Source organism: Callospermophilus lateralis, chromosome 7, assembly GCF_048772815.1.
Source record: "Callospermophilus lateralis isolate mCalLat2 chromosome 7, mCalLat2.hap1, whole genome shotgun sequence".
Lineage (NCBI taxonomy): Eukaryota > Metazoa > Chordata > Mammalia > Rodentia > Sciuridae > Callospermophilus > Callospermophilus lateralis.
The window spans coordinates 55690437-55762525 of record NC_135311.1 but is presented as its reverse complement, the minus strand read 5'-3'; the positions used below and the strand labels follow the sequence as shown (position 1 = coordinate 55762525).

The 72089-nt window shown below is 39.7% G+C and overlaps 1 pseudogene; it reads left to right on the top strand.

Moving 5' to 3' along the window:
* Nucleotides 1–49079: 49079 nt before the first annotated feature.
* LOC143404291 (endoplasmic reticulum chaperone BiP pseudogene) lies at nt 49080–52250 on the top strand (annotated as a pseudogene).
* The last annotated feature ends 19839 nt before the right edge of the window (nt 52251–72089 follow it).

Sequence of the window (72089 nt, the reverse complement as noted above, 5' to 3'; positions counted from 1 at the left end):
GCATCTTGGCCTTTGGATGCAATGAGAATAAAATAGGGTCTCTGGGCCTTACAAAACCTTGCCTGACATCCTGCTATCAAGTCTTTCCTGAAATAATGTAGTCATGGACAATGAACCCATCCAAATTAGATTTCATCAAAATAGTAGAATTATACAGGTAGATAACACTTGCAAATGTTTCTAAACTAAACTTAATAAATTACCACCTTCTGGTGGGGGAGAAGGCTGCTCATAACTGACAGACCTTCCCTTAACACTTCCCATGTCTCCCTACCGAGGGACACAAGGTTTTCAATCAGCAGATGATCAGAGGATGAGTAAGGATGAGGTGGCTGTGGGAAAATGGGTGACCCTGCCTGTGCTGCCTGGTCCTAGACCAAGATCCCCTAAATGACAATTCCTGCTGAGGACTCAGGCTGGTGGGGTTATGCAGTAACCTTAGCTTTAGCTTCCCTTCCAAGGAGGAGAAGGAGGTCCACCCAATCTTCTTTTGAGTTATCCTAAAGTTGCCTGTGTATGTGTTGTAATTTGAGGCTGAAGGCTTCTTCATACACAGTAAACTAGAACCCAGTTGGATGTGTAAGCAAACTGTAGCTCACTCTTGAACAGGTAGCAGAGTTCAGGTCCTACACAGCCAGCCCATCTGTCACCCACACAGCGATCTGTGTGCCTTACCCCTGTTTATGACACTTCCTTTCCTCTGGCTCTACATCTAACTTATGTGTGTGGTGGGGGGCAAGTTCTGAACAGCATTCATTCTGCTCTGCTGCTGAATTCTAAGATCAAATAAAGGCAAGGGAGATCTGCAATATGAGATGTGTCATCACTGGTTGTTTTAAGGGTTTTCATGACAAAAAGGTACTTGAAGATATTCTGGTGTGTCCAGACTCATTGAATTGTATAAGGACTGTGAGCTGCGAGTGTCCTCACACAGCCCTGGGAATAAAGCACCAAGATTGCTCTTTGAATTTCTCATCTTTTGACTCTAGGTTCATTTGTGCTGTGAGACATTCCACAACTGTAGGATGTCATGATGAACAGGACTGGGTGTATAAGGGTGGCCGGGTCAGAAGGGGACTGGTTTTCACTCCCTGGAGTGCTATTGAAAGGTGCATATTCCTTTGTGCAGCTGAATCAAAAGAGTCTAGAACCCCTCTGGAACACTGGCCAATTTCACCTGTACAATCTAGGAACCCAGAACCTATGCTTTTCTACAGAAATGAGTGAACTTATAAAAATTAACTGAGGGCCTGGGGATACAACTCAGTGGCAGAGCACTTGCCTAGCATGTGGAAGGACCTGGGTTCCATTCCCAGAACCACAAAAGTACATAAAGAAATAAGTGAATAAATAAATCCAATATTGATGTGACTCCAGGGGTAAGTTTTAATTTGAAGAAAATTGTCTATCTGTGAGGAGAACCAGAGCCCATATGAACACCATGAAATGCATTCTTTAATTTGTATTTATACATTATACATTTAATTGGTATACACTGCCATGTAAAATTGATGTCTTTAAAGATTCTTTTCCAAATAAATAAATAAATAAATAAACGGAAAACCTGGGATGAGGGTGAAAGGAAAGCAAGGAAGGAAAGACAGATAAGCAAGAAATAAAAGATGGAGACCAGGCAGAGAAACACATGAGTTTATTTTTCAGACTTGACAAGTGAAGGCCATCTTTTTGTAGGAGAGAGAGGCAGAACAGGCTTGAGTTCTGGGACTTTTATGGGGGAAGCTCAGGAATCAGCTCAGTGGGCCCTAATGCAAGTGGTTAAGGGTTTGGTTGGTATGAGGGAGTGGTGAACCTTTCTCAGAAATGCCCTTGGGCAGAAAAGTGAAATGTTTTCCTTAAAATGGCAGCTGTCATTTAAGATGGCCATCCAGGTGTTAAGCAAGAACCTTATAAGTACTAAAAAAAAAGACAAAAATTGGAAGAGAGTTATTAGAGACACAGCAGAGACTCCTAAAACCTACCCATGAGAACAGGGAGAAAGAAGCATTCTTTGGTTCCCCTACAAGGTAAAAGGTGTTTTGGGGGGATTGGCTCAGCAAGCAGGCTTGAGAAGAATAAGCATGCAGAGGGAATGTCTGTCACTAGCCTGTCATGATTAAGTGTGTTTACAATGCTTAAAATTAATCTAGAATTGTTTGCTGTGAATTGATTATGTCTATTGCAGTGCCTAGCATTAAGGATTGTCATTTTCTTGATTAAGAACCTATGGAGGTTGGGATTGTGGCTCAGTGGTAGAGTGTTTGCCTAGCATGGGTGGGACACAGGTTCAATCCTCAGCACCACATAAAAATGAAGGCATGATGTTGTGTCCATCTACACCTAAAAACTAAATATTAAAAAAACCTATAGAGTGAAATTGTATGTAATAATCTGAGTGAATACAGCACTGAAATGGGCAGAAGCATGTGAACATTCTTTATTTCTCCCCCTGGACTGCATACATTGCAATTTTTTCTCCTTGTGACACATGCTTTGAGAAGGGGTTTCTAAATCCCAAAGCTGAGGTTCTGGAAGTGACCTTTAAGGTGTATAATGAGAGAGACAAAAAGGCCTGAAAACTGAGATATCAGATGATTGCTCAAGCTATCTGTCCCTCAGGACCACTCAGACTGTGTTCTAAATGTGATCTGATGGGTCACTGGCCTTGTATATGTCCCAAGCCTCATAATTTCTGGATTTTTGTCCTAAATGTCATCAAGAGGGACACTGGGCTGTTCACATTCCCTGAGCACATGGGGGCTCCCCGGACATCTGTCTCTTCAGTTCCCCTTTCAAACTTTTAGGACTGGCTGCAGAGGATTGAAAAGATCCAGGTCCCCTTCATCCAACCACTACCATCACTCCATGGAAACACAGGGTAACACTGCACATGTTTGGTCGGCCCATCTCCTACGTCCTAGACACCAGGCTACATATTCAGTCCTCAAAGTGTTCTGGGGGCCAACTACCAACCCTTACAATCACCTAGCCTTGTTTGTGCTTGTGGCTTTCTAATTTTTACTCATTTCTTTTTGGTCATTCCACAGTGTCCTGTTTCCCTTATGGGAAGGGACATCCTCACAATGTTGGGGGCTATCCATTCCTTCTCCCCTCATAGACACTTCCAGGCAGACTCACCTGCTGCTCCTCTTACCCTCACCCTTACCTTAGGACCATCTCCTATTCTCTTGTCCAGTGCCTTCCCATGACCTGCTTCTGAGGTGGACATTTCCAGTCCTTCTATTACCTCACACCACGAGCCCATTCACATCTGTCTCAAAACCTCCTCCATTTTCTGCCCAATCACAACACCTGCTCTCCCTCCTTGCTAATGCTGTCCCTCTCTTTGCAGAGCAGACTTGATCCCAGAAGATTTTTTCACCCCTCTGGGGATTTAAGCTGCTTTGGACCCTGACCTGAGGGCCAGGACAATGACCACACACCTTCTTCCATTCACCTAGGGCTCTTCTTCTTTATCCACACACAGGTTCCTTTGGGGAAGTGACTCTACCCTTATCCTCCCCTCCTCCTCACAAGTCTACCCCGTAGAGATGGCAGTGACAAGTCTCCTCTTGAGACACAGAAGTTAACTTAGATCTTGGCCCAGCACCAAGATTCGAGACCTTCCCATCCCTTCCCCTTGGCAAGTTCACTCTGAGTCTTGGTTCACAGATGGCTCCCCCTTCCTTCAGGAGGGAATTCACGGGGAAGGGTAGGCAATAGTCTCTCTAGCCTCAGTAGTGTAAGGGGCTCCACTCCTAATATCAGCAGACTGAACTTGTTGCCCTCATAAGAGCCTTCGCTTTGGTAAAGAGAGCCTCCCTCATTGCCTACTGTCCCTTTAATTACATTTACACTGAGGCTAAACTTCTCCCTTGGCTCTTTCTTTGTCACAGGCCCTCCCAAAAAAGCCACTCAAAATCTCCCCTTTGAACTTCTATATAGTCAACCCACCTCCCTGCTCCCTGCCTCTGATTCTCCACTACCCCTTGCTCCTCATTTTTTCTGGCCCCTTCTTGCATACACTAGGATCCCTCTTTGGCAACACAGGGATGTTATTCTGGCAAAGCCAATTCTGCCTCTTCTCTTTCTCCCACTCTGTCGTCTGGTGACCTGGTACTTTTACCATCCCCATTAAGCTCCTCTCTTCCTCTGAATTCTCTACAAAATGGACTGGACCCTGTTGGGTCATTCTTAACACTTGCGTGGTGGCCTACCTTGAGGGCATCCCATATCAAGTTTCTAACCCCCACTTAAAACAGTCCTCTCTGCCCTCTTGTACACTGAGATGCACAGGCCCTCTCAACTGCGTCTCTCCAAGGTTGAAACCCCAATCTTCCTTTGGTCTCTGAGGACCACGAGAACACTGCAGAACCATGAGTGCCATCTTCCCTTTTTTCATTTTTGCCCTCCTCCCTCCCTCTGCACTCACCTCCCAGAGGTGCTACCACCAGTGATTACCATTCCAGTATCCATGGGACTTACAGCAACTTACTCAACCATACTAGCCATACAATGGCAGCTTGATTCTTTAGCTGCTGTGGCTCTGCAGAATCCAAGGGGCCTTGACCATTTTATGGCCAAGAAAGGTGGATTTATCTGAACCTACAGGAGGAATGCTACTAACATGTCAATCAATCTGGTAAAGGACAAGATAAAAAAACTTCAACAAGACCTTGAACATAGGAAAACACAGCTCTCCTCTGCTGAATGATTACTAATCCCTCACCAAAACTGGGCCACCTGGGACAGCATTCCACTACCACTGAACCTCCCCCCATTGTCCCAATGATTCAAATACTGACCCTTCCCAGCAGGAAGCAGTTAGAGAAGATCGACCTACATTTCTGTTCCCTATGGGGCCCAACAAAAAACAAAAAAGAGGGAATATAAGGTCCTTGCTTAGTACCTGAATGGCCCTCTTAACTGACAGCTGCCATTTCAGGAAAAAGCTTCACTTTCCCACCCAAGGGTGTTTCTGAGAAAGGCTCACCACCCCCTCATAACAACCCAACCCTTAACCACCAGCATTGGGACCCACTCAGCTCTGATTCCTGAGCCTCCCCCATAAAAGATCCACAACTCAAGCCTGTTTTGCCCTCTCTCTATAGAGATGGCCTTTTCTTGTCAAGTCTGAAAAATAAACTCCCTTATGTATCTCTGCCTGGTCTCCATCTTTCACTTCTAACTTACACTTCAATCTCTTCCATTAGGTTGTATTTACTGAATTGAAAAAGACTAGAAATATGGTTCAGTGGTTAACTGTCCCTGGGTTCAAACCTGGTGTCAAAAAAAGAAAAAGAAAAAAGAAAAAAGTGACTTGTGGCTGGGGATGTGGCTCAAGTGGTAGCACGCTCACCTGGCATGCATGGGGCACTGGGTTTGATCCTCAGCACCACATAAAAATAAAATAAAGATGTTGTGTCCACCAAAAACTAAAAAATAAATATTAAAAAATTCTCTCTTCTCTCTCTCTCTCTCTCTCCTCTCTCTCTTAAAGTAGTGACTTGTGTTATCTTCTTTTACTGAATAAAATTTGGGGGTGGGTGTTTAAAAAAAAGTGGTTGTAGTTGACACTGTGGCACACACCTGTAATTCTACCAACTCAGGAACTGAGGCAGGAGGATTGCATGCTTAAGGACAATTTGGGCAAGTTAGTGAGACTTTGTCTCATAATAAAAACATAAAGGACTGCGTATGTGCTCAGTGATCAAACAACCCTGCATTCAATCCCCAGTTCCTCCACAAAAGAGGGGGTTGGGAATGTGTAACAGGGCTTCGCTTGATGCTCTTTTATTATTGTTATGCTCCAGTTCAGGGCCCCCAAAAGACCACCAGAGACTGAGATCGATGTCAGCAGCAAAGAGGCATTTATTGCGAGCTAGCTGGATCCTGTGCGCATGCAGGAATTGGTGACACTGAGAGGCTTTGAGCCCAGGGTTTAAGCAGTTTTATACACTCTTGGGGGAAGACAGAGACTTTACATACATCATAGCAGCTCTTAGCAAATTATCACATGCCATGGCAAAATCATAAAACAACTCTAAAAGAGGATTAGCACATTCACTGGCAGGAACAAGTTGGGTAGGGGTGATTGGTGAGTACAAGAGGGGGATTCTTCTGAACTGATTGCTTTAAGCCATGAGGGGAGTATGTGCTGAACTAGATTGTTTCCCAACATGTTATCAATCACCATAAACTACGGGGAGGGTCATCTGTCATCCCAGGTATTTTTCCTGTCTCATTCTGATCGGTGGTTGCTAGGGGTTGCTATGAGTCCTTACCTAGCCTGAGTCAGGGACACCTGGCACTGAAGATCTCTCCTGTTATTTGTAGATAAACAACTAAGAAGGATGGTTATGTGCCTAGGAGTGCTCTGTGGGTTTTTCCAAGGAAAATTGTCATGCCCCCTTTCTTGGACAGGCTTTGCTCTGAGGTTGAGGCTGGTTTCTCAAAAATGGAGTCACATCAGTTTCTCACTATATCCCTTGTGCATTGAAACTTACATTTCCCCCCCAAGCCTTCTCCCTAACCTTCTCCTCCCTGAACTTCCTTTCCCTGATCTTCTTCTTCCTGGTTTTTTTTTTTCTCTAATCTCATTTTCTCTTAAACACCTCTTTGCAAACAACCTGTTCCTGCTGATGGGCAGATCACAGCCTTTGGGACAGGTGTCCTCTGTGTTCCTCCTTTGCTAGAAAGTAATAAATATTCTTTTTCCTTTTTCTGAAAACTGTGTACTGGTTATTGGATTGACACTGGAAACACGGACCTTTTACTACCCTTGTATAGAGCCCCTGGGTTCAATCTTCAATACTATAAATAAATAAATAATCAGACAAGCAAGCAGGATCACCATACCTATCACTTGGCCATTGGCAATTATTCTTTTTATAGTCCCCAAGCTTGCCTTCCTGATTTTAAAGGGTTTTAGTCACTTTTCTACAACCACACACACTCCAAACTGTTGCCATCAGTTTAAAACAACTCAAGGAAACCAACATTTGTTATGTTCTTGCTGAAGATGTCGATCAGCCATGAACTCCTGTATACTTACAGGTGGAGCTAATGGTGAAAGTTTTCCATCAAAATGACACCACTCCATGTCAAACTCTGACAAAACAGGGCTGGGGGGAGGTGCTAGGAAGAGGGCATCTTGAACTACCCAAGTAGCTGGGATTATAGGGGAACATCACCAAACCAGCTGCTACACAATATTTTTAATAGGCTGAACTTTTCTGATCTATTTCTTTCCCTGGATTTCACTCCACAGTGGCACACTGTCATTGTACAGGATACACATGACAATCAAGCCTCATCTCAGAATTAGCATTTTCCATCTCTTATTTCCAAATGCTCTCAAATACTATATGGGGCTTTTAGCATGGCTTACATTTAAACTGAGCATGGTGGTACCTGCCTATAATCCAGCTATTCAAGAGGCTGGAACCAGAGGATCATGAGGTTGAGGCTAGTCTGGAAAACGTAGTGAGATCCTGTCTCAAAATAAAATATGGCTAGGTGTCAAATGTGGTGGCAAGTGTCTGTAATCCCAGTGGCATCAGAGGCTGTGGAAGAAGGATAGTGAGTTCAAAGCAGGCTCAGCAACTTACCATGGCCTAAGTAACTTAGTGAGAACCTGCCTCAATAAAAAATAAAAAGAGCTGGGGATGTGGCTCAGTGCTTAAGCACCCCTGAGTTCAATGCCCAGTATGAAGAAAGAAGGAGATGAAGAAGAGGGAGGAGAAAGAGTGGCAAAAAGGACAATAAGGAGGAGGAGGAAGAGAAGAAGGGACAGGAAAATAAACCAGTTAAGGGACCCGAGGCAGAGTCCACCCAAGGGCTGACCATTCCCTCTACTGGGCACAATAAAATCTGACTCTAGAACCCAGCAGTAGAAAATTGCTTGGGGGAGAGGGGATGCACTGGGACAAGCCTGCCCTCTAGTGGCTGATTTACAGGTGGCTCTGGCTTCAGATTTCATTTTTCTGTGTTTGGTGTTTACTCTGGAGAGTAGACTTGAAAATTAATTCAAAACTAGATCTACCCCATCACAGAAAGAGATTTTCTGTTTGTATCTTTTTGTTATTGGACACAGTGGGTGGGGGAAGAAGCACTGTTGGTGCTCCTGGGTAGTGTCCTGATGCTTGGAGAGTTTGAACTTGAATACAAACCCATGTTGTCCTTTGAGTCTTTTAGGGCTCACCTTGAGGTCTCTTTCAGCTAGATATGAAGGTGCTGGCCCCAAGGCCTTGGTTTCTGCACCTGAGATAAGGGCATCTCGGAGGTCGCTGGGTAGATGAAACTGGAAAACTGGATCCTAGTTGCTGGTGAATCTAGCTTTCCTGCTGGGTTTTGCTTTTCCTGGACTAGAGACCCTGTGACTCTTGCTGCAGGCAGAACCTGGCCTCATGTCATTTCTGGAAACCCAAGGCCTCAACTCCCCATCTGCCTTAATGGCCAGTCTTGCTACCCTTGTCACTACAGAAATATCCCTGACCCAAGAGAAGCTTTACTCCTCTGTGTAGTGCAAATCATCAGCCTCCAGTCAAGTTGCCCAGGGTGCCAAGTCACTCAAGTGCAAGCCAGTCTTTCCAACCTGGTGTCACTGAGTCCTCTGATAGTGTCCCTATTTCTTGTTAATTCACCCTGTGGAATGTGGTCCTCTCAACAGCCTTCTGGAAATGAAAACAACCTTGGGCCATGATGAAACATTGTGCAAGCCTGCCAACTGCCTCTTGGCAAGCTTTGCCCTGGGGGAACCGCTCCATCCAATCCTCCCTGCTCTCCCTAGTTCAAGGTGATGAGTTGTCATTACCCCAGCTAAAACCAGTTTTGTCAGAGGACCTTAGCAGGCAGAGTCCAGTCTCTATAAGCTCTTTGAGAAGTTGGGGAGAAGTGTACATGGGTCAAAGGCATGTGTCTCAGTCATGGTTTGGATATAAGGTGTCTCTAATGCTCAAATTTGGGACCCCGAAAGACCACCAGAGACCCAAGATTGATGTAAGCAGCAAAGAGGTGTTTATTGCGAGCTAGCTCGGTCGTCCGTGCGCACACACAGCAACTGGTGATGCTGAGAGACCCCAAGCACAGGGGTTACAGCAGTTTTATACATTATTTGGAGAGGGCAGGGACTTCACATTCATCATAGCATCCCTTAGCAAACCATCACACACCGCGGAAAAATCAAATAACAACTCTAAAACATAATTAGCACATTAACTGGCAGGAACAAGTTGCGTAGGGGTGATTGGTCAGTACAAAAGGGGTATTCATTTGAACTGATTGGTTTAAGCCAAGAGGGGTGTATGTGCTGAACTACATGGCTTCCCAATAGGTTATCAACTACCATAAACTACTGGGAGCGTCATCTGGCATCCCAGGTATTTCCCTGTCTCATGCTGATTGGTGGCTCCTGGGGGACTGCTATGGATCCCCACCTAGCCTGACTGAGTCAGGGACTCCTGGCGCAGCAGATCTCTCCTGTTATTTGTAGATAAACAACTTAGCAGGGTGGGAATGTGCTTAGGAGTGCTCTGTGGGTTTTCCCAAGGACAAAGGTGATGTCCCTTCCTTGGACAGGCTTTGCTCTGAGATAGAGGCTGGTTTTTCATGTCCTTTAAAATCTGCTGTATTAAGAAGGGTTACTCACCTTTTACGTGGGAAGGACGGTGTCACTGAGAAAGCCAAAGTCATTGAGAAAGCACAGAGGCTCCTTTAAGTCACCAACCCCCAGTGGCAACTTCAGTGTTTAGTAGCAGAGGATTTGCAGCCTCTCCCTGCATGGGTGGAGGATTCAGGAGCTTCTAGGTGCTTTCTATGGTCCACCCCCTGTGAGATGCCTTGGTCCCCTAAACTTTAGCATGCCTGAAAAGCCACCAAGGAAATGGTTCAACAAACATTCCTGGGTCCCACTCTCACAGACTCAGGGTCTGAGACCGAGAATTCGCGTGTCCAGCAGCTCAAAGGTGCTGGGTGCTGTCAGCATTGATGGCTCCCTTTATGGCACTGCCGGGTCTGCTCTTGGGGCCCCACTTCCTTCGAGGTGGGCAGCGCAGGACCCCCTCATCACAAGCTCCTTTTGTGCATTGTTACTTCTGGAACAAGACCTTAGAAGGGCCCTGGATCCCTCGGACTAGGGCAGCATGGAAAAAGTTGGAGAAGCTGGCGGGGCAGGGGAGGGGTTGGAGCAAACCAGGTGGAAAGTGGGGAAGTGCCCTTCTGTCCAGATGGGGAAGCTGTATGTCCTTGCAGGAGGCACAGACTTCTTCAGCTGCCCCGAAAGACAGCCTTTGACTTCAGAACGCCTAGGTCTCAAGAGAGAGCTGGTGGGAAACCCAAGGGCCACACCACAGATAGTGCACCTGGGAGGAAAGCTACCTGCAAGGACTGGCATCTGTTCCCACTGTGCTTTGGGTGTTCCCCTCAAGTCCTTGCTCACTTTGCTTTATTAGAAAAAATTTACATAAGATTTACTTACCATTTTAGGGGCCATTAGCAAAAAGCAAACGTCTTGGAGTCAGAAGTCTTGGTTGCCCTCCCCTTGCCTCCAGGAGGTTGGGAGTAACTGTGTAGGAAATGGTGGAAAGGCTGGGGGCCGTTTTGGAGTCTGTTTCTTCATGGTTGATGGGTCAGTACTGCACAGGTCTGTTCATGTGGATCGAGCGATATAATATGTGCGCAAGGTAGCCCCAGCACACCATGTTGCTGTTATGTAGCCTCCAGCCCGAAAGACAATGCTTCAAATAATTTAGGCTTTTTTTCCCCCACCGTGGAATTCTCTTCCTTCCTGCATTTTATTTTTATTTTTTTATTTTATGGAGCCAAACCTGGCCTTCCTTGACCGTCTTTCTGCACAATGTCCCTGGTACAATATTTCCACATCCTGGTGAATTCTTTAAATGAATGACCCCAGCCCAGAAAACCCAGGCCCTATTGTGAAACCTTCAGGGCGTGTTGCAAACCCATTCAGACACCGGATATGTCTATCTGTTAATCAGTTAAGGGTAGTCTATTGTAAAAGAACAGGATGGTTGAGAAAGGACAGAAAACCAGATCCCAAGGCATGCCTGAACAAACAGGAACTGATAATGATAAGCAGGAACAGAAAAGCCAGAGTGTTAATATGTAACTGTCATGTGGTTTATCCAGGAACATAAAGTAAAAAAAAACAACTTTGCCCTTAGGTAACCTATATGCTGGGTTCAAAATAACCAATAAGAAACCTGTTGCTTCCCGCGCGCGCAAAACCTGCCCCTATATCCTGTAAAAGACCTGTACCCCAAAGCCCGGTGTGCCAGTTCACCAAAGCTCGGGCTGAGGTTTTGCTGAGCACCCGCAGGCGCCTGTGTATCAATAAATTGCCTCTTGTTTTTGCAGCCAGTGTCTCCTGCACTCTTCCTTGGACAGGGAGTCGGAGGGTCTTTCATAAGTAAATGGATAGAAACTTGAGAATTCAAGGGATGAACTCTTTGGTTTCCTGTTGTAAACAATTTCCGAGGTGGCATACCCAGTAAAGCAGTCCCTCTTCTGTATCCTCAGGGGACACTTTAAGACCTCAGTGAATGCTTGAAACCACAGATAGTAGCAACCCTGAGTTCTTTCCTGCAAATACATACCCATGAGGAAGTGTGATTCATACATTAGTCACCATAAGAAAACGATACCCAAAAATAGAACAATTTATTATAGTATATATAGTATGTAAAAATACACTGTAATAAATGTTTTTTAAAACTTAAAAAACAGCTGCTGTATTAATGCAAGAGGAGAAATGATCAAATCAAGAGAGCTATAATCTAATCAGTGGATTAATCCATCCAATGGATTAATCAGTCATTTTCCAAGCACACTCAAGTATTTTCCAAGTATATTCTGATAATTAGCATTTCTTCCTCATATTTAACAATACAAATAAAATCAAAACAGAACCATGATATCGTCAAACACACATAAGAAAACTAACAACTAGACATTGGTTCAAAGGAAATTCTAGAGGCAAATAGAATTTCTCTTTATAAGATAAATTATAGTTTTCTGTATGGGATGGATACTGATGAACCCAGCCTGATTCCATCTTAAGATTGAGAACCATCTCATCACAAAGCCATGAAAAGTTCATTTCTGTTTTACTATAAATCACTGTAATTTCTAAACTTGTTTGCAATTTTTGCCTGTGCCTTGAATTCACCCATGCATGGCTTTCCCTGATCAGATAATTACCTTCTCTGAAACCACAGTGGTGCCTCATAAATTCTAATATTGGGATTTAAATTTACTCCCTACTTTGAAATATCATGCCCTGTATATTATTAACCTAATATCTGTCTTTGTATTATACTTGTCAAAATCCTGTTAGCTATAAGTTCTCAAGACATCCCCTTTGCACCTTTTTGTGATATAAAACCTTGTTCCTGTAGTGCTGAGAGGCTGGTCTTTAGCCTGTGTTTGGAGGGACAGCCACTGATCAGTCTCATCATGTAAAACTTGCTTTCATTCAATTTAAAATTGGACTTGGTGACCTTTTCTTTGCATCAGGGTTCAAAAATAGATGCCTAGGGTATATTTGTAGAGGAACTCAATCATTCTTAATTGGAGATGAAATATGGGGTTTACTTTATCAAATTCATAGAATTTTTTTTTGTTTGTATCTAACTTAAACTGTTATAGTTCAAGCTTTGTCCCAGGGTTTCATAAACTGACTTCAAGACCACTCACATATAATCAAATCAAGCCTTTATTGAAGCACACTGGTGGTGGCTGACCAGAACATAAAGCTGTTCCCCTGATCAGCCCCAAACAATTGCAAGAGCACTCCTTATAAGCCTGAAAACTGCAAAAGGGATGTTCAAGGGGCCTAGCCAATGCAAGCAAGCCAGGTTACAGAAGCAGGACAGTGCAGTCAAGTGGAGGGAAGCCTAACCAATCACAGTTATCCCAGTCACCTCAGTTACAGAAACAGAGCCCTGTTACCCTAGTTACAGAAACCATGCCCCATTAGGTAGTTCTGTGTTCTTAAAGGTTTCTTTAGCAAAAGGAAAAGAACATCTTGCCCCAGTCATGACTCTTCTACTTGGCATGGTTGTTTTACAGGATGAAGTCATAAAACAAAATGGAGTCACATTTGCTCCTACTATCACATTCCCCACTGGTTTTAGTAGGTTTGATGTCAATCTTGCACATCACTAGGCCTCAGTTTTTGTTCCATCCTTCTGTGTCTAAGGGACTATACTGGGCTCGAAAGACCATAAGTCTGACCTCATCTATTTTCTTGTGTATATGGTTTAGGAGGGTTTTTAATAGGCAAGATCCTACAGTAATACTAATCAGGAAAAGGACTAGGGGACCAACAATGGCTGAAATGATGGTAGTCAACCAAGGGGACCATGAGAATAGGTTTTTGGAACCATTTGTCTGAAGTTTAAATTTATATCTATTTGATATATATCCTGTGATAAGAACTGAAGTTTCTAAAGCAGTAGATCCAGCTATTCCCAAACCAGCCAGGAGGGGAACTAAAATGGGGGCAGCCAGTCTATGTTGATAAATCAGTGGGGCCTGGTCTTTTAATAAGTCCGGGTGTACTTTTCCCTTTACTCCATCAAAATAGTAGGTTACATAGTTCAGAGTTATTGACCGTTTGGAGATTTAGTCAAGGAGTTCAAAGTGGGACCCAGGAAGCACAATTTTTGGTGAACGGGGAGTTGTCCCACATATAAGTTGGGTTGTGGAAGCAAATGTCTCTTTATGGGAGATCACCCAGGGTGTTCTTGGGAGCAGTTTCCCAGGTACATCTTCCTGAGCTAGACATATTGGCGAGCATCTATGTTGACCGTAATTTTTCCTCTAATATTAGGGACCTCCAACTGCCATAAGGGAAAAGGGTGATGACCGTTCTTGCTACTTACAGCTAATAGGAGGGTTATGTGCAGTGGGCAAGCAGTTTGGAGTCCCTTTTTAGAAACTGAGTGGGTCAAGGAGTCCATGGTAAAAATCTGGCTCAGGAAGAACATTATGTAAATTCACCTGGGGTGGACACTTCTATGAGAAAAACAAGAAGGCATGAGTGCTGAAGTAAGATTAATACAAATAGCAGTTGTAGCATCTGGAACCTGTCCATGAATATCATGAAACTGACAGAAATTAATAATTGTTTACCAGGAGGCAGAAAACCTGAGAATATGTTCCCATAACAAGGCCTAAAAAAGCCTAATAAGGCACGTTTTTAGGGAACATAAATCTTTAACATTGTCAGAATTATCAGGAATGTAGACACAAAATTTAGTTAAATTTGTTAATGTCATCTGGTTTTTGTAAAAATACCTTTTTGGCATGACCTCTGTGTTCAGTAAAGATCCTTTTGTTACTTAGGGCTAGATAAGAATATTAATAAACATTGATTACATCTACCTGTGTTGGAAGTTAGGAAGATCTGTAGGCCTTAAACTGAGTAAAAACTTCTGGTAGTATTTTTTTTTTTATTGATAGTTATCATGCATTTTTGCCTAAGAATTTCTGTATTGTTGCCTTCAGTCTTACTTATTTTGAGGGGTGCTAACACTAGTGTACAATTTAAGTTATATTAAAATAACTTTTGTTTCTTTTTAAATGTTCAGAAATGGCTGTGCTTTGGTTTTAGCTGTTTTTGCTAGGTGTTTAAGACCAAGCAGGTCAAATTAACCTTGTTTTTATCTATTGGTAAGAGTCAGCTGAGTTTCCTTGGAGGACATTCTTCGGGAACTTGTGAGCAGTATTTTAGCTCTGTTAGTGTCATCTGCATTAGGATGAGTCAAGGTCTTGCTGACCATATGGCTTCCCTTGGAAGCATCAGACATGTCTCCTTTTTAAATAACCCTCCTCTTTTGCAGCATGTACACACATTGTCTTTCTGTTCACCAGGGGTCTCATTAATCTCCCTTATTGGAAGGTTATGTGGCCCAGAGTTGCAAAGCTTTTCCCCCTGTGCTGGGTTCAGGCTGACTCAGAGCGCTAGAACCAAATATTGTTTTTTTGTTGTTGTTTTGTTTTTATTTTGGGGGGGAGGGGCCTTTATTTTAAACTTAATATTTAAATTGGGCCTTAAACATTCAGCAACTCAGTTTTACGAGTTTTAAAGTAAGAATGCTGGGCTTTATCTTTAATGTTTATAACTTTACAGTTAATTTTTACATAACACAATATGCTTGTTTTATTTATTAATTTATGTAATGCTGAAGATATGCCTGAAGGCAGAAGTTGACACCTTAGCATCTACTCTATGATCAAATCACTGTACACCAACAAGGCAGCTTGCAGACCTAGAGACCCCATTAGATTTTGGCTATAAATACTCTCCTGCCAGGTCTTCAGCTTTTGCTCTCTCCTTTTTCTCTCACTTTCCCTGTCTCCCATTCTCCTTCTCACTTTTTCCCTCTCTTTTTTCCTTCTCTTTCTCTCTCTCTTTCTCTCACTTTTCTCTCTTGCACTTTCTTGTCTCTCTCTCTCTTTTGCATTTTCCTCTCTCTCTCTTTCTTCTCTCTCTCTCTCTTTGTGTTAATCAGAAATTGTCACAGTAAAGGTCTCTTGGTTGCTCTGAGTGTAGTGGTCACATTTTTTATTTATAATGAAAATACAAAGTGAAATTAAGAATAGTAAAAACATATTTATCTTGTATATAATTTTGAACTTTGCCTGAGTTATACACTTATTTTTTATGTGAGATCACATTAATCTTTCCAATAAAATTAATCTTTGAATATAACTTTAAATTAACTGAAATCTGGCCTATTTTGAAGTTATTCTGACATGTTGTAAGGTGGAAGGCAGAGCCTTATCTCAGGTAAGGCAGGGTTCTTCACAATCTTAGGTAAAATGTTTTAGTTCTAAAGTTGATCTTTGTCTCTCTTTTTAGATATCATTTTATAAAGTTTACATATATTGTTTTCTGACTGTGTATGAATGTTAGTAGTACAATATGACATACATCTGAAACATTAATTAACGCAAGGCTGAGAGTCCTTAACATTTTTTTAATGTGGAAAAGTGGCAGAATGTTTTATAATATATAACCTTTAAATAGATTAGGCTCTCATTACTTTTTAAAATATCTTTAAATTTTTATATCTCAATGTAAAAGATAACATAAGGTTTGGTTACAAAACATCAAATAATATAAATTCCCTATAAAATTTATTATCTTTGTAAGTATAAATTACCATTACAGACAATGTTAGTTTGGAGAATACCACCTTGATAAAATGTTTCTTTAACCTTTTACCTTAAAGACTTGTATACCTGAAAGATATGAACACATTTAATCTGTAAAGAAGAGTAATGTACCACACTTTTATTGATGTTTTTATATTAACCAAGGTTAGCTTTTAAAGGAAAATCTAGACACCATAATGTAGGACAATACTTTAAAATAACAGTTGCTGTTTAGCCACAGATGGAAAAACCTTAATTTTTCCAAGATTACCTGTTCTAGGGGATAAAACTTAACAAACACAATGTAATTAATATTTTTAGAAGTTTTTGTCATTTTAAAATATAAATATATCAGTACATTATTATTAGTCCTTAGGGAACAACCTTGAATAGTTTTAACTAGTTGTATTACATGTATAAGCAACTTAGTTACATATAAAAATTTAATATTTGTGTTTTATTTATAGACCTTTACATTACTTAATTAGACTCTTTTGTTGTTTACTTAAATGTATTATAATTATACTTTATCACATAAAGACTTTTTACCTAGAAACTTTTTTTAATTAAATGTATTTTTATATTTAGAACTTTTTAATAATTTTCTTAACCCATTGATCCTTTTTTTAACTTTGAGATAACCCTTATAAATTTCTGAATTTAGATAAATTAATTCCTTTTAATAATATGAAATATTTTTTACCTACAGTACTTTAATTGAAATACAATTGAAGCATCTAGACTCTTTGTATGTAGAATTATACCTGTTGGGACTTTGTAATTTATAGTAACCTTGTTTTTATACTAACACAAATAATTTTAAACTTTCTTTTTAGTTTACCAATTTATGATAGCACCAACATTGTTTAAATATTTTACCTTATGGAATTTAAAGAGTTAAGAGTACTTGATATTATATTTAGCAGTTAGCATTTTAACTTTGTACCAATGTCTTTAACAAACACATCCATGATTAAATTTATATTAATTTTATATACATAAATTTATGTATCTTTTTTAAAATACAAGGTATCAGACAAGTGCATTGAATAGTATTAGTAATCTTTTTTTTTGTTGAATAAAAATCCTAGAGACAATGGATATCAGACACTTTATAGACATTAACATTTTAATAGCTGTTTACCCATGTAGAAACAAAACTTTGTATTAGTAACTTTAAAGACATTTGTACTTTTATCTATTTTCCCAATTTGAATTTAACATTTTAAATCATATTAACCAAAAGTATTTGGATCCATTTTTTAAAATTTTTATTTATGAGCTCATTTGTACCAAATATATTTAGACATGGCAATACATGTAGACAGACAGTACACCGGTGCACCCACACAAAGCAAACAGACAAACAAAAGCCTTGTAGCTTATTTTTTTACAACCTATTAGATTGAGTGTTAACCCTTGTAAATTGGCCTTAAAATAAAGCAGAGTGTAATCAGAAAAACATATTAACCTAGGCATATTGGATCAAAATTATAAGTTTAACAAACATAGAATTTTGAAAGTTTTTTGACATTTTTCCTGAGGTGGTCCTGTTCATGAAACCTGAAAAGAGTTGAGGGAACATAGACAAATGAAGGGGGTTTATTTCTCCCTAGAGAAACTTTTCAAAGACACAGCTTTATTGGTCTCCTTGGGAGAGTCCCCCAGGTTGGCGTCCTATTTTAAACTGGTTCTTCTGGTTTCTTGGATAGCGGCCACCAACTTTTAGCCTGACATTGAAAAATCTTTAGACCATTTTTTAATAGTTGGGAGTTATTTATGCTTGCAAATACTGAGAAACAAAAGCCAAATTTCTAAACAGAATTATGCTTTTTGTTATACAATTTAGGAATAATAATTTTATAAAACACTTTAGTTTTAATCTGTCCTCTATAGGAACTGACAAGATTTATTCAGTTGGCCACCTGGCCCAATTCCTAAATGAAGGCAATCTCTAGAATACCTTTTTCTTTTAACATTAGATTTTACTTTTGACAATTTTTTTTAGTCCTAGTGGCAGCACTTTGTGTTTTAATGCAAGCTGTAGTGAGCATTGTTAAAACTGTTTTAACCATTTTTTTTTCCATTAGAAACAAACTGAGGTAGAAATTAACATAGAACACAAAGGGAACTAACAAAAACAAATAAATAGACAAAGTCCTGAAAATTGTTAAGAAAACAAGTTAAAGGAGTCCAGGTAGAGATTTCTGTAGTGCTTCCTTGTCTCTGATGTCAGTGGAGCGAAGGAGTCCTGGTGAAAGAAGAGAGGTTATGAGAACAAGATAACCACACAGATAAACACAAGACAAACAGCTGGCGAACAGTCACAGGACAAATGACAAACAGCGAGAAGATGCTGGAGAAATGACAAACAGCAGAACCCACATAGAATAAGCAACAATCGCTGAGATCACACAGGGAGACCTCTAATGGGGCAGAGACCCCGCAAACAAAACAAATGGCTGGCAAACTGACACTGGACAAATGACAAACAGCAGAAGACACTGGAGAAATGACAAATAGCAGAACAGACACTGGACAAGCAACAATCACTGAGGTCACACAGGGAGACCTCTAATGGGGCAGAGACCAAGTTTTGTCCCGCTCCCAGACAGATGAGGCCCAGCATGGTGGCCTCCAGTGGGACAGATGACATCTCCTCCTGCCCCCAGACAGGTGAGGCCTCCCAGGGAGGCCTCCAGTGGGCCCCAGATACAGACAGATGAGGTCACACAGGGAGAGCTCCAGGGAGACAGTGACAATGTCTCGTCCTGTCCCAGAGAAGGTGTAAGCCACTGCGTCCAATCTGACCTTTTCCCCCAGAGAAGAGTGGACTCCCCAGAACTGACAGCCAGCAGGAGGCTTTTCAGAGTGTCCTAGGACAGATTGGAATCATCCTCGGAGTGAAGCAGAGAAACACCTCTCATTAACTCCCCTCTACTCCGGTGCCGAGGTCCAAAGGCCCATCGTTGGAGGCAAATTTGGCATGAGGGTAGGGAAGAAATGGATCCTGGACAAGCCCCCAAATGTTATAGTTCAAGCTTTGTTCCAGGGTTTCATAAACTGACTTCCAGACCACTCACGTATAATCAAATCAAGCCTTTATTGAAGCACACTGGTGGTGGCTGACGAGAACATAAAGCTGTTCCCCTGATCAGCCCCAAACAATTGCAAGAGCACTCCTTATAAGCCTGAAAACTGCAAAAGGGATGTTCGAGGGGCCTAGCCAATGCAAGCAAGCCAGGTTACAGAAGCAGGACAGTGCAGTCAAGTGGAGGGAAGCCTAACCAATCACAGTTATCCCAGTCACCCCAGTTCCAGAAACAGAGCCCTGTTACCCTAGTTACAGAAACAATGCCCCATTAGGTAGTTCTGTGTTCTTAAAGGTTTCTTTAGCAAAAGGAAAAGAACATCTTGCCCCAGTCATGACTCTTCTACTTGGCATGGTTGTTTTACAGGATGAAGTCATAAAACAAAATGGAGTCACATTTGCTCCTACTATCACAAAAGTACACATTCAGTCTCTCAATATGCAGAGGCAGATGTGGTAAAGGACTGTGACATCATACCACCACCAAGTGTTGGATAATGGGATTCACTTTGACCCTTTCTCTCTTGAATGCTAGATGATTCACCTTGTGTGACAACAACAACAACAACAAGAACAACAAAAGAAAATAAAATTTTCCACCTAAGTGGGTCGATCCCAGTAACTCATCCTCTCTCCTACCTGAAAAGGCCAGAGATCCTCTTAAAAAGGTGGTGACATCCCAAACTCAAGTCCTACATGAATTGACCTCTGATTAGTCTGTCATGTGTTCCCAAGCCCAATTGTTTTGTGCTTCAGAGAAATGTGGCCCTGTATTACACTCCAGGATGGTTTTGGCTCTTGATAATTGTCTCAAAGCAACTTATATAACCTTCCCAAGAAAGGTGGGTCCATGAGACCAATGCTAGGGACAGATAGACCCAGGATTGCACCCAGTGCTATTCATTAGAGACTAAAGGACAGAAGCATGTCTCAGGTAGCAGCAAGATGCTGGACTGCCACTGGGATGATACCTGGACATTCTCAAAAACAGTAATGTGTCTGACACGTCAGCGGCTATTAAGAAACAGGTCAAGCCAGGCTGGGTGAGGGCATGCCTCTAATCCCAGCAGCTAGGAAGACTGAGGCAGGAGGATGGCAAGTTCAAGGCCATCCAGGGAACTCAGAAAGATCTTCAGCAACTTAGGGAGATCCTGTCTTAAAATAAAAAATAAAAAGTGATGGTGGGTTAAACACCCTTGGATTACATCCCCAGTACAAAAGAAATGGCAGTCTGAAGCAGGAGGATTGAAGGTTACAAGACAGCCTGGGTAACATCCTGAGATCCTCTTTCAAATTAAAAAAAGAAAAAGTGTTCAGGATGCAGCTCAGTAGTAAAATGCCTCAAATTCAATCCCCAGTACCAACACATACACACACACACACATACACACAAAAGTAAAGGTGTGGAAATCAGAGACTGGGACAACATGTTTCTGTGATTGTTAACAACTTTGTTGGCTTCTAGGGCTTGGGATGTGTGGGTAAAATGGTGGTTATGACTGAGATGGCTCTGGTCACATCAAGCTGTATCCCTATGCTATGGTTTGGTGCAGTTTCATGTTTTAGAAAGCTTCATGTATTAGAAAGATCACCCTCATTGTGGTGATTTTAGGAGGCAGAATTTCCAGGGAGGTCATTGGATGTGTGTTCTTAGGAAGGAATGGCTCTTCTGGGATGCTGAGTCAGTCCTCCTGAGAGCTGTTTAGAAGCCTGAGCCTGAGCCCTGGGTTCTGCTCTGGCTTCCTCCCACAGGCCAAATGAAGAGGGCTGCCTGATTTTGGCCTTGCATCTTTCAAAACTGTGGGATGAATAAATCGGTTTAAAAAAAATAAACTGAGCCTGTCTCAGGTATTTTATAACAGTAACAGAAAATAGATTAATGTACCTGTGACCAGAAAGGGCTCAGGATTTCATTCTTTTATAAGTGAAATTGTACCTCAGGTAGGAATCTCTAAATTGGAAAGAAAATCACTTATTAATATTTTAGCAACTGTTATAAAAACTTTGAACACTTTGAATTGTCTACTAGCAGTGCAATCTGAGAGGCATTTGACCAAGGAGGACTCCAGAGGAGAAGTGATCTCTTTGTCCTGCTGTTCATCAGGAAGTCACTTGTGCCCTAACTAGTAAAAAGTGATATTTCTGATAAAAATCTAAATGTTTTTAAAGAAGAAATGAGAGCCTTTTATCAATGAGCACACCCTACATAATTGACATATTCATCAGGATAAATCTGGGTTCCCTGGAAGCTTTATCCAGAGGAATTTTGCAGTCCAAGGCTATTATTCATCTTATAGGTATGGTACTTGCCCACTGGTGCAATATAGTCTCTAAAGGGTTTTAAAAAAGGGTTTTAAATGATCTATGGCCAGGTACCAAGATGCACACCTATAATCCCAGCAACTTGGGAGTCTGAAGCAGGAGGATTGAAGGTTCCAAGACAGCCTGGGTAACATACTCAAATTAAAAAAGAAAAAGTGTTCAGGATGCAGCTCAGTAGTAAAATGCCTCAAATTCAATCCCCAGTACCAACACATACACACACACACACACACACACACTCTCTCTCTCTCACACACACACACACACACACACAGAGTCTAGCAGTCATGTGTGTACCAAATGATTGCCATCAGATTTACACAACTCAAGGAAGCCAACACTGACCATGGTTTAGAATATTCCATGACCACAGTGTCCCTGCCGATGCGATGCTGCTACCTTGAAAGTCTGCAAATCAAAATGAATTTATTTGTACCAAAAACCTGACAAAAATTGAGGCCAAGGGATCATGCAGGAGAAGGTCCTTAAGCTTGATAGTTCGATTAAAGAAACTTTCAGAAGGACTCTGCCAAAACCACCACCTTATTCAAAAGAAATGCTTCCAAACCCCTGACTTTCCAAATAAGATCATATGATTTTATCTTTGGTTCTCAAGAGATTAATAAAACACAGAATGGGACCCACAAATTCCAAGGAACTCCAGGAGAGCCTTTCTTCTGCACTCCAGCTGAGAATATCATGGTTCATTTTCAAGCACATTTTGAAATTGGTGGGGAAATGATACCAAAGATAATTAAAAATTGTGATGGCTTTCATGTGAATGTTCCAGATGAACAGCTGTCAAAGAGCTTCACTCTAAGAAGTGCATTTCAAGACAGGTGAAGTGGGCCATGCCTGTAATTCCAGCTTCCCAGAAGGCTGAGGCAGGAGGATGTCAAGATTCAGATGAGACTTGGCAATTTGTCAAGCCTATTTAAAAATAAAACCAAAATGAGTCAGCATGTGGCTTAGAAGTAGAGTACCCCTGGTTCAATGCTCAGTACTGGGGGGAGGTAACTTTTTATGCTTCAGATTAGGTTTGTTTGGGGGGTGGGGTGGGGCACAAACTGGGGATTGAACTCAGGGGGGTACTCGACCACTGAGCCCCATCCCCAGTCCTATTTTGTATTTTCTTTAGAGACAGGGTCTCACTGAGTTGCTTAGTAGTGCTTTGCTCTTGCTGAGACAGGCTTTGAACCTTCAGCCTCTGGAGTTTTAGGTTGGTTTTAACAAGGTCTCTGATTACTTGAAAAAAAAGAAAAACTTAGTCATCTATGATAAAAGTTGAAGTACTATTTCCTATGACATAACTTTCTGTATTAGCTTTCAAAATCTTTCATCACTCTGGATGAATGACTTATCTTTTATAATGATCTAAGACCCTACTTTTACTAAGTGCTTCAAACCTTTTCAGATGTTGGCTAACTTCTCTAGGATCAAATTCTACATTGTCACTTGACCTTGAGCTAACATCGGGATATTACTGAGGGCTCCAAAAATTCTCAAGTGATTTCTTGAAGAGAGATATTAACACAATTAGCCTAATTTGATATGATGGGAAACCCTGTCAAATAAGACATAACTTTTCAAGTTATATTTATTTGGTTGTTTATTAATATTTGCTTCAAAATTGCACTAAATTAATTTAAAAAAACTAACATATTGTCAGACATAGTTCTGGACACTATATTTAAACAACCAAATCACTTTATTAATAGCTAGTTACAGCATATTACCAACAGATTTTTAGCCATGGCTCTTCTAAGTGTTTATCATATGAATTACCTTTTGGATTTTTTTCCTACAAGTAACTACAATCAGATTCATGGAAAACAAACAAACAAACAAACAACCTCTAATAAGTACACTTGAACACAGGTTTTGAATTTACAGGTTTATTTATTTTGGGTGCTATGGGTCAAACCCAGGGCCTGGTACATGCTAGGAAAATGCTGTACCTTTTAAATTTTTAATTTGATATAGGGTGTGATGGTGTACACTTGTTATCCCATCTACTTAGGAGGGTAAGGCCAGAAGATCTCAAATTCAAGGCCAGTCTCAGCAATTTAGCAAGAATCTGTCTCAAAATAAAAAAAAAAAAATAAAATGAAATAGGCTGGCAGTGTAGCTCAGTGGTACAGTGCCCCTGGGTTCAATCTTCGGTACCAAAACTACATAAATGAATAATTTAAGTAGTTAATTGAAATGAAATGAAAAGGGCTGGGGATGTAGCTCAGTGCTACAGCTCCCCTGGGTTCCATCCCCAGTGCCAAAAGAAAAGAAAATAATGTCAGTACCTACATTGTTTTAAAAAATTAAAAGGAGACTGTGGCAGGAGAATGGCAAGTTTGAGGCCAGCTTCAGCAGCTTAATGAGAAACTAAGCAATTCAGTGAGAACCTGTTTTTAAATTAAATTAAAAAAAAAATAGAAAGGGCTGGGGATCTGGCTCAGTGGTAGAGCACCAATGGGTTTAATTCCCAGTAAAAAGAGACAAACTGAAGAAGTCTTTTCCTAAGCCTTGAAGACTGATTCCACCCTCCTTGTCCATGCCTCCTCTCTGAGTGGGCCTAGATATGCTGCATGGTAACTGGATACCTATGTGACTGTTGGCAGTTGGATATCTGGTGTCCATTCTGTTTTCTTCACGGGTGTTGCTACTGTCTTCAAAAACCTGTTTTCTCTCTGGAATTTTTTAAAATTATTTTTAAATAATTTTGATATGGCCAAGGTTTCCTTTACAATGATATTTTGGAGTTTTAGTTTTTCTTAGTCTAGGAATTTCACTCACAGGCAGGAACAGGAAGGTCACATATGAGCAAAATTCAGTCCATGGTGTGGAGTGCAGGGACAGAGGCATCCCTGACCCTCAATATCCCTGATTCTGTGCTCATGCATGAAAATCTCACTATATCAGTTAATCTGGAGAAAGAAAATCCAATCAGGGTTACATGGGTGGAGGTTAGGGAATGTGATCAGATACTGCTTTCTGATTGCATGCTAGTCAAAAGGTGCAGTTGGGGGCGTGGTCAGGGAGGTCAATAAAAGCTTCTTCAGAGCCAGAGGAGAAACACAAGAGTACTGGATCCCAGGAGTCCAATCCTGGCATGCTGAGGATCCCAGCTTGGCCCATCTACCCAGATCCTGTAAGTCAATCACCGTCCTGAGCACTACCCCGTTTCCACCTCATCTGTGCGGAGGCAGGAACAATTTTGTATTTGATTCTTTCTTATGCACCAATTTAAGACTTAGATTTTGCCTCTCAGTGTGATTTTACCTTTATGCTGAACATTAGGATTTCCACTTTAGTTGATGTTGCTTTCAATTTTCTTTCTTTCTCAACTTTTGTTCCAGAGATTAAACCCAGGGCACTCAATCACTCAGCCACATCCCCAGGCCTATTTTGTATTTTATTTAGAGAGAGGATCACACTGAGTTGCTTAGCACCTACTCTTCTGAGGTTGGCCTTGAACCCACTGTGATCCTCCTATCAGTTTTCCCAGCTGCTAAAATTACAGGCATTTTAAAAAGTCCCAAATCATCATCATCTTTTTCTCCTTCTCCTCCTCCTCCTCCTCCTCATCTTCCTCCTCCTCCTCCTCCTCCTCCTCCTCCTCCTCCTCCTCCTTCTTCTTCTTCTTCTTCTTCTTCTTCTTCTTCTTCTTCTTCTTTTAAGTTGAGTTGAACACAATACATTTATGAAAACATGTATTAGGTGGTACTAGGAAGTAAAGCCAGGACCTTGTGTGTGTGAGGCAAGCATTCTACCAACTGAGCTATATCCTTTGTCCATTATTTATTTATTTTTATGTGCTGCTGAGAATCAAACCCAGGGCTTCACACTTGCTAGGTGACCGCTTCACCACTGAGCTTCAGTCAAAGCCACTTTAATATTTCTTAACCAAGGAGAATGATTGAAATTCTATATCATTCTAATTGATTGGAATTATATTTTTTGATGTTTAAGATATTTACTTTGTGTGCCTTTAAAATGATACTTTATTGGCGAGTGTGATGGTATGTGCCTTTAATTCGATCTACTTGGTAGGCTGAGGAGGCAGGAGGATTGGTGTTCAAAGCCAGCCTCAGGAACAGTGAGGCCCTAAGCAACTCTGGGAGGCCCTGTATCTAACTAAAATACAAAATATGGCTGGGGATGTGGCTCAGTGCTTGAGTGCCCTGAGTTCAATACCCAGCCCCAAGTCCCCAAAATTATACCTTATGGCCTACATGGTTTTGTAATTTTATTGTTTGTTTAAACAAATTAAACAAAAGCTTAAAACTATCTCATGCAACACTTCACAGACTCTGTTCTGATCTATTTGTTCTCTTCAACTCCCCCTAAGGTGGCAGAATCTCACAAGGGTAACAGATATCCATGAGACTCTGTTGTAATATCCAAGTATTTTATAACATGGGCACATGCTTTTACAATTACTCATTTAATTTTTTAAAACTAAAATTAATGTTACCCATGTGAGGACATGTCCTTTCCCAGCCATGGTAGTTGCTGAAACTGAGGAGCCTACTGCCTTAGATCACATGACACTCCAATTCCACTTTTACAAGGACAAAATAATAATCAAAGGCTTTCACCCATAAGGGTGAGGTGTGCTTTTAGACTCCCCAGTACCCCCTTCCAGTGGCTGGCAGGGGATGGGATAGTGGCCTTTTTCCTGGACCATTTTACAGGATACTTCTTCTTTCAGACTCCCCAGGATGAGCATCCAGTCCCCACCCATGCTGCTGGAGCTGGCAGGGCACAGCCTGCTGAGTGATAAGTCTAGGGCCATTCTGGATCTGGAGGACCTGCCCATAGAGCAATTCCCACCACTCTTTGTCGAGACTTTCAGCAGAGGACACACTGAGGTCCTGAAGAAAATGGTGCAGGCCGGGTCCTTCACCTGCCTGCCCCTGGGGGCCTTGATGAGGAAGCCACAGCTTGACATGATCCAACTGGCACTGAATGGGCTGGACATGCTTTTTACTCAGCAGGATAGCCCCAGGTAAGGGGAACCAAGGTGGCCTGTAAGGGAACACCCTGGGGGTCCACGAAACTGACCATGACTAATGGATACAGGGAAAGTGGATGTTGAAAGGTGGACCAAGGGTTTCCTACTCTGCTATCAAGGACGGGTTGAGAGGCCTTGGCCATGCTGAGCCCCATCTGGGAGTGGTTTCTGGATGTGGAGGTGCTTTGGGCAGCTATGGTGACCCATGATGGATGTTGTATCTACCCCTTCTTCAGCCTGTAGAAGTGGGGTGACACTAGGCTGGATTGGAGGGGAAAGGTGTAGAGAAGAGTGAGACAGAAGGAAGAAGTGGGGCAGGGAGCATTAGCTGAGAGGTGAAGGAAGGGGCCTCAGAGCTGAGACTCTGATTTAATCCCCACAGGAGGTGGAAACTAGAGGTGCTGGATTTGCAGAATGTTCCCCAGAACTTCTGGAGGACGTGGTCTGGAGCCATGTTTGATGCCTGCTCACCAGAGGCCATGAAGAAGAATCAAACATTAAACATAGTCCAGCAATGGCAGCTAAGCCACCCTTGAAGGTAGTCATAGACTTGTGCCTCACAGAAAGGCCGCTGAATGAATTCCTGACCCACTTGTTCCTGTGGTCACACAGAGAAGGGACATGCTACACCTGTGTTGCAAGAGGCTGAAGATCTTTGAGAAACCCACCGGCCACACCAGAAAGGTGCTGAGACTACTGCAGCTGGATTCTGTCCAGAAGGTGGAAGTGCACTGCGCCTGGGCACTCTCCACCTTGGATGCTTTTTTGGGCCAGATGAGAAAGCTGATTGTCTCCCAGATCCGCGTGCCTGCCCACACCTCCCCAGAAGACCAGGAGTGGCTGCTTGCCCAGATCACTTTGAAGTACCTCAGGATGGACTGCCTGCACCACCCTGAGGGCAGAGACTGAAGCTTGGAATAGACACCTCCACCTACTGAAAGAGAAGAGAAGAAAACAGAACTCTGAGAGTAATTTGTTGTTTGTTTTGTTTTTTGTTTTCTTCTCTTCCATTTTATCCTCTTTTTTACTCCTCTACCCCTCCTCCTCTGATCCTCACAACCCCAACATATGTGCAACCAAGAACTTTGTCTGAAATAGAACTTTAAAAACTGAGTCACCAGAATAATATCATATAGAGGAATTGCATAAAACCCCCTTTTACATTTCTCTCTCTCTCTGTTCTCTTTTTTTCTTTTTATTATTCTTCCTCTATCTCCTCCTCTTTCAACCTCCTAATTTTTACTTCATGTAATTTTCTGAATACATATATGTATTTGTTTGTATGCATTCTACTGTCCTCCCACGTACTTGTCTTCCCTAAATTACCTCTTGTCTATTCTCCTGTTACTAACACTCTTGATTAGAGTTCTCCTCCAAATTTCCTAAGTTTTATTAACCCCAATGCCCTCACATCTTTCCCCGTTAACATATCATCAGACACCTGACCCCTAGTTCTCTGTCCACCACCATAAAGTGTACACCTTCTATGAAATTACTGATAATATTTTAAATTATAATTGAATCCAACATTAATGAATGAATCCAACATTACTAGACATTGAGAATAACTATAAATGTCTTAATAGCAGTAATTTACACATAGATGATGTATTGTTGATATTGGGAACTGTCATCATTGTCATTCCCCACAAAGAAGGGATCTTGGAATATACAAGAGCACTACAAATCTATAGGATAAAAGCAATAACACCAGTCCCACAGAGCAGAAAAGAAATGCCAGCAACATGAAAAGACAAGGGAAGAAAATACCAGAAACAATTGAAGACACACATCATTAGAAGAATTATCAGAAACAGCAGAAAAAAATGACAGAAAAACATTTCAAGATTAACATTATTCAGATGTTTTGGAATCTCAAAGAGGAAATTAAACAACAAATACAGACATTGAAAGATCACTTTGATGATGAGATAAATAAACAAATCCAAGAAGCAAAAGATCACCTCTACAGGGAGATTGAGGTATAAAGAAAGAAAGAAAGAAAGAAAGAAAGAAAGAAAGAAAGAAAGAAAGAAAGAAAGAAATCCTTGAAATGAAATAAATAATAAACCAAATTAAAAGATCCTGGAACAATATATTTCAAACTCTGGAAGATAATGGGTTCCAACTAAAATGTTGTATCCAGCAAAACTAAGCTTCAGATTTGAAGAAGAAAGAAAAACTTCCATGATACACAAAAGTTAAAATAATTTATACCTAGAAAGTCAGCACTACAAAACATTCTTGGCAAAATATTTCATGAAGAGGAATTGAAAAACTACCATGAAAAACAGCAGAGGGAGGTAGTACACTAAACAAAAAATTAATCAAAGAGGAAACCAATTTAAGTTAAGTAACAAAAATAAACAAATATGGCTTGAAATGCAAACCATATCTCAATAGTTACCCTAAATGTTAATGGCTGAAACTCACCAATCAAAAGACATAGGCTAGCAGATTGGATTTAAAAAAATGATCCAAGAATATCCTGCAGGATTCTCATTTGATAAGAAAAGACATACACAGACTGAAGGTGAAAGGTTGGGACAATCATACCACTCACATAGACTGAGGAAGCAAGCAGGGGTCTCCATACTCGTTTCAAATAAAGTAGACTTCAAGCTAAAGCTAATCAAAAGGGATAAAGATGGACATTACATACTGTTCAAGGGAACCATACACCAACAAGACTTAACAATCATAAATATATATGCCACAAACAATGGTGCAAAAATGTTCATCAAACAACTCTTCTCAAGTTCAAGAGTCAAATTGACCTCGCATCACAATAATCTTGGGTGTCTTTAACCCATCTCTCTCACCATGAGACAGATCTTTCAAACAAAAGTTAAATAAAGAAACTATAGAGTTCAATAATACAATAACTTAGACTTAAGTGACATATATAGAATATATCAACCAGTATCAAGCAGATACACTTTCTTCTCAGCAGCCCATGGATTTTTCTTAAAAATGGACCCTATACTATGTCATAGGGCAACTTTTCAAAAATACAAAGGAGTACAGGTACTTCCATGCATTTTATCTGATAATAATGGAATGAAATGGGAAATCAACAGCAAACTAAACATTAAAAATTCTGCATCACATGGAGACTGAACAATATGTTGCTGAATGAACAATGGGTTACAGAAGGCATTAAGGCAGACAATAAAAAATTCTTAGAGGTAAATGAGAACACAGACAAAACATATCAAAATCTCTGGGACACTATGAAAGCAGTACTAAGAGAAAAATTCATTGCATGAAGTTCATTCCTTAAAAGAAGAAAAAGTCAACAAATAAATGACCTCACACTACACCTCAAAGCCCTAGAAAAAGAAGAACAAATCAGCAGCAAAAGCAGTAGAAGGCAACAAATAATTAAAATGAGAGCTGAAATCAATGAAATCAAAACAAAAGAAACAATTGAAACAATTGACAAAACTAAAAGTTGGTTCTTTGAAAAAAAAATAAAATTGACAGACTCTTAGCCATGCTAATGAAGAGAAGGAGAGAGAGAACTCAAATTACCAGCATACGTGATGAAAAGGCAATATCACAAAAGACCCTACAGAAATACAGAAGATAATTAGAAATTATTTGGAAAATTTATCCTCTAATAAAATAGAAGACAGTAAAGGAATTGATAAATTCCTTTAGTCATATGATCTTCCCAGATTGAGTCAGGAAGATATACACAACTTAAACAGACCAATATCCTGTGAAAAAATGGAAGAAGCCATCAAAAGAATACCAACTCCAGAAAAGCCAAGGAACCGATGTATACACAGCTGAGTTCTACAAGAACTTTAAAGAAGAACTAATACCAACACTCTTCAATGTATCTCAGGAAATAGAAAAAAAGAGAGAGTGCTTCCAAACTCGGCCAATATCATCCTGATTCCAAAACCGGACACAGACACTTCAAAGAAAGAAACCTTCAGACCAATATCTCTAATGAACATAGATGCAAAAATCATTGATAAAATTCTGGCAAATCCAGTATAAAAACATATCCAAAAGATTATGCACCATGATCAAGTGGGATTGATCCCAGGGATGTAAGGTTGTTTCATCATACAGAAATTGAATAAATGTTTTGTAAAACTTCGCTGTATTCCCATCTGGTCCTGGGCTTTTCTTGGTTGGTAGTCTTTTGATTGCTTCTTCAATTTCATCCATTGATATTAGTCTGTTCAAATTGTGTGTATCCTCCTGACTCAGTCTGGGCAAATCATATGTCTTAAGAAATTTATCGATGTCTTCACTATCTTCTATTTTATTGGAATATAGGTTTTCAAAATAATTTCTAATTGTCTTCTGTATTTCTGTAGTATCTGTTGTGATATTGCCTTTTTCATCCCGTATGTTAGTAATTTGTGTTCTCTCTCTTCTTCTCTTCGTTAGCATGGCTAAGGGTCTGTCAATCTTATTTATTTTTTCGAAGAACCAACTTTTAGTTTTGTTAATTTTTTCAATAGTTTCTTTTGTTTCAATTTCGTTGATTTCCGCTCTGATTTTAATTATTTCTTGCCTTCTGCTGCATTTGCTGTTGTTTTGTTCTTCCTTTTCTAGGGCTTTGAGATGAAGTGCGAGCTCATTTATTTGTTGGTTTTTCTTTTTTTTTTTTTTGAGGAATGACTTCCAGGTGATGAATCTCCCTCTTAAAACTGCTTTTATTGTGTCCCAAAGATTCCGATAAGTTGTGTCTGTATTTTCATTTATCTCTAAGAATTTTTTGATTTCCTCCTTTATGTCTTCTGTAACCCCTTGATCATTCAGTAACATATTGTTCATTTTCCATGTGATATAGGATTTTCTCATCCTTCTTTTATCATCGATTTCCAGTTTCATTCCATTATGATCAGACAAAATGCATGGTATTATCTCCACCCATTTATATTTACTGAGGGTTGCCCTATGGCATAATATATGGTCTATTTTTGAGAAGGATCCATGTGCTGCTGAGAAAAAAGTATATCCACTTGATGATGGTTGATATATTCTATATATGTCAGTTAAGTCTAGGAAAACCTTTAAAGAAGAGTTAATACCAATACTTCCCAAGTTATTTCAGGAAATAGAAACAGAGGGAGCTCTTCCAAATTCATTCTATGAGGCCAACATCACATTGATTCCGAAAACAGACAAAGACACCTCAAAGAAAGAAAACTACAGACCAATATCCCTGATAAACCTAGATGCAAAAATCCTCAATAAAATCCTGGTGAATCGGATACAAAGGCACATCAAAAAAATTGTGCACCATGATCAAGTAGGATTCATCCCTTGGATGCAAGGATGGTTCAATATACAAAAATCAGTAAACATTAGTTATTCAAGACATCAATAGATGTAAAGATAAGATCCATATGATCATCTTGATAGATGCAGAAAAAGCATTCGACAAAGTACAGCATCTCTTTATGTTCAAAACATTAGAAAAACTAGGGATAACAGGAAATTACCTTGACATTGTAAAAGCTATCTATCCTAAACCTCAGGCAAGCATCATTCTGAATGGAGAAAAATTGAAGGCATTCCCTCTAAAATCTGGAACAAGACAGGGATGTCCTCTATCACCACTTCTATTCAATATAGTTCTCGAAACACTGGCCAGAGCTATTAGACAGACAAAAGAAATTAAAGGCATAAAAATTGGAAAAGAAGAACTTAAATTATCACTATTTGTGGATGACATGATTATATGCCTAGAAGACCCAAAAGGGTCTACAAAAAAAAAACTACTAGAACTAATAAATGAATTCAGCAAAGTGGCAGGATACAAAATCAACACGCATAAATCAAAGGCATTCCTGTATATCAGCGACAAAACTTCTGAAACGGAAATGAGGAAAAACACTACATTCACAATATCCTCAAAAAAAAAAAATACTTGGGAATCAACCTAACAAAAGAGGTGAAAGATTTACACAATGAAAACTACAGAACCCTAAAGAGAGAAGTAGAAGAAGATCTTAGAAGATGGAAAAATATACCCTGTTCATGGATAGGCAGAACTAACATCATCAAAATGGTGATATTACCAAAAGTTCTCTATAGGTTTAATGCAATGCCAATCAGAATCCCAAAGGCATTGCTTGTAGAAATAGATAAAGCAATCATGAAATTTATATGGAAAAATAAAAGACCCAGAATAGCAAAAGCAATTCTAAGCAGGAAGTGTGAATCAGGCGGTATAGTGATACCATATTTCAAACTATATTACAGAGCAATAGTAACAAAACCAGCATGGTACTGGTACCAAAACAGGCGGGTGGACCAATGGTACAGAATAGAGGAAACAGAGACCAATCTGCAAAGTTACAACTATCTTATATTTGATAAAGGGGCTAAAAGCATGCAATGGAAGAAGGATAGCATCTTCAACAAATGGCGTTGGGAAAACTGGAAATCTATATGCAACAAAATGAAACTGAACCTCCTACTCTCGCCATGCACAAAAGTTAACTCAAAATGGATCAAGGACCTTGATATCAAATCAGAGACTCTGCGTCTGACAGAAGAAAAAGTTGGCTCCAATCTACATATAGTGGGGTCGGGCTCCAAATTCCTTAATAGGACACCCATAACACAAGAGTTAATAGCAAGAATCAACAAATGGGACTTACTTAAACTAAAAAGTTTTCTCACAGCAAGAGAAACAATAAGAGAGGTAAATAGGGAGCCTACATCGTGGGAACAAATATTTACTCCTCACAATTCAGATAGAGCCCTAATATCCAGAATATACAAAGAACTCAAAAAATTAGACAATAAGATAACAAATAACCCAATCAACAAATGGGCCAAGGACCTGAGCAGAAATCTCTCAGAGGAGGACATACAATCATTCAACAAGTACATGAAAAAATGCTCACCATCTCTAGCAGTCAGAGAAATGCAAATCAAAACCACCCTAAGATACCATTTCACTCCAGTAATATTATCAGCCATTATGAAGTCAAACAACAACAAGTGCTGGCCAGGATGTGGGGAAAAGGGTACTCTTGTACATTGCTTGGATGCAAATTGGTGCTGCCAATTTGGAAAGCAGTATGGAGATTCCTTGGAAAGCTGGGAATGCAACCACAATTTGATCCAGCTATTGCCCTTCTCAGACTATTCCCTGAAGACCTTAAAAGAGTGTATTACAGGGATACTGCCACATCCATGTTCATAGCAGCACAATTCACAATAGCTAGACTGTGGAACCAACCCAGATGCCCTTCAATGGATGAATGGATTAAAAAAAATGTGGCATCTATACACCATGGAGTATTACGCAGCACTAAAAAATGACAAAATCATGGAATTTGCAGGGAAGTGGATGGCACTAGAGCAGATTATGCTTAGTGGAGCTAGCCAATCCCTAAAAAACAAATACCAAATGTTTTCTTTGATATAATGAGAGCAACTAAGAATAGAGCAGGGAGGAAAAGCAGGAAGAAAATCTTAACATTAAACAGAGACATGAGGTGGGAGGGAAAGAGAGAGAAAAGGGGAATTGCATGGAAACGGAGGGAGACCCTCATTGTTATACTAAATTACATATAAGAGGTTGTGAGTGGAATGGGAAAATAAACAAGGTGAGAAATAAATTACAGTAGATAGGGTAGAGAGAGAAGATGGGAGGGGAGGGGAGGGGGGATAGTAGAGGATAGGAAAGGTAGCAGAAAACAACAGTTACTAGTATGGCATTATGTAAAAATGTGGATGTATAACCCATGTGATTCTGCAATCTGTATTTGGGGTAAAAATGGGAGTTCATAACTCACTTGAAGCTAATGTATGCTAATGTATGAAATATGATATGTGAAGAACTTGTAAGGTTTTGAACAACCAATAAAAAAAATGAAATTGAATAAATGTAATTCATCATATGAATTGACTTACAGATAAGAATCATATGATCATCTTGATAGATGCAAAAATGCATTTGACAAAAGACAGCACACTTTTATGTTCAAAACACTAGAAAAACTAGGAATAACCAGAACATATCTCAACATTATAAAGGCTATCTATGCTAAGCCTCCGGCCAATATCATTTTAAAGGGAGAACAACTGAAAGCATTCCCTCTGAAATCTGGAAAGTCAGGGATGCCCTCTCTGACCACTTCTATTTAACATGGTTCTTAAAACACTGGCCCAGATCAATTAGACAGATGAAAGAAATTACAGGAATAAATATAGGAAAAGAAGAACTTAAACTAGCACTATTTGCTGATTATATAATTCTATACATAGAAGACCCCAAAAACTCCACCAGAAAACTTCAAGAAATAGTAAATGAATTCAACAAAGTAGCAGGATATAAAATCAAAACCCATAAATCAAAAGCATTTCTGTGTATCAGTGACAAATCCTCTTAGCAGGAAATGAGGAAAACTATTCGATTCACAATATCCTCAAAAAAAAAAAAAAAAAAAGATACTTGAGAATCAACCTAACAAAATATGTGAAAGAACTATACAATGAAAACTACAGAACCCTAAAGAGAAAAATAAAAAGAAGAACCATAGAAGATGGAAAGATCTACCTTGCTTGTTTATGAATAGGCAGAATTAAAATTATCAAAATAACTATATTACCAAAAGCACGATACAGGTGCAACACAATTCCCAACTAAATCCCAGTGGCATTCCTCATAGAAATAGAAAAATACAATCATTAAATTCATGAAAAATAAGGAACCCAGAATAGCTAAAGCAATTCTAAGCAGGAAGAATGAAGCAGGTGGTATCATTATACCAGACCTTAAACTATACTACAGAGCAATAGTAACAAAAACAGCATGGTATTGGCACCAAAACAGGTCAGATGACAAATGGTACACAATAGAGGACACAGAGACTTAACCACAAAATTTCAATTATTTTATATTAGACAAAGGTGCCAAAAACATGCACTGGAGAAAAGAGAGCATCTTCAACAAATTGTGCGGGGAAAACTGGAAATCCATATGCAACAAAATGAAATTGAACCCCTGTCTCTCACCATGCACAAAACTTAACTCAAATGGATCAAGGACCTAGGAATTAAACCAGAGACTCTGTGTCTAATAGAAGAAAAAGAAAGCCCTAATATTCATCATGTGGGATTAGGCCCCAAATTCCTTAATAAGACTCTTATAGCACAATAATTAAAAAGAAGAATCAATAAATGGGATGGATTCAAACTAAAATTTTTATTCTCAGCAAAAGAAACAATCTGTGTAGTGAACAGAGAGCCTACATCCTGGGAGCAAATTTTTACCCCTTCCACATCAGATAGAGAACAAATCTCTAGGGTATATAAACACCTCAAGAAGCTAAGCACCAAAAAAACAAATAATCAATAAATGGGCCAAGGATCTGAACTGACACTTCTCAGAAGAGGATATAAAATCAATCAACAAATATATGAAAACATGCTCATCACCTCTAGCAAGCAGAGAAATGCAAATCAAAACTACTCTAAGATATCATCTCACTCCACTCAGAATGGAAGCTATTATGAAGAAAAACAACAACAAGTGTTGGCAAGGATATGGGGGGGGAAACGTACACTCATACATTGCTGGTAGGACTGCAAATTGGTGGAGCCATTTGAGAAAGCAGTATAGAAATTCCTTGGAAACCTGGAAATGGAACCACCATTTGACCCAGCTATTCCTCCTCTCGCACTTTACCCAAAGGACTTAAAAACACCATCCTGTAGGGACACAGCCACATCAATGTTTATAGCAGCACAATTCACAATAGCTAAACTGTGGAGCCAAACTAGATGTCCTTCAATCAATGAATGGATAAAAAAGTGGCATTTATACACAATGGAATATTACTCAGCATTTAAAAAGAAGAAAATCGTGGCATTTGCAGGTAAATGTATGGCTTTGGAGAAGATAATGCTAAGTGAAGTCAGCCAATTTCCAAAAGACAAATGATTAATGTTTTCTCTGATATAAGAGGAGTGACTCATAGTTGGGTAGAAAGGGAGAGCATGGGAGGATGAGATTAATTCTAGATAGGGAAGAGGAGTGGGAGGGAAAGGGAGGGGGAAGGGGAATAGCAAGGATGGTAGAATGTGATGGACATCATTATACAAAGTACATATATGAAGACTTGAAATGGGTGTCAATTCTGGGAGCCATCATCCAAGTAGGTATGACAATTTCCTTGCCAGCATATTCCCATGCTGTCTAGTGGAAGGACTCCTGAAAGGTGACCTTGCTCAAGGACCAGGGCGGATCCTTGTTTAGGGTGTCCCCGGTTTAGCATAATAGGAGATTAGGGTGTTCCCCATTTAGAATAGGGCGTATCCTGCTGCCTGAGTTCCTCTTGAGTTCTTAGGGTCAGACAATATATTTGGGAGACAGAAGCCCAGGAGTGGTGATTTTGGGCAGAGAATGTGGATTTCCCCAGAACATGTTTGAAGAAGGCCGGTGTGAGTTCAGAAATAAAGAATTGCTGTTTGAATCTACAAGCTGTGTGGAGGCTCGTGATTTGTGCCCAGCCAGAGACTGCGGCATGTCAACATAGCTTATCTACAAACAGAGATATGAAAAATTGTTGTTTATATGTGTATTAAGAATTGTAATGCAAAAAAATATAGTACATGTATAATGGCATAAACTGACATGAACATACTTTATATCCAGGGATACAAAAAAAAAATGTGCTCTATATGTGTAATAAGAATTAAAATGCATTCCGGTTGTCATGTATTTAAAAAAAAATAAAATCAATTTTAAAAAAAGAAATAGCTTCACTAAATACATGAGGGTCTACTTTTGGATTCTATTTTATTCTGTTGATTTGCATGTCTCTTTCTAGGCCAGTATCTCAAATCTTGAATCCTGTAGGTCTACAGTGAATCTTAAGCAGTCTAAATTCTCTAAAATTTCTTTGACTCTTCCATATCTTTAACATTTTCATATAAATTTTAGAATCAACTTGTTAATTTCTGCATAAAAATGTGCAGGGTTCTTTTAAAATCCTATATACTCAGCAATAAAAGAGAATAAAATCATGGCATTTGCAGATAAATTGATGGTGCTGGAGTAGATAATGATCAGTGAAGTTAAGCAATCCCAAAGAAACAAATGCCAAATGTTCTCTCTGATATAAGGAGGCTGATTCATCGGGGGTAGGGAGGGGAGAACAAGGGAAGCATATACCAACTCTAGAGCAGAGGGGTGGCAGGGGAAGGGAAAGAAAATGGAGTTAGAAATCATGGTGGAATGAGGTGGTTATCATTGTGCCAAATACATGTATGGAGACAAAAATTGGTATGAATATACTTTGTATATGACCAGACATGTGAACTATTATGCTCTACATGTGTAATATGATTTGTAATACATTCCACTGTCATAAGTAAATAAAAAAGAAAAAAAATGTGTGTTTTATAACAGATCAATAAATGAGATTTTTTTTCATGTTACAAATGCAAAATAATAGCTTTTTGTAATATATAAAAAATCTCAAAGTCTAAAAATTATTCCAAGTATAATATCATGTGGTATATGTTTTTTGTCATTTTACCATTCTTACATACTAACATTTCTGTTGTAGGACCCTGTTCCCTTGGAACATTTCAGCAACCATTAATGGCAAAAGCAGCTGCCACGCATAAGTTCAGAAAATGGAGATTTTCTGCAAGATGTAGATACTGTGAATGCATTGTCAATTGTGAATGCATCAAGTTTTAAGATCTTTTTGGAATCACAATTTTTAATTTTCCTAAATACTTTTTTTGTTATGATCTTGCTTATTTGGAGACGTGTGTGTGTGTGAGCACGTGCGCGCACACACACACACACACACATGCACACATATATATATATTTGTTTGTTTGTACTCCTGAGAACTAAATTCAGGGTCTTGTGCATGCCACACAAGCACTCTACCCATTCTTAAAATTGTGTTTTGAAATGGGTCTTGCTAGATTGGGCTGGCCTTCAACTTGGGATCTTCCTTTTTCAACCCCTCAAGTAGCTGGAATCATAGGCATATGCCATCACACCTGGCTCTGCCAGTACATTTTTAATAAAGTCCCACAGTTTATTTCTAGTTTTCTACTTTGTTTCACTGTTAAATGTAATTCAAAAACCACAAGTACTACTTTTTAACTTATTTTTATCATTATTAGTCTGCCTGCACTTTGCTTAGTTGTGAATAATTTTAAGGTGTGTCAATCATCTTTCAAAAAACATTTTCTTCTAGTGACTTCTTGTCTGCCATAAAAAAAATGCATGGTAAACTTAGCCATTGTTTGTGGACATCAGAAACTTCAGGGGAAAACTCACTTATTTAAAGCAGAATTCTCACGCATTGCCAAAAAGGAGCCAGATGGCATTCTTTTCATAATAAAAATGTGCTCTACAGAGATTTAAAAGACAGCCTTGTGTTTAGAAGTATGTTGTTAACTCTTAACACTCTAAAATGTGTTTTAATGAAAAAGAGACTTTAAGAAAATCAGCACTCTCCCTTTGTAATAACTGAATTTATTCAGATTTATTTGGAAAATGTTTATTCATTTGATTCAACTTGTATTTTTTTAAATACTAATAAAAATTGAAGTAGATCCATCAACTCTTTTTAGATGTCTGTATTTAGCCCTTTGTACTAAAGTAAGATATTGCATACTGTTTTTCTTTTCTCTTCAAGGGAATTTATCTTGTCAGTGGCAACAAGGCAAAAATGGCAAGACTGTGTCAAGCTCTGGAAAACAGTAGGCATTTAGTAGATCTGTCCCAATTTACTTCACATGACATCTGTGAAGTGTTAAAATTACACCTTTAACAGGTTAAATTTTTATTCTAAACCTATCATCAAATAAAAAGAGAAAAAATATTTTATATTTCATATAAATATTGCTCCCCCAATTATTCTAAGATTTTATAATGATGTACTTTGATGTGGATATATTTCCCTGCAGTATTCTGGCCATTCCATGAGCTCTGTCAGTTGTGAGCACTTTAGTTCTTGGAACTTTTCTTTATTTTTATTGCCCATTTTCCCACCCACCCTCTGTCTTTGTAATTTGCACTTGAAGCTCTTGTTTGGAGATGTGTGTGTGTGTGTGTGTGTGTGTGTGTGTGTGTGTACATACACAACACACATATGAATATTCATAATTTTTTTTGTAATCCTGGGAATTAAAAATTCAGGGTCTTGCACTTGCTTGGCAAGCATACATGTTCTCTACTTCCCTCAACTTTCCTATATTGACCTTTTTTTTTAAACCTTTTTTTTAACATTTATTTTTTAGTTTTTGGTGGACACAACATCTTTGTTGTTTGTATGTGGTGTTGAGGATCGAACCCGAGCCACACACATGCCAGGCGAGCGTGCTACCACTTGAGCCACATCCTCAGCCCAATTGTCCTTTTTTTTTATTCAAAACCTTTCTGAGACATTTCTTGTCTTTTTCTTCTTGACTAATGTAAATTACTCCATTTGTGAGATCATGTTTTAATTTTCAAGAAGTCTGATTTTCTATTCCTTTGATAACATTTTTTAAAAGATTATATTTTGCTTTTTATTGTGGATATTCATCAATTTTTCTCGTTAAGGGTGCTTTTCTCTATTTAGCCTCTAACTTCTGTAGAAATACAATGTCACCCTCATATATAACATTACGTTTTTTATAGCAACATAAAATTTAAAAATTAGGTGAAGTAAATTTTAATATATCATTTAACATTTTGAATATCTAGTTTTTTAAATTATGAGGCATTTTGTTTATTTGTGTTGCAGCTCTTCTTCTTTTAAATCTGGTATTTATTTTTCATTTAGAGCACATCTCAATTTAGATCAGTTGCATTTTCAGTACCCTTTCACCATATCTGACTGGTTGCCAGAAAATTGACAGCATTGTTTTAAACCTTCAATTTGTTCTTTTTCTACCTGTTTTGAATTTTTATCTTTCATGGTGTCTAGTTATGTTAAAGTTTGGACTTGAAATCGCTTTGGAAGCACTTGAAGCATGTGTATCAAGGCTTTTTAAAAACTTTGAACTTTACTATAAAGTGGTCTAGGTGGACTGTTTGGTATATGCCTAACTACATGTCTCTAGTTCCCTGTTCTGGCACTGGTGTGATAATTCAGGAAGGCATTTTTATTAATTGTAGATGGACACAATACCTTTAGTTTATTTATTTATTTTTATGTGGTGTTGAGGATCAAACCTAGTGCCTCACACATGCCAGATGAGTGCACTACCACTGAACCACAACCCCGGTTCCCCAGGAAAGGGTTTTTTCCTTGTCTAGAGATTTAGTACCAATACTGTGGGAGCTGGGGTGCCTAAGGTGACTGTAGGATCTGTGCTTTCGGTGTGCATATACCCAACAAATCCCCATTGGAAGACAGTTACTTCTCTGTGCCTTATGTTTGGCATTGCCTCAATTTAGAGAGCCTCTGTATCACATTCCTCAGAGAAAAAATTTCCAGAGTTTTAGGAAGAAGATTGCTCTAGTATATGGAGTGGAGACAGGATTCTATAGAGAGATAAGCTTTCTCAGTGAGTCTACCTGCAACCTAACCCAAGATCAACCTAACCTAAACCTGGTAGTGATTGTCCATGTCCCTTTAGGATTCTGAAAATTATGTTGAGTGACAAAGGGTCAACTTTCTTGTAAATGCTGCATCAGGACTTGTTCATGTGCTCTTCTACTTGTGAATTTTGTTGCTTTTTGTTTTCTCTATTTTCCTAGTTCTTATGAGCCTACAGCATCTTAGTGGGGTTGCAGGAGGGAAAGAAATTAAGTATAAATTGCTGGATCTACAATGTTAGCCCAGGAAAGCATTGATAACTCTTTAATCACATTTAATAGACACCTCAATTCAGAAATGGAGGTTGATACCTTTGAATGACTGGAAGTCTCATAATGTGTCATCCTTAATCTTGTTTAGTCAGTCAGGGAGAGGAGATGAATAGGGTCCAATATAATAAACTTGCATTCTGTTGAGAAATTTTGTATGTCTAAGACTTTTATTTGGGAAAGTGTGCTCAGTTCTTGCAATATTGTCAGAGAGTATCCTTTATTTGACTCATTGACCTAAAGCTCCAACAGGTAAAGTGACTTGCTTCAGATCTCAGAGTGGTGAAGATAGAAACTGATCACAGGGCAACACCCTAAATTGCCACAGATAATATAGGACATCAGGTAGCTAAATGTTCACTGAATTTTCGATTGTAGATCAGTAGAGACATTGAAATTCTTATGACAGTGGATATGTCTTGCAAGAACTTTTTCTTTTATCTATTCATGGCAAATCAGTCTGTTTTAAAGATTTATGAGATGTTGACAGTATGGTTTTGTAGGTCATATTATCTTGTGCTGATCTTCATTCATGCCCAAGTAAAATATGGGCCCTGTATCACTTTGATATTTTTACCCCTTACTCATAAAATCCATGCCTTTTCTGATTTATTTTTTTTTATTTTGTGCACTATCCTATGTTTATTCCAGTAAAACAGCTGAAGATCATGCTATATGGGGGTCAGATGTGAGTATAATGTGTTTAGAATAAACATGAAGACTTTTAAAATCCTATCATGAAGCTTAAAGTTTAAAATTCAGTTAAAGTTTAGAATTTAACTCATTATCTATTAATTTGTTACTACCATAAATAAAATTTATAGTCAAAATTTTGATTTGCTTTCTAGGTCAATTCCTTACCAAACACATGTATTTTATGGGAAGGGATGAAGCTCAGTACTAGAGTGCTTGCCTATCATGTTTGAGGTCCTATGTTCAATCCCCAGTACTGAAAAAATGAATAAATAAATACAGATTGTCTTTAGATTTTGTTAATCTAAAGGGACATGCTAAATAATTTGAGTAACTCTCACAGTTGAGTATAAGAAAAAAACAGTTGATTTTTTTCAAAATATTTATTTTTTGATTGTAGCAGGATGCAATACCTTTATTTTATTTATTAATTTTTATGTGCTGCTGAGGATGAAACCTAGGTCCACGCATGTGCTAGGCAAGTGCTCTACCTCTGAGCCACAACCGCAGTCCAAAGGTATTTTTAATATAATTTTATTTCTTTAGCTACCAGAATCATTGGTTTTATTCCAATGGTACCAGGAATTTATGGAGCTTGCAAACGTCATTCAACAGATTAACGAAGAACAGGACACAAAAAGGGACAACGATGAAGACAACACATACCCAAATATGTGTATGAAAATCAACCAAATTCTTCTCAAAACCAAGGACCTTCTAAGACAATTGCCACCATACAATTTTAAGACTCTACAATACCTGTCGTTCATCTTAAGTGGTAAGAATTTTTTTACCATCTTAACCATTTTTAATTGTACAGGGCAATAGTATATAGTATATTTATATTGTTGTGGTATAATTTTCAAAATGATTTTTAGGATGTTTTTATTATGTGTTGGGAAAGGGAGACATTGAATATATGTTCATGCAGCAATCATGGTTCTCTCAGATGCCTCCTGTGTGCCAGGCTCTGGCTGGGGAAACTATGATTAAAACACAGGGTTTCTACTATTTGTGGGCTCATCATCTTGGGGAACAGACCTGTATATATCCACAGTATATCATCATCCTTTTTCTTTTAGCTGTGCACAGCTTGAAGGCATGCATAGATAGTTTTGGGGGTAGGGATAGAGCAGAAGAGGCAAAAGCCCTTGAGTTCAACTTTAAGAACTGTGTGATGATTTGGTAGAGAATGTGCAGAACAGCATACTAGGCAGAGGGTAACAGACATGGAGACACAAGAAATTATTTTGCATTTGGAAAATTTGATTTCATTAGGATACAATATAGCAAGCAGTAGCAGGAACTGTGCTACCCTTCCTAGAAGCCTGATAAGAAAATCTTACCTACCTGGCAGATGAGTTGACGATATTGTTTCTGTACTCACTAAGAAACTTGGCATCAGGAATTTTACATATTCAGATTTGCCTGCTAGACATTTCTGACAGCAATTCAGATCTCCTTTTTAATATTTTGTTTAAATTTATTTTGGGGGGGCTGGAGTTTTGGCTCAGAGGTAGAGCATGTGTAAAAGCCCAGGGTCCGAAGCTCAGCACCACATAAAAATAAATAAATAAAATAAAAATTTTAAAAATACATATTTTTTTTAGTTTGAATCAGTTATACAAGACAGTAGAATGTTTTTAATCCATTGTATGCAAATGGAGCAGAAATGTTCTTTTCTCTGTACATGATGTAGGCACATCTCATGTGCCCTCTTACATATACCTAAGGTAATGATGTTTGTCTCATTCCACCATCTTTCCTACCATATACCCCTCCTCTTCCTTCCCTCCCCTGTGGCCAATCAATGTTCCTCCAGCACCAAACATCCACTTATGGATCATCATTTATTTATCAGAGAGAATATTTGGCCTTCGGTTTTGGGGGATTGGCTTATTTCATGGTATTCACCAACACCATCCATTTACCTGTAAATGCCATTATTTTATTCTCTTGTAATGCTGAGTAAGAATCCATTATGTATATATACCAAAGGTTTTTTTTTTATCTATTCATTTGTTGAAGGCCTCAAATTATTCCATAAAATAGAAAAGGAGGAAACCCTTCCAAACTCATTCTGTGAAGCTAGTATCACCCTAATACCCAAACCAGCCAGAGAAACATCAAGGAAAGAAAATTTCAGATCCAAATCCTTGATGAACATAGATGCAAAAGTTCTCAATAAAATTCTGGCAAATCACATACAAAAACATATAAAACAAACAATTCACCATGATCAAGTTGTGTATTCCAGGGTTGCAAGGTTGGTTCGATGTACAGAAATCAATAAATTTAATTCATCACACCAATTAACTTAAAAAGAAGAATCCTATGATAATATTAATTGATGCAGAGAAAGCATTTGACAAAACACAGAATCTTTTCATGTTCAAAACCTTAGAAAAAGTATGGGTAGTAGGAACATACCTCAACTTAGTAAAAGCTCTCTATGCTAAACTGAAGGCTAATATCATTCTAAATGAAGAAAAATTGGAAGCATTCCATCTAAAAATTGTTCAAAGTAATCCTTGCCTCTCTAGCCAGAGAAATTCGATGAAAGAAATTCAAAGGAATACAAATAAGAAAAGAAGAACTCAAACTATCATTCTTTGCCAATGATATAATTTTATAGTTGGATGATCAAAAAAACTCCACCAGAAAACTTCTAGAATATTAAATAAATTTGGCAAAGTAGCAGGATACAAAATCAATATCCATAAATCAAATGCATTTCTATACATCAGTGATGAATTCTCTGAAAGACAAATAGCAAAACTACCACATTCACTATATATATCACAGCTTCTTTACCCATACATAAGGCTAGTATCATCCTGATAGCTAAACAATGCAGAGAGAGATTTCCTTGGATAGTCATAGAAATAACAAGCTGAGAGTGTTTGAAGTAAAACCAGAACATTAATGGTGGCCATAGAATAGAGAGGTGTTCATGAGAAAGAGTCATCTAGGCTAGAAAACTAGCTGTGGTGGCTGGGAGTGTGGCTAGTTTTACAACACTTGCCTAGCACATATTAGACACTGGGTTTGATACTCAGCACTGCATAAAAATAAATAAATAAAATAAAGGTATGTGTCCATCTCTAGGTAAAAATTATTTTTTAAAAAAAGGAAGAAAACTAACTGGGCAGTGAGAGAGAAATTGACAGTGCTTTTTCAGTTTCCAGTATAAGAAATGGGGAGTATATCCCACATACAAAGATGAAGCAATTTTTAGGGGTATTTTTCTTCCTTCTGCTACTAAGAGTTCAGTAGTTCCTTCTACTTACATGCATTTTATCCTAATATAGTACTCTGAAACTCAGTTTGGTGTGTGGTAAGTATCATAATGAAACAAAGAATTCTTTCCCTAGACCACCAAACTTGACCCTTGACAAACCCTTTGTAGTCTTCTACAGCCTGAGTTTTCTCGACCCTTCTCAAGTCATAGTAAACTACCATTAAAGACCTCTATTAGGCAAATCTCATACGTTTTATGTATTCTTTTTTTCAGGGTTGTAGACCATTCTAAAGAAAAGCTGATGGACTCAAAAAACTTGGGGGTGATATTTGAACACTGTCTCATGAGGCCCAGGCCTACAAACACTCCTGATACCATCTCCTCCTCCCATGCTGCATATGCCAATCAGGCCCTGTTGGTAGAGTTCCTCATTACCAACACACAGATGATCTTCGATGGGTCGCTAGAGTCACAAAATGTTCCATATAGTACTTATGTTGTTGAACCTCAAGTGGGTAAAAGCCCTCCTTCCAAACCCATAATATCAACAGAACATTCCACAAAGTCACAATATTTTTCTACAAAGCAAGTGAGTTTTGACCATTATAGAATTGCATTAAATTTGTGATGTTTATGTTAACAAGTTAATAGTCTTTGAACTGTTTGTTTTGAGATGTGTTTTCCTTTTAGTTTAAAACTTTTCTTGTATCAATAGGATAGCCACACTGCAGATATTGAAATTGAAAATTTTGAATTGGCTACATCATTTGAGGAATCAGAATGCAAGCAAAATGCATTGGAAAAATGGAATGCATGACTCATTGATGAGTGGTCATGTAACATATAAGTTTGCATATTTCAAACCTTGCCAAGAAGTCATGATTAAAAACCTAGGTGAGGGCTGGGCTTGTAGCTCAGTGGTAAAACGCTTGCCTCAGCATGTGTGAGGCCATGAGTTGGATCCTCAGAACCATATAAAAACAAATAAATAAAGATAAAAATATTGTATCCATCTACAATTCTCATTCTTTAAAAAAATGTAAATTAAGTTGAGGTTGGTTGAAAATTCAAGGTTTTATTAGTAAACTTTGCTAGCCATTGAGAAAGTTTAATGAATGTCATTTAAATGAATATCATGCTTTGTTTATTTCTTGTGAAAGATATTTTGAAATTCAAAAATTATTTCTGTTCTCTTTCTGGAATTTGTTTTCACCTTTACTTCTTTGTCATCAATTAAAGTCAAAGGAGAAAAAAGCTATACTTCTGAAACTCAAAAAAATAGACTCCTAAAGTTTTTTGATGTCTCTTTACCTGTGGCCTAACTTTAGCACATTAAGCACACATGTTTTCCATTTTCTTGGCTCCAGTCTTTTTGTTCACTGTTTTTTGATTATTTTATTTTAGTGAATGGTTTCTGGTAAGGGGGTTGAAAACCTTCCATTCATTACTGCTTCAGTAGAGCTAAATCCAAATTTTTCAACATATAGCAATATATGTTAAATTGGATATATTAAATTAATGAAATATTAATGAGTGTAGCCTGAGAAAGTCTGAAAACAAAGACAGTGCATTACCTCTGCGAAGAAAAGCACTGAACTCACTGATTCCATTTATCTGATTTGATCCTTTTTTTTAAGAGAGAGTGAGAGGAGAGAGAGAGAGAGAGAGAACTTTAATATTTATTTTTTTTTAGTTATCGGCAGATACAATATCTTTTGTTTGTATGTGATGCTGAGGATCAAACCAGGGCCTCACGCATGCCAGGCGAGCGCTCTACCACTTGAGCCACATCCCCAGCCCCAATGATTTGATCTTATTAGCACTTCTATGTTATAAACCTTGGCCTCATTTAAGCCATAGCTAACAGTCTCAGGAAGGTAAATAATGCCAAAGGTCATGTCCCTAAATTATTGTTGATTCAGGATTTGAACCTCATCCTGTATCATTCCTAAATGTAACCTTGTTTTTCAGTCCAAGAAAATTGGATTTCCAGGTAGGTATAGTAATAACAATAAATAATTTTAAAATACTTGAAGTTTTCATCACATACCAGGTAATTCTGAGCCTTTTCTTTAGTAGATCATTAACATGACATGTCAACATATCTCCACAAAGGAATCGGTCTTGACACAAGAAGGCAGGAAGGGCTAGTACACTAGATTTGCCCAGGGCAGAACTGGAGCAGGAGTTGAGCCAGCACCCAGGCAGCTGGCTGCAGAGCCTGCACTCTTCATGGTGCTAGAAGTTCTGCAAGAATGTAAATATCTTCTGGTGTTTACCATCCAACCACAATGGCTCAGCTCTCTTCTATCAATGTGGAGAAGGGCCCAGGGCAGAAAATCATATGAGCACTGCCTGGGAACCAGAGAAGAGAGGCCAGCCGCCTCAGGTGAAGACGAAAGTCAGATGAGATGATAACTTGCAAGTGATGCTGGTATGCACCTGTCTGAAAACCACTGCCCAAGGATATGGGAGAAGGACCAGGTGGCAGGGATGAGGACTTTAGGCTATGAACATGGCCATTGGAAAGCCGTCAGACCACTGGCAAGGCACCACACAGTTGTCTGATGTTTCCCAGGAGGGAGATGAGGATCATGGCCAGAGGGCTGCACCTTTCTAGTAACAGGAGCTTCTGGGGTACATTCAGCAAAGACAGAGTGTGAGGAGCTAGGGTTCTAGGTGAGAAAACAGGGACCTAGGTACCAGACTAGAGGTGAAAGAGAAGGAGTTAAATCTGGAGTCTTCAGGACCAGTAGCACAATGGCAATTTTGACAGCTCTTCAACCTTCCTTTGACCAGAGAATGTTGCCATGTATTAGTGGATCAGCTGGGAGAGCATCCAAGTCCTCTCTGGTGTGTTGCCCTCAGTATGGAAAGAATGTATCTGGGAAGCAGATTGATTGACAAGAAAAGTCCTTGGGATTCACGACATGACTTTGGTTGGTGTACAGAATAGTGTTACTGTTCCAGAGTTACCATTGTCTGCCTATTGAAATCAGGAATGTACTAACCGAGAATATAATCATTCATGGGTAGTAAGTATATTAAAACAAGTTACTTCAGGAAGTGTTATTTTTTTTTAATTTTATGTGCTTTGTAGCTAATTGTTCTATTGATTTAGATAAATTTTAAACAGTAAAGATTTAATTCAAAATGAGCCTTTAATAGTGTATGGATTTTTAATTCCTCTGCATTGATGACTGAGAATATCATGTAGGAAAAAACATGTAAGGTTATATTTTTTGAGAGAGTGCCCATTTATAAATAACCACACTTCCTTATTAACCAAGCTCCATGAAATTAAAAAAAAATCTCTTCTTTTTCAGATAACAAACAACTTGAATCATCATCCCAAAAGATGGATGATATGTGTAAAACCACAAAACCACTTAGTCTGAAATCTGATGTGGCAACAAATGATATACAGAGGCCTATGCCAAGCACCAAGATCAGACATTTTCATTTGCCTATAGATAGGTTCCATATTGCAAGCTCTCCAAATGAGAGAAACAGAAGAAATGTGGGAAATGTGAATTCAGACAAGTTTTGCCAGAAACTTACTTTTGAAGTATTTAATAGAAAAGATACCCCTACTACTGCTGGTTTCCAATTTAATGGCTTTGATCAGCAGATTACACAAAAAACTCAGGAACAACAATGTGAACCAAAGAACTTAACTGGCATGAGTGCAGTGATTGTGCCAAGTGCACTCCAGGAAAAAGTCACAATGAGCTTCAGGGTTAGTGGTGACCATTCCAGCGATGCCACAGCGCCCAACATGCCAGCCAGTTCAGCAAGAGAGGCATCAGAGAGACATTCCTCTCATTCTCACCATCTTGCTCCTGCAAGAGCACCCAGAATACTGCAGACCCATCTTGGGACAACATTTTACAAACCACCTACTCTGACCAGCCAAGTCAGGGGAACTGAGGAGAGACCTGCTTCACCTTCAGCAACAGTGCCTCCTAGCAAAGATCTTACTCCCCTGAGTCATGTGGAAAAATCTGTTTCAGAGGCAGACAGCACATCAGCTTATGCTTTGAAGCCAGCTGCTGAGCCTAAAGAGAACTGTGAGGAGGTTGGCCTGCCTGACATGAATCCAATGTGCCAAGGACTCAGGCTAAAAGAAATGGAAGAGTTATAAGACCTTGAAATTGAAATGCCACAGTTTTGTAGGGTTGTCAAAATTCAGTTTTTCTTTTTCTTGTTTTATTTTTTGGTATTGTGTTTATTTTACGAAAGAATGTTGTGACAGAACCCTTTTGTATAGGATGGCCAAAGTGTGTATTTTGCCTTTTGGCTTTGTATTGTGTTTGCTAGTCATATAGAATAGTAGTGTTTTAGTCATATAGTGCCTCACTGGTATTGTCTTTAAATTCTGTGGTTTTGAAGTTGTGCATAAAATAAGTATTATAATTTTAAATTTCAAATGATTTTCTCTATATAATTATCCATGTAAATGCATCCTTAATATATAGTATTGTTCTCAACAAATAGGGGCAATAGAGGAAAATGAGTTTTATTTTGGAGCAAATCTGGTGCTCATTCATAAAATGCTTCTGAATGCAAATACCTGAAAAATCTTGATTGGTTATGAATACATTTCTTCACACCTAATGTTCTAGTGTATCTTTGACCACTTGTGTTGTTATAGTATGTATGGAAGCATTGGAATTCACTTAACTTTTTAATATTTACATAGTGGCCAAAATGCTTGATAATCTATATTTAAATACTTGTCATTTTTTACATACGGTAGTTAATACAATTGTAGAAATAAAATGCACTTCAATACTAAAAAGTTTGAGACATTGGCAGAGACAACACAGATGGACAGAGTTGAGGTTTCTCAGTTTGACAGACCCATTACCTCACTGCTTTTAGTTGCGGCCTCTATTAGCTGCAACCTGTTGCTGGATTACCTGGTTCTTCTGGCTGTCTGTTTCTCTGACTGCTAACTGAGAGCAAGAGGCCAACAGCAATGGCAAGATGAAACTCTCTCTGGTAGCAGGGGTGCTGCACAGCAAACCTGGCTGAGGATGAGGACAAGAAGGAGGACATGGGTACCCTGGTTGGTTGGCATCGACCTGGGGACCACTTATTGTTACATCGGGGTGTTCAAGAATGGCCACGTGGAGATCATCTCCAATAATCAGGGCAACCTCATCATGGCATCTTATGTGACCTTCACCCCTCTAGGGGAATGTCTGATCAGTGATGCATCCAAGAATCAGCTCACCTTCAATCCTGAGAACACAGTCTTTGACACCAAGGGGCTTTCCTTCGCACTTGGAATGACCTGTCTGTGCAGCAAGACATCAAGTTCTTGCCTTTCAAGGTGGTTGAAAAAAAAAACTAAACCATACATTCAGGTTGATATTGGAGGTGGGCAAACTAAGACATTTTCTCGATAAGAAATTTCTGCTATGGTTCTCACTAAAATGAAAGAGACTGCTGAGTCTTATTTGGGAAAGAAGTTTACCCATGCAGTTGTTACTGTACCAGCCTATTTTAATGATGCCCAGCAGCAAAAAATCAAAGATGCTAGAACTATTGCTGTCCTGAATGTTATAAGGATCATCAATGAGCCTACAGCAGCTGCTATTACTTATGGCCTGGATAAGAGGGAGGGAGAGAAGAATATCCTGGTGTTTGATCTCGGTGGTGGAACCTTTGTTGTGCTTCTCAGCATTGACAATGGTGTCTTTGAAGTCATGGTCACTAATACTGATTCTCATGGGGTGGGGAAGACTTCGACCAGCATGTTATGGATCAAGCTGTACAAAAAGAAGACTGGCAAAGATGTTAGGAAAGACAACAAAGCTGTGCAGGATCTCTGGCATGAAGTAGAAAAGTCCCAGCGGGCCATGTATTCTCAACATCAAACATGAATTGAAATTGAGAAGATTTTTCTGAAACCCTGACTTGGGCAAAATTGGAAGAAGTAAACATGGACTGTTTCAGTCTACCATGAAGCCTGTTCAGAAAGTACTGGAGGATTCTGACTTGAAGAAGTCTGATGTTGATGAGATTGTTCTTGTGTGTGGCTCTACTCAAATTCCAAAGATTCTGCAATGTGTTAAAGAGTTCTTCAATGATAAGGAACCATCCTGTGGCATAAACCCAGATGAGGCTGGTGTATATGGTACCACTGTCCAGGCTGGTGTACTCTCCAGTGATGAAGATACAGGTGAACTAATACTGTTTGAAGTATGTCCCCTGACACTTGGTATTGAAACTGTGGGGGGTGTCATGACCAAGCTGATACCAAGGAGCAATGTGGTACCCACCAAGAAGTCTCAGATCGTTTCTACAGCTTCTGATAATCAACCTACCATTCCAATCAAGGTCTATGAAGGTAAATAACCCCTGACAAAAGACACCCAATTTCTGAGTACATTTATCTCACTGGAATTTCTCCTGCTCCCCAGGGGGTCCCTCAGATTGAAGTCACTTTTGAGATAGATGTGAATGGTATTCTTTGGGTGACAGCTGAAGAGTGTACAGGGAACAAAATTAAGTTTACAATTACCAATGACCAAAATCGACTGACAACTGAAGAAATTGATGAGAAGTTTGCTGAGGAAGACAAAAGACTCAAGGAGTGCATTGATACTCTGAATGAGTTTGAAAGCTACGCTACTCTCTAAAGTATCAGATTGGAGATAAAGAAAAGTTGGGAGGCAAAGTTTCCTCTGAAGATAATGAGACCATTGAAAAAGCTTTAGAGGAAAAGATTGAATGGCTGGAAAGCCACCAAGATGTTGACATTGAAGACTTCAAAGCTAAACAGAAGGAACTAGAAGAAATTGTTCAACCAATTATCAGCAAACTCTATGGAAGTGCAGACCCTCCCCCGCCTGGTGAAGAGGATACAGCCGAAAGAGAAGAGTGGTAGACAGTGATCTGCTAGTGCTGTAATATTGTAAATACTGGACTCAGGAACTTTCATTAGGAGACAATCGAGGGAATTTAAGTCTCTAATGTACTTGGAATCTTCACCTCAGAATGGAGTTGAAAATGCTATTGCCCAAGTGGGTGTTTACTGCTTTCCATTAGCAGTTGCTCACATGTGTTGGGATAGAGAGAGAGGAGGAATTGGATATCTTAAAAACTGGATATAAAAATGTGGGTGAGGATGTGTGTTCACCTCATAAATGTTCTATTTAATGATTTGGTCATGCACATCTTGTGTAGGAACGTTTTTCTACCATAAGTCACACCAATAAATGTTATTTAAAAAAAAAAAATACTAAAAGTTTGGAACTGTCAAAAAATAAAAATTTATATAGATAAAGCTAAGGGAAAAAACACTATCAGAAGCATTAAAACCATCTAAAGCCAAATAACTAAACTAAATAATTTAAATTATATTTATAAATAATATAATATGTATGATGTATTATATATATTATATATTACATATTATAGAATTACATATATGATATATGATAAGTCATTAATATATAATTATAATATAATTTATATATTTTATATATCATATTAATATTAATTAAACTAAAATATAAAAATCATTAATTATTAATAATATAAATTATATTATTATAAAATTATATTACAATAAGTAATAAAACAGAATTTAATATAAATTTAGATATATTATATGATAATAATACGTTATATGTAATAAAATAATATATATTTATATTTAGTTTATATATTAATATATGTGTATATAAAATAAGTATTCCATATATTATAAATGATTTTTATTAAATATGTATAAATCATATATATTTTTATATATAAATACATAAAATTTAAAAAATATATGATTTATATCATATATATTCTTTACATATATATTTACATATTAATATAATTTATATATAAGTATATAAATATATTATAAATATAATTTATATAAATATATAATATACGGATATATGAATATATAACATAATATAATTTATATTATATAATATAATTATATATTAGTGTTTATAATTTATATATATTTAATTTATATATATATAATTTATATATATTATATGTATATATAATAAAAAATATAAATTAATATAAATGAGAATGTTATATGAGTATTTTTATGTATTCTCTCTAGAGATTATGTGGGTTTTATTAAAACCATTCCTTTTGGCCAGGAACAGAGATGTATGCCTTTAATCCCAGTAGTTCCGGAAGCTGAGACAGGTGGATCTCAAGTACAAAGCTAGCTTTAGAAATGGCGAGGTGCTTAGCAACACACTCTCTAAATAAAATTCAGAAAAGGGCTGCGAATGCAGCTCAATGTTTCAGTGTCCCAGAGTTCAATTCCCAGTACCAAAAAAAAAAAATCATTCTGAATGAAATGTTTTTACTTATAAATCACTTTACATACTCTTTCTACCTGGACTACCAACCAGTGAAAACGTTAATGTCATTAGAATGGAGCAATAATTTATTTAAGTTCATTTTGAGAGTATAGTAAGTCTCATTGTTTGCAATTTGAGAAATGTAGATTACTGAATCTGTTTCACTTATAAAATACCCAGTTTTTAAAAACTAATTCATTCCTGTTATTTTCTGGGTTTCATCATCTTGCCTAAAATAGGATGTAAAAGGGACAAAAATAAAATAGCCTTCTTTTGTATGTTTGAACTATATTGTGAGTAAATGTTTTTGTATGATCCTATTATACTTGATAAAAAATTATATGTACAGGTTTATACTCACATTATTATATGTAAATTATTTCAAGTACATCAAGTAATTGTGGCTTCTCTGAAATTGTGGCCTCTTGGAGTATGATATCTTAAGATTATTAACTATTGACTCAGTGGTCAACACCTGGGCTCATCACTTGACTATAATATGAAATGGGTTTTAGAGCACATTGTCTTATAGTTCTCCATAACATTAAGGACTAAGGAGAAATGAACAAATGGCATTTTTTATACTAAAGCCATTTTTTTTAGCCTTCCTTATACAAAGTACAAGAATTATATTGGTTTGAACTTAAAAGTAAAATCAGAGCTAGCATTTATTGAGCTTCTTTTGTGTATTTAGACTTTACCACATTGAAATTTCACAGCAATCTGTAATGGGTAAGTAAGCATTTTATAATTCCTGTGTTACAGGTGAGAAAACTGAGGCTTAGCTAACTGACATGCCTTTAGTTTCCAGAGATGCAGCAAGCAGATCTAAATCTCAAATACAAGGCTGTCAAATATTGATTAGTGGTACTTTTTTTTTTGTGGGGGGGGACCAGAGGTTGAACTCTTAAGCACTTGGCCACTGAGCCACATCCACAACCCTATTTTGTAATTTATTTAGAGACAGGATCTCACTGAATTTCTTAGCACCTTGCTTCTGCTGAGGCTGGTCTTGAACTTTCAGTCCTCCTGCCTCAGCCTCCCAATGGGATTACAGGTGTGCGCCAGTATGTCTGGGTGGTTAGTGCTCTTAATGAATGTTGTTAGAGTCTGTAAACAAGTCAGGATAACACCTGGCATTTTGCCAGAGAAATGTTAAAGTCTATAAACAAGTCTGGATGGCACCTGGCAAAATGCCAGGAAGAGTGGTTTGTGAAGTAATGCCAGCAAGCCATTAAGTGTGGAGATTCCTTATTGGTTGACTGCTGTATCTATTTTATGCTAATTAAGATAAGCTATGTGGAATGTATAAATACCACTCCTGTCCTACAATAAATGGCTCCCACTCCTGCTCTATCGATGTACACAAGTTGCTCTTCAACCCCCCGCTAGTTTGCTGCAGCCGGGCTGCACCAGATGGTGGCCCGTACAGGGAACCCCGGGACACGTGGGGGTAAGTGGCAAAAAAAAGCTGCCCGTCCATAGGTATTACGGGAGCAATCTGCTCATCCCTAGGCACATAGGGCGAAAAGAATAATGGCCATTTTGAGAAAATGGCGAGGATTGATGCAGTATGTTTTTGTCTTGTTTTATCTCAGTGTATTGTATTGTCTTTGTGATGAAAATATGGAAGGGGTAAAAAGTAAATTGATAAGGGAAAGAGGCACCCCAGTGGAACCAAGAGCAGTGAGGGCATGTGTTGATGGAAACCAGGGAACTCTAATCAGAAAGAAGAAAGTTCAGGAAGGAAGGATTCTCAAGAAAAAGTTGCAGCAAAGGCTATTACTGAATACTTTTTGTTACCGAAGGGTGCATAAGTCGAAGCCACGGCCTAGTCACGGTGCAGCAAGGATTTTCCAAGTGGCAGTTGCTGGCTCTTCCCCGGCCCCCTGCCTGGGGAAATGGGAGGCCACTGTGAGAGCCCAAATCTAGACGTGACCTGGAGGCATGGTCTCGCAGGCTCTTGCACCCTGTGCCCGGAAGCAGTTTGAGTCTGGGACTCTCCCCAGTGCCATCTGGGGCTGCTTGGGACATTGCAGGTGGAAGATGGCCCACGGCCCTGAAGTTTAATGTTTCCAAGGCAAAAAACTACAATGGTTCTCCCACAACTGGAGGCTAATGAGTAATGAGCACTATTAAAGCTTATTTCAAATGTAAAAAACCTTGAGATAATGTACTAAATTGTTCAGAAGGTTGTTTTCTTAGTGCCTGCTGGAATACTACAGGATTTTCTTTAACATAATTGCCAGAGTTCTTACCTTCGTCCCAGTGCCAGTAAAGGAGCCAGGCTGTGGCAGAATGTGATTACTAAATAATAGCAGGAAACACTGAACGTTAAAAAATGCATCTTTTGATGATTTCATTGTAAAATACACACAAAATTAGTCATTTGAACTATTTTGAAGTGTACAGTTCAGGAACACTAAATATATTCACATAATTCTGCAACTATACTCAAGGGTCCATTTCCAGAACTTATTCATCATCCTGTGAGAAAACTTACTTAAATTTAAACTCCTTCAGTTTTAAGACATGGATACAACTCAGTCAAACCTCACAAATAGAGTTGCACTTTTATGTCCTTCCTGGGATTATGTTCAGCTTGAAGCCTTCAGCATGAATGTTCCAGCTTCTTGGAGGCACTGAAGCAAAGTGTCTCTGGAAAAGGGGTTGATGTTTCTAGAGTACCCAGAGCATAAACAGTGCCCTGCTACCAATAATGTGGTAGAAATTGTTCATTGGAAAGTTGTTTTAGGACACTTGGAAACAGATGTGAGCATGGGAAAAGGGCATCATGAAGATTCCTGTTAGAGCTGCCAGGCTACCAGAATGCTTTGTGCAAAGCATATTGTTCAAGTTTATGAGAAGTATTTCCTTTCATGGGCGTATTTTACATGCTGAGAATTTCAGGAGAATTTATGAGTATTTTAAACTACTTTTAATGTACAGTGTTGGTATGGATATATATGTAGACAATTCAGTGAATATCTGTAGTTTGGCAAAGTTTCATTCACCATCAGTATGGAGTAGTCTGTCCTTATTCCTGGATATGGGCCACTAACAGAAATTAAGATCTCTTTAATAATGAAATAAAAAGTGGAAGGGCTTAAGAATAAAAAGGTATAAAAGATCTTCATGGATAAAATTTTAGACCACATCAGAAATTAGAAGCCTCAATATTGTAAAAACATTCATTTAACTTGCATTGATGGATTCAATATAATCCCATCCAACATATTTTTGGATCATTTGAAAATTAAAGACATAATGCTCCATTACCTCTGACCACTTGAGTGTGTATTTAAACAGTGATGCTCCTTTTTAACCATAGTATACATAAAACTCCGGACATTAATATGATGACATCTAACCCATAGATTGAATTCACACTTTGGTAATTGCCCCAATAATGCTGCTGTCTTCAAGCTTCCCAATCTAGGATCACATGGTGCATTTTGTTGTCTTATCTCTTTGGTCTCCTTCCATCTGGAATACTGTTTTGGTCTTTTCTTTCATGACCTTGACACTTGAAGAGCATAAGCCAATTTGAATAGTGTTGCTTGGTCAGTTTGGGTTTCTGTAATATTTCTCATGATTTGAGTTGGGATATACATTTGTGTTATAAATATCCAAAATGATGATTGATTCTTTTCATTGTAAAATACTAGAAGATGCACAGTGTTTATTTGTCCCCTTACTGGTGATGTGGTCTTTGACCACTAGTATAGGATAGTATCTACAAAGTTTTTCCATTGTAAAGTTAGTAATTTAGGAGATTCCTGGAGACCATGAAATGTTCTAATTCCTACTGAATTACTGACAGCTAGTTTGAGTCTGTTGACAATTCTTTTCTGAATCAGTTACTATTTTGATTGCCAGGTGGTGAGTCCGCCACTTCTGCTTTGATATCCTATAGTAAAGAAGAACCTTCCCTTCTCTATATGCTTATTCATTTATATCAGTTTAGTCTTCTGGGTTCTCATTTTATTTAAGTAGCTGATAATATATCATTTATTTTCATGCTAAAAATTTCCCGCATTTTGTCTGTGGGAATCTTTATACACTATCTTCTAAGTCCCTTCGACATGTCTTCATGTCTTTTTGGATTCTTCCTTATTTTTGGTGCCTCAAAATGTTACAAGATCATCTTATACTTTTCCCTACCCCAGATCTAGATTAGACAGTTTCAAAGGAACACTGTTTTCTTTAAATAGGGAATGGTATATGGAATCCAAGACTGAAGAAGGATTCATAGCTAATTGGGAAGTTACTGGCTTTAATCTATTGGGAGACAAACCTGTACATATACACATGTAGACACAAATACATTGTTGTGCATTCTCATGTAAGCATACATTGTAAATCTTGAAAACCTTGAGTTCCCACTGATATTTAATTGTTCTTCTTTGATGCTTTAGGATTTCAACTATTTCCATTTCCATATTTGTAAATCCCTTTTCTCATGGATTGGGATGCATGAAGACATCCCAATCTGGCTTCTATAATCCTAAGTATTTTATTTGTTCCCTTAACCTCCTGACAAGGTCAACTGCTCCTTCATTCTGCTTGGTCTCAAATATGCCAAATCCAATCTTCAGTCATTGCTGTACTGGTTATGTCCACATGGATCCCTGAAATGCCACTTGGAACATAACCTCTACTACACCAGCCCAGACCACACTAACTGAACTCTTAGCCCCAGGGAATTTCTTGCTGAGCCCAACATTGGAATCTTATGTCTCTATCATTTGCTAGAGAGAGGCAAAAAACAAATCAACTATCTTTTGAAAATGAGCATTTATTGAATTTTGAGTTTACTAAGGAAAGTTTAAAAAACAATGGTTATACATGTTTACCAGAAATAATTAAACAAGCATGTATTTATGACATTTCTAGAAATAATTTGTAAAAAATAAAGTATGATTTTACTTTTGACTGTAACAAATTTCAAATAGTAGTAATAAATTAATTAGTAAACCATATATGTTATGCTGTTCTAAAATGTCTTTACAATCAGCCAGTTTAAACCTAGCACCTAAATAGAAGAAAAAGAATAAAATAAAATATTATCTAACCATATATCACTAACATTGTTAATCAGCAACTTACATCCCTCCTTAATCATTTCTTCCCCCACTAGGGTAAACATTTGTGAATGGTTGAGCTAGGGGGTGCTAGAATTAATCCAGCATTTTGCACATACCAGGCAAGCATTTTACCACTGAGCTTTTTCTATTGGATGTTGAGGCAGGTTCTCACTTGCTCAAAATGGCCTAGAAATTGAGATCCTCCTGCCTCAGCTCCCAAGTAGCTGGGACTGCAGGTGTGCACCACATCACCCAGACATTATCTTGAGTATTCTTATTTTTTGTTTTTTTGTTTTAATTTGCCATGAACATAGTATTCAATTTTGCCTGTTTTATTGACCTTTCTGCAAGTGGAATCACCAAATCTTTTGTTAGTTTGTACAAGGCTGGAAAAAGAAACTTGGAACTCTCAATGTAAAAGCTCACCTAACTACACTATCATCTGATAAAACACATTTCATATGAAGAAGCACTATCAAAGACAATAGGGATATTTCAGGCCTAGTATCATCATCACAGTGCCTCAGGGAACCGAGTGTCCAGGATGCATATATGATCTGGTTTTCCACAGCATCAAGCTCAGAACTCAATATTCCTTGAGCTTCTCTTTGGGATACTACCTCCTACTAGCACTTCCCATCAATGGATAGAATCAGCTCTTCAGGATTAACCAGTTCATGCTCAAATCCCACAGCATAGTGCCCCCTCTGTATTCTGAATGATGCTCTTCAACCCAATTTTGTGCTTCCTTGAGTAGTATTGCAAAAACTGCTCCATCATTACAAGCTTCAAGATTTTTCCCTTTGTGTGCATCTCCAGCCTAAGCCACACATAGCAAAGTTCTCAGAGCTGGGTCACTGCCTCATGGGGCCCAGGTGATATCCACACTGCTTGAATCGCTATCAAAAACCTTTGGGTCAGGGAGACAGTTCCAGGTAATACTTGATCTCTCTTCACTATTGGGATTCTACTTAAGTAAACTTCACTATCAGAAGTTTTCCCCTCTTCATCTGGAGTTGGGATAAGTGCTGAATCTTCTTCCACTAAATATGCAGACATTTTTACTTACAGTAGTTCCAGAAAATACAGTCGAGGCAGTATGAAAACCTGAGGTAAATGCCACATTTTCTTCATGAGTACTCCCCTGGCTCAGGAACCACAACATCTTTGCTGTCCATGGCAGATGCAGAAACTCTGCTTCAAATGGTTTTCCAGAAACTTCTGCTGTTGGCACCTCAGAAAGTGAGTTAGTTACTTATAAAACAAAATGATACAGTTTCTGTATGTGATGTAAAATCAGCAAAGAATTCAGAAGATAAAGTTGCTATGGCCATTGTTTAAATTTCAAAACAGTCAAAATAAACTCTAGAAAGATGTTAAAAATAAAAGTAATTTAAAATAGAATAAAAATTATGAACCAAAATTTTGTGACTATTTATTCTAGCAGCAAACTACATTTTATTCTCAGAACAATATGCAAAATTATTATCTTGGTACACATTTCAAATTATATCATGTCTTGGTAATTCAAAGTATTCTAAACTTTGTAAAAGAGTGATTAAAATAAAAAGACCACTGGGGGCTGGGGTTGTGGCTTAGCAGTAGAGTGCTCTCTTAGCACGTGCAAGGCCCTGGGTTCAATCCTCAGCACCACATAAAAATAAATAAAATAAAGGTATTATGTCCAACTTCAAAAAATAATTTAAAAAAAACTGCTATGAGGAATGCAGATTTTTGCCAGGTAGCATTGTGCAAAGGTTAAAAGGTTATACCCAGAGCCAGGTTCAGATCCTGCCTCTGCTATCTGCCCCTTGTCACTCCCACTGGACACATTCTCTAACCTCCCCATATTTCAATTTTTCTCCTCTAAGAAACAGAGAAGGTATCTGGAGAAATGAAATAAAATTACACAGTATTCATAACAGTCTCTGGTTTATAGTGTGTCTCAAAAATAAGTCTTAGAAGATGCTGTTATCAAGAATATGTGTAGTAGGTCTAAGTCCACTTAAATTTGTCACTAAAGTAAAACAATGAACAAATTTGTAAGAAGAGAATTTTCTTCCTCAATATTAATGAAGATCTCTGTGTTAAAAGAGATGTAGCTTCTTGGGACACAGAGAGAAAAGAAACCTTTGGGGAGGAGGCAAAAACAAGTAAAATTGTGGCTTTAAATTGCAACTTTAAGGTTAAATGAATCTGTCAACCCCAGAAGTGTTTTCATTTGGCTTTAGTGGGTAGAAGGTGTAAGGGTTCGGCGAAGCTTCGGAGGAAGAGACCACCAAGAGACTAACTTTATGCAATGTGCAAGAGGAGTTTATTGGATCTGGTTCAGTGCTGAGTCCCCAGGCCGGCTTGCACAAAAAGGAAGAGCAGCCCAGGGCCCAGAGCAGAGGTTAAGCTGAGCTTAAGTACACCTTTTGGTGAGGGCGGGGGGCTTTGCATACATCAGAACTAATGGGAAAATTAAACAACAACTGTGAGTCAAGATTAGCACATTTACTGGCGGGAACAGATTGGATGGGGGTGATTGGTTTCTTTTAAGTGGGGGGGGGGATATTTAAACTGATTGGTTCTGGGCCTGTGGTGCCTAGTGCCAGGCGACTCAAAGTCCCAAGTTTTCAGACCACCAGAGGAGTCAGTGAGAATGTTTACTGGGACAGCTCCGGTATTGTCCTAGCCGCTACAGAGATCAAAGTCTCCGGGGTAGCAGAGGAATTTAACATATCAATGGTCTCTTACTTTACAACCCAAGCCTTGCAGTTTAGAAACTTCACAATGTCTGATCTTTTACACTTTTACTCAGGCTCTGAGCTTAGAATCAGCTTAAAAATTTCTCCTTTACATTCCCCACTCCTTTTTCTGTTTACTTTTAATCTTAAAAGTAATGAGTCATAATTATTGGAGGATCTCGTTTTCTATATCTGCCAGTGGAGCATATTGTTGCCTGATTACCATAAGTTTCAGCTGTCCAATCTGAGCTAGAAGGAAAGAAACTATTCGGTTAAGTAAACAGGGACCCACAGTTAGTAACAGTATAAGAATAATCAAGGGTCCAGCTAAGACTGATAGGAGTGTAGTTAACCAGGAGGACTGGGCAAACCAAGTCTCAAACCACCCTTGTTGAGTTTCCCTTTCTCTCTGGCGCTCTTCAAGGCGTTTTTTTTTTTTTTTTTTTTAATTAATTCATGGATTCTTTTACAACTCCAGTATGGTCAGCATAAAAACAACATTCTTCCCTTAGTGGTACGCAGAGGCCTCCTTCCCTCATAAAGAGAAGATCTAGCCCCCGCCTATTTTGTAAAACAACCTCAGAGAGAGAGGTTAAAGACTCCTGCAAGGCTGTGATAGAGGTCTCTAATGTCTTCAAGTCCTGGTCTATTGCTGTTTCTAACTGGGCCATTTTTTGTGACCTCCGGATCATAGCAGCTGCTCCTGTATGAACTCCTGCAGCAGCTCCTATCCCCAATAGTATGGCTAGAGTGAGGGACACTGGTTTTCAGTGGAAACGGGTTATTTGTCCTCCTACTAAACCTTCAAATAATTCTGCATCATGGAAAAGCACCCTGGGGAGTACCTGCACCATCACACAATAATTTACTGAGCTATCAAACACCTGGACTGAAATGCAAGGAGTTAATCCTGAGTCACACGCCCACCAGGTTCCTTTCTCGGGAACTAGAAAGCCCTGCGTAACATCAATTTCTCCTATCTGGGTGCATATATGTTGTTTGCTTTCAGGTGGGGATCCTATACATAAACCTGCCCCGGTTACTTCTGGGAGAGTTAACTTTGGATTTTTACCCCAACTACAGGTGGAACTCTGTGTCTTTACGGCGTAAGTCCCATTAACTGCTATCCCTTCATAATAAGGGGGTGCGGCAGAGAGGCATAGCCAGCAGGATTGGGTGAGGTCTGGCTGTGTGGAGTTTAGCACCTCGAAGCTTCCTTTAATTAATTCCCAGGGGCAGGAGTCATCTGTACTCTGGACTGGGGAAGTAGGCAAAGACGGAAACCGGGAGGAATGAGATAGTAAAGGGATTCTGGTAGTTCTAAGCGAAGGGGGTTTGGGATGCTTAATTCCTGGCTTAAGGGGATTGGGCCCTATTGCCATAGGATTTTCTTCCTGCTTAAGTCTGATGGTGAACCAGAGACCAAAGTCATAGGTGGGGCCATAAACATAGAACCGCATTCCCCAGGTATTTCCCATAAGCCATGTCATCCTGAGGTAGCCCCTTGCTTTGGAGGTAAAAGTTATGTTGAGGGGATTACACAGACTATTTCTTCTACAGCGAGTGTTCGACACTCAGCTAGTCATACAGTCTCTAGGGTTTATCCAGGTGTTATTTCACCCTACCTGAATCATGCTGTCTGGGGAATTTGGTTTTCACCATGCAGCTCCTGTTTGTTCACAACCCCAAGATTTGCAATAAAAGTCATTGAGCCCTCCACAGGTTCGAGCCTGTTTGCGACTTCGGAAATCAGCTGGACACACATAATAATCAAGACTGACTAGTCGACACCTATGATGTGGGCGATGACATCCATAATGTATATGGTTACCCCGTGGGGAATGTTTCTCTGGCTTGGGGTCGAACGGGATCTGTGTGGGGTCCTCTATGTCAGGGAGGTCCCAGTCAAAAAGGCCTGTGGCCAGTTGACAAATGTCAGGATGGAGAGATGGCCACCAAGTCCATAAGGGGGCTTTATGTGATATAGACCACACTACTTGTCCAGTGGGATTCATAATTTGCCAGTGTTGTTGAACAGGCTGATTGGGATTAGGGCGGCAGGTGGTCAGGGGAAGAATCCATAGCCCTACCCACACGATGGACACGCAACTTGAGAGGGTTACCAGTCTGTTCCAGTTTCCAGCCAGAGTCTGGACAGGGTACAGGCTTGAGATGGGAGGCATGAATCCAGGGAGCGATCCCATCTACTTTTACCGCTGTAGGCGTTATAAGCAGCACCTGGTATGGTCCTTTCCAGCGAGGTTCCAGGGATGACACCTGATGTTGTCTCACGTAGACGAAGTTTCCCACTTGGTATCTGTGTGGGATTTCTTTGTCTCCGGGCTGATAAGCAGTGGCCAGCCTTTTCCACAGGTATCGCTGGGTGTGTTCAAGGGCTTTAAGTCTGTTAAGCAAGGGGGTGTGAAAGGAATCATTAAGTCTCAGGGTTGGGGTCAGGTCCCTGATTAGAGGAGGGGCACCATAGAGAATTTCATAGGGGGTGAGGTTACACAAAGAGACGGAGGGGGTATTTCTTGCACGAAACAGTGCATAAGGTAGGAGCATAGTCTAATCTTTTATGCCGGTCTCTAAGCTTAATTTTGTTAAGGTCTCTTTGATGGTTCTATTCATCCTTTCTACCTGTCCTGAGCTCTGGGTCTATAGGCACAACGTAACTTCCAATTAATCCCCAGGGCCCTGGCCAATCCCTGACTTACCTGGGCCACAAATTCCAGTTCATTATCGGACCCCATTACCTTAGGCAGTCCAAATCTTGGAAAGATGTCTTCCAGAATCTTTTTGACCACCATCTGAGCTGTTTCTTTCTTCGTGGGGAAGGCTTCAACCCATCCTGAAAAAGTATCTACAAAGACTAGGAGGTACTTAAGTCCATAACTTGCTGTCTTGATTTCAGTAAAGTCCACTTCCCAGAACTGTCCAGGTTTGGTCCCTCTCAAGCGCTTTCCTACTGGAAGCTTGGATGGGTATGCATTAACTAATTGGCAGACTTGACAAGCTCTAGTCACCTGTTCAGCTATTTCTTTTCTCTGCGAGTCCGTCAACAACAAGTCCTTTCTTTTGTCTTTCAAGAGTGCCTATAACTTCTTTGAGCCTAAATGGGTGAGCTGGTGTACATCTTTGACATAGAGTTGGGCTTTTTGGAAATGTAAACTTGGCTCTGTAGGATCCCGGAGTTCGGTGTCTGTGTCCCCAGGCCATAAGTTGCCTGTATGTTCCCACGCAGCTAAGTCTCCCAGTCGTTGTTCCCCCGGCGTGGAAACAGCTAACAGGGTCACTCCTTTTAGGGCTGCCAGCTTAGCTTCCTCATCTGCCCGCCTGTTTCCAACTGCCACAGGGTCATTCCCCTTCTGGTGCCCCTGACAGTGCACTATAGCTAATTCTTTAGGGTCTTTTACTGCCGAGAGAAGGTGGAGGATTTCATCTTTGTTCCTTATTTTCTTCCTGGTGGAGGTTAATAGCCCCCTTTGCTGGTATATAGCCCCGTGCACATGAGCAGTGGCGAATGCATAGCGGCTATCAGTATATATAGTAGCTCTTTTGCCTGATGCTAGCTCCAGTGCTTTTGTAAGGGCAATTAGCTCTGCTTTTTGAGCTGATGTTCCTTCTGGAAGGCCAGAGGACCAGATAACATTAGTTTTGTTAACCACTGCTGCTTCAGCCAGCCGCTTACCTTCTTGGAGGAAGCTCCTCCCATCCGTAAACCATATGACCTCAGGGCGGGCCAGTGGCTAATCCTTTAAGTCTCGTCATACACTGGTCTCCTCTGCCAGTATGTGTTGGCAATCATGAGAGATAGGTCCTGATGATTCTTCTGGCAGCAGTGTAGCCGGGTTAAGTGGAGCAGGGGGTCCCAGCGTTATTCTGTCCTTGTCAAGCAAGAGGCTTTGGTAATGGGTTATTCTGGAGTTTGATAGCCACCTGTCTGGAGGCTGATGGATGATGCTCTCCAGGGCATGGGGGGCCATAATAGTCAGCTTCTGTCTCAACGTTAATTTATCAGCATTCTTTATTAAAAGGGCTGCTGCTGCTATAGCCCTTAGGCAATGGGACCACCCGCTAGCCACTGGGTCCAATTTTTTTGATAAGTATGCTACCGGCCTTTTCCAAGGTCCCAGAGTCTGAGTGAGCACTCCCCGTGCTATTCCTTTCTTTTCCTCGATGTAGAGAGTGAAGGGTTTCTCTACATCTGGGAGTGCTAAGGCCGGGGCAGATAGCAGCGCCCTTTTCATATTATTAAAAGCCTGTTGGTGTTCAGGGGTCCATTGGAATTGGGCATCCCCCTTTATCAGCGGGTATAGAGGGGCAGCTAAAGACGCAAACCCAGGAATCCATAACCTACAAAAGCCGGCAGTCCCAAGAAACTCTCTGAGCTGTCTCTTATCAGATGGGGGCAGTATCTGCACAAGAGTTCGCTTTCTGGACTCAGTAAGCCATCGTTTGCCACCCCTAAGTGAATTACCCAGGAAGATTACTTCTTGTTGACAGATTTGGGCCTTTTTAGCAGAAGCCCTATATCCAAGCTGAGCAAGCTCGGATAATAGTGCTTGGGTCTCAGACTCACAGTTCTCCTTTGTGTTGGCTGCCAGCAGCAGATCATCCACATATTGGAGTAGGGTGACTTCAGGGTGTGCAGTTCTGAAGTCGTTGAGGTCTCTGTGGAGAGCTTCATCAAAGAGAGTAGGGGAGTTTTTGAACCTCTGTGGGAGTCTAGTCCAGGTTAGTTGGCTGGATGTTCCTGTTTCTGCGTCTATCCATTCAAAAGCAAACAACAACTGACTGTCCTTGTGCAGGGGCAAGCAGAAGAAAGCATCTTTTAAGTCCAGCACAGTATACCATATCCGCTCCGGATTCAGAGTGCTAAGTAAGTTATATGGATTAGGTACCGTGGGGTGAATGTCCTGCACTCTGTTGTTGATCTCCCTCAGGTCTTGAACAGGATGGTAGTCCCCAGTTCCTGGCTTTCTTACAGGTAACAGGGGGGTATTCCAGTCCAATTGACAGGGCCTTAGGACCCCAAGAGCCAAGTATTTCTGAATATGAGGTCTTATCCCATCTCTAGCTTCTTTGCTTAGTGGGTATTGTTTAACACTGATTGGAGAGGCAGAAGCTTTTAATTCTACTACTATTGGAGGTTGTTTTATAGCTAGACCTAACCCAGCAGTTTCTGCCCAGGCATCAGGATAATCTTTTATCCATCTTTGGGGTAGTTTACCTATTTGATCGGTCCCAGTGGCCGTGAAGAGTTGATGTTCATCTTCTACTGACATAGTCAAAGCTGTGACTATGGGGGTCTTTACTGAGGGGTTTTGAAACTCCACTTGGGTACCATGGGGGTTAAAAGTTATTTTAGCCCGGAGCTTGGTGAGTAGGTCCCTGCCCATCAGTGGGGCCAGGCATTCTGGGATTACTGGAAAGGAGTGGTGAACTTTTACCCTTCCTAGGTCCATAGTCCTCTTTGTTGTCCAAGCCTGATATTTACTGCCATTAGCCCCTTGCACCAGGGATCTTTTATTAGATAAAGGGCCCAGTGGGGCCTTGAGGGATGAATATACTGCTCCTGTATCTACTTCAAAGTTCACTGGGGTCCCCTCCACCTCAAAAGTTACCATGAGCTCGGGGAGGGGATCTAAGCCCCGACATCCCTAGTCATCTTCTAGGGTCAGCATGGTAGGCTGACGTGACTGCTTCTTTTTGGGACACTCTTTGCCCCAGTGTCCTTTTTCTTTACAGTAGGCACATTGGTCTGAGGCCATGGGCAGCCTTTGGCGTGGGCCCAGGTATCTCTTCCTGTCTCCCTGCTTTCTAACTTCTGGCCTGTCTGTGGCTGTGACCAGGACCTTAGCCAATGCTTTAGTCTGCCTTATGTTTTTCTCATCTTCCTTGTGTTCCCTTTCCTTCTCTCTCCTCTCTTCTTTCTCTTCCTCAGTTTCTCTCGTATAATATACTTTCTCAGCCTCTCTGACTAAATCTCTTAAGGTCATATCTTGTAGTCCATCTAAACGTTGTAACTTTCTCTTAATATCTAGGGCTGCCTGCCCAATAAAAGCCATTGCAACAGATGCCTTTTGGTCCTCTGCCTGAGGATCAAAGGGAGTATATCTCCTATATGCTTCCATAATTCTCTCCAGAAACATGGAGGGAGATTCGTTGGGTCCCTGAATAATCTCCCTTACCTTGGCCAAATTAGTTGGCCGCCTAGCGGCCGCTCGGACACCCACTACAACAGCCCAGCAATAAGTGGACAGATGCTCCCTACCTTCAAAGGTGTTAGGGTCCCAGTTGGGTCGGTTTAAGGGGAAGCCAGCTTCGATGATGTTAGGAAGTTGGGTTGGTCTCCCATCTGCTCCAAGAACATTCTTTCGGGCTTCTAAGAGGATTCTCTCCCATTCCTCTCTTGTAAAGAGAGTCCCCAGAAGCGGTTGGCAGTCATCCCAAGTGGGCTGGTGTGAGAACATCAGCGACTCCATTAAACCTGTAAGTCCGGCGGGAGGAGGGGTTGGAGCTGGAACAAGGATGGGCTTCACACATGTGGGAGGAAATTCGCAGAGGTCCTTCCAGGATAAGATATATGGCTGTTGATCTGGATGGCCATGCGGCCCCGGCTAAAAGACAATATCTCTGACATTGCGGATTAGAGGGAGGTGGAAGGACCCTCCTGGGGGCAATTCAACTTCGAGGGTGGGGAATTCTGAAGCGCAGAGTGTCTGCCAGGTCCCGCGTTTCACTGTAAAGGAAAGATTCTGGGCCCTTGCGTAGACATCCGTCCAATGATCAAGGGTCAGAGACAGAGGTGTGGAATGGCTTTGTCCCATACTGGGAGTTACTTGAACAGAGACAGAGACAAGACAATACAAACGAGATACAATGAGACACAATCACAGACAAACAGTAAAACGTTTAACACAAGTTCAGAAGCAAAAATTAAAGACAGACCGTGAAATCAACCTGAGAACAACAAAAAGAATTGCCGGCAAAAACCAGACAGATTGGCAGCAGAATACACATGACGAGGGCTCCTCCCTCTACCTGATGGGGGACTCTTCCGTTCCCCCCCACCCGGAGTCCCCCAAGGCGTCCTTTGGAGGTTGGCTTGTGGCTCCAAAGACACGTCTGTCCACCACAGCCAGGGAAAACTTACGTTTTCCACTGGCAGCCACACACTGCCAACCCCAATCCAAGGCTCTGAGAGCTTACGCCCTCTGGGAGCTTACGCCCACCATTGAGCCAGAAACCAAACCCGAGTGATCGCGAAAGAAAAACAAGGAGGAGAAAAGGAGAAGAAGGAGGGGAGAGAGAGAGAGAGAGAGAGAGGCGCCTTACTTACCCTTGAAGCAGTCCATTGGGTCTCCCTGTCTGGCGATGCGCAGTTCCTGGCCAATGCACCAAATATAAGGGTCCGGTGAAGCGTCAGAGGGAGAGACCACAAGAGACCGGCTTCATGCAATTGGCAGAAGGGATTTTATTGATTCAGCATGCTGAGGCTCCACGCGCACTCAGAAAGATAGAGCAGCCCAGAGCCCAGAGCAGAGGTCAGGCAGAGCTTAAGTACACTTTTTGGAGAGGGTGGGGGGCTTTGCATACATCAGAACAAATCATGAGGCGTAGGAAAATTGAACAACAACTCTGAGACCTGATTAGTACATTCATTGGCGGGAACAGATTGGACGGGGGTGATTGGTCACTTCTAAGCGGGGTGCACATTGAAACTGATTGGTTTTAGGTCCTGCTATGCCTACGTGCCAGCTTCACTGAACTCCAGCTTATTAGACAACCAGAGGAGTCAGTGAGAATATTTACTGGGCAGTTTGGGTATTTTCCTAACAGCTACAGAGATTACAGGTTCCGGGGGTAGCAGAGGAATTGTAACAATACTTGGTCTTTTACTTTTTAACCCAAGCCCTGCAGTTAAGAAACTTTACAATGTCTGGTCTTTTACAATTAAACTCAGGCTCTGCATCTTAGAATCAGCTTAGAAATTTTACCTTTACAACTGGAAATAGATGAATTCTAGATAGGGCAGAGGGGTGGGAGGGAAAGGGAAGGGGCAAGGGATTAGCAAGGATGGGGAATGTGATGGACATCATTATCCAAAGTACATGTATGAAGACATGAATTGGTGTCAACATGCTTTATATGCAACCAGAGATAAAAAAAAAAAATCATGCTGTATATGTATAATAAGAAATGTAATGCATTCCACTGTCATTTGTTTTTAAAAAAGTCAATAAAAATAAATTTTAAAAAATGAGAAGCTAAAAAAAGAGATTAATAATAATAAAATAAATAATTATAATAATTTTCCTGAAAAAAAATTATCCTGGAGACTAAAAAGTGCAGTCCAAATGCAAGCTCCACAAAACACACATGAAGTTGATTAATTATTTCCTGAATGGACAAATCCAACAAATGGGTGGTGGTGCAGAGGAGAGAAAAATCACTTCCCAGCAACTAAAAAGAATGAATCACTGCCTCTCCTATGACATTCACTGGCCATATTGGGTGGATTGGTACATTAGTTAAGAATACAGACGTGGGGCTCTCACTTCACTTCACACTCAACTTTCTTACTCTCTGTGCCTCAGTTTCCTCATCTACAAAATAAGGCAATTGTGATATTTCTTATTGAAGATTTTCTGTCATGATCAGAGGATGTATAATACTCCATAAAAGAAAGACTGAGAGGAAAAATAGGGCTAGTAAAAGAATCTGGGGGTGGAGTTATTGTTTTAGACTTGGCATCCAAGGTCAGGAGACTGAACAATGCCTCAGGGAAAGATCTACACAGGGAGCTCAAGAATTGAGCCCCAAGGCAAACTGACATAGGAGGTTAGGAAAACAGCAAAGAAGTTGCATTTTACCTAAGATTGCACAGCGATTTGGGCTGGAAAGAAGCAGGACAAGAGTGTCATTCTGAGTTCTTGAATTAGCTAAGAGATCTTAAAACTGCTAATGTATGCCAGATTCATGAGACCCCAATAGACCTCCAGGAGCCGAATCCAATGCAATCGCACAAGAGTCTTTATTGCAAGCTCAAGCCTGGACTCACAACCATTCCCAACGCAGCGGTCTCAGGGAGTGATTCCTTGCCCTTTGTTCAGTGAGATTTTATAGGTTTTGGGGGGATACTGTATGCATCACAACATCACACAGCAAATTATTCCATATCACGGGAAAGTCAAACAAAAACTCTTAACATTGATTAGCACATTCAATGGTGGGAACAAATTAGGTAGGGGTGATTGGTTAGTACAAAAGGGGGATTTTTTGAACTGATTGGTTTAGGCCACAAGAGGTATATGTGCTAAACTACATGGTTTCCCAACATGTTATCAAACACCATAAACTACTTCGGTGTCATGTGGCATTCCAGGTATTTTCCCTGTCTCATGCTCATTGGAGGTTGCTAGGGGGTTGCTATGGGTCCTCACCTAGCCTAACTGAGTCAGGGACACCTGGTGCCACAAACCTCTCCTGTTATTTACAGACAAACAACTTAGCAGAGTAGGTATGTGCTTAGAAGTGCTCTGTGGGTTTTTCCAAGGACAAGGGTCATGCCCTCTTCCTTAGGACAGGCCTTGAAGTAGAAGCTGCTATTTATTTATTTTTAAAAATGGAGTTACATTAGTTTTTTACTAAGAGGGGGTCAAGGGCTTGACCCCTCCTTTGTGGTTTAACACTATCCAATAAATGACATTCATGGGTTCAATCACATGAGGCCAAGGATTTCCCATGGATTTCACAGAAATGTGGAGGTCATTGTTGACTTCAGAGGACACTTTGAAAGGGAGGTGTGTTAAGAGGTTAAGAGAAAACTTGTGGAAGTTAAATTGAACAGTTTATTTGAACAAATAATATTCCTGAAGCAGGCAGTTCTCAGAACCACGAGAAGGCTGGAGAGCTTTGCTCTGTAGATGGTGGGCATTTCCAGATCAAGCTGGGAAGTTGAGTACAGACAGGGCTCCCCTGTTGAGAGCCAGGAGTTTGCCTTGCCTGATCATGCATGGTCTGTTGCTAGGCAGCTTGTGATTGGCTGAAGCTCAGCTATGTGTGATTGGCTGAGACTTGGCTGCTTCCTTATACTACTGAGTTTAGTTTTCAGATTGTTTTTGAACTACACTGGGTGGCTATTTGTTATACAGGAATTCAAATCATGACCACAGTCTCCCATCAGGACTCCTACTCATTTAACTTGACAGATGGGGGCAAGAGCTTCACTGAGGAGCATTCCAAATAGAGCTCAGAGAGACAGTCTACAGGTAGAAGAAGAGACTTGGGGAGCTGAGCCTCTGAGGATGGTTGGAGACTGGTGGGAGACATAAGGGGGGAGCTTAGCCACCAGAGGAGGAGCAGCAGATCCCCATGAGTCTGGGGCCCTGCCAGCTTTGAATCCACAGTGTGAGCTTGTTTGTGTCCTCAATCCCATGTCTGAGGCTGTGTAAGCAGGTCTCCTTCTTTCTCTTACACTGAAATTCTTCAGACAAGTTTCTAGAGGCAAAAAAACAAATAGACATAAGAAAAGAACCACATACACTTGGGAGTGTGCCCAGGGCTTCACGAAGTAAGA